This window comes from Dendrobates tinctorius, unplaced genomic scaffold (genome assembly GCF_039654945.1).
Source record: "Dendrobates tinctorius isolate UK_male_01 unplaced genomic scaffold, ASM3965494v1 ptg000032l, whole genome shotgun sequence".
Taxonomy (NCBI): domain Eukaryota; kingdom Metazoa; phylum Chordata; class Amphibia; order Anura; family Dendrobatidae; genus Dendrobates; species Dendrobates tinctorius.
The window spans coordinates 29,927,335-29,999,423 of record NW_027361700.1 but is presented as its reverse complement, the minus strand read 5'-3'; the positions used below and the strand labels follow the sequence as shown (position 1 = coordinate 29,999,423).

Here is a 72,089-nt window from a genome sequence, read left to right as displayed (position 1 = left end):
GCACTAACCCAATCCTTCTTTCTAAGGCCCATAGAAATGCCAGCAAAGTGTGAAATGGCAGTAGTCTGGCAAGTCTCACTGCTCATGGAATAATTCCCCTGACACCTGCACTTACGCAAGTATCAATGTAACCAATTTTATGGATTAAAACCACATCTTAAAAGAAGGATCAGGTGAGTACTGCTTTTCTTGTTACTTTTTCTGATATAATACATGTTCTTTATACATGCACCACCCAGAAGAGATCCGATGAGACTATTTCTGAGGATTTGGGTTGAAAGAACACACAGAAAAAAGCGACTTGGCGCCTGGAATAACCCTTCTTTTTTTAAATAAGGTATCATAACTAAATCTTCTGTTTTGGGGATAGTGTGACTGTACCCTTGGTGTCCAGAAAATGGATGAGTGAGAAACTGGCATTACCTTTATTGGTGTCTTACTGTTTATGTGACTAGGAGTGTGAGGTGGTTTTATTGCTGTTTGGGCATGGTTACCTCCTGTGTTGCCTTGCATTGAAGGTGAATGTTGTCTGCTCATTGACTGAAATGTACTTCTCCATTTTCAGTGATTCATTGACAGCTTTTTGATGGACATGTAAACCTCCCTGTATGCCTTTTACCTTCACGAACTAACCCAATGCCCTTAGGATCTGCCTATCACTTACTATGACCGTGAGATTTGTCATTGCACAGCAAGTTCTGCAGAAATCATCTAGATTGAACACAATTGCAACACAATAGCCTCATTGACAGCTGTCCGACCACAGTGCAGGATAAAATAAGGAGAGCTGAGGTTTAGGATGGGCCGAGAGAGAATGAATTATATGCACCCACTCAATGAAGACACCAAAACCATTTACTTTGGTTCTTAAGTAAACAAAGCAATAATAATAATGGGATGTCATTGGTCATCAAGTCAAGAAGGTACTTGGCACACTGAATGCTCACAGCATTGGCCGTGCCTTGAATGATGCCATTTTAACACCCTCCCCCCATTCATTGTAATGCAGTGTACAAAAAAACATACCAATCTGTATCAAATGAATATGCCATACAGTATGCTACCTAAATATTAGTGCCACCTTACCCCGCTAAAATAATATAATGTCTTCTGCCTAAGTAGCAATGCCAATAAATGTAAAAAATGGGTGGGATCCCGACCCCATTTTAGACAACCAGCCAAGCTAAAGCAGACAGCTGGGGGCTGGTATTCTCAGGCTGGAAAGGGGCCATGGATATTGCTCCCCCAGCCTAAAAATAGCAGCTTGCAGTGACCCATAAAAGGCATCTCTTAGATGCGCCAATTCTGGCTCTTTGCCTGGCTCTTCCCACTTTCCCTATAGCCATTTCAAATGGGGTTCATATTTGTGGGATTGATGTCACCTTTGTATTGTCAGGTGACATTAAGCCCATGGCTTAGTAATGGAGAGGTGTCTATAACACACCTATCCATTACTAATTCTATAGTTGTATGTAAATAAAGACACAGACAGAATAAAGTCTTTTATTTGAAATAAAACAAAACACACTTTTACTTTTTTATTTAAAAATAGCAAACATAGTTATACTCATCTAATGCCCATTCCATTGAATCCCTCGTTTCCTGTAATAAAACAAAAATAAGAAAACAACGATATCCCTCACGTGTCTGTTGTTCAGTCCCATGTCCTAATAAATGTCCGAGGTTTTCAATGGATGAAGCCAAGATGCAACCATCCACGCTGAGAACCACTGATGAAGGAGTTGCTGCGAATGCAGCATCAGAGACAAGTGGTGACATCATCGAGGTTACAGCCGGTCACTGAGGCTGCATTCCCTGCCAGACAAATGAGCTGCCATAAGATATTAAATAAATAATTTTAAAAAATGACGTATGTTCCCCTGTTTTTTTGATAACCAACCAGGCAAAACTCACAGCTCGGGGCTGAAAACCTCAGTTATCAGTGTTAGTGGGTCGCCCTCTCAGGGCTGTGGGGTACTCGGTACCGGGCCAGTGTCAGGGTGAAAGGTGTCACAGTGGCGGTGACCCGTTCCATGGCCCTGGGAGCCCAAATCAATGGTGGTTTGAGATATAGTTTATGTGATAGTTCGTGACGCCACCTGTGGTGTTTGGCAAGCAAGATGTTAAGCCAACGCTGCGTGCAGATCCTCTGGGGCTGATGGTGTGTTGCAGCATAGATGGTGTAGCTCCCCCCAGGTGAAGCTGTAACCCCAGGGCAGTGTAGATGCAATAGATGAGAATAGGCGCAGGTGGTGTGAGGAATGTTGGTACCCAGATGTAGCGGTGCTGACGGTGTTAGCGCACAAATGAATGTAAGACAACAGGGCTTGCAGTTCCAAAGCTTTACTCACAGTCCGTGGTACACACTGGTGCCTGCCTCCGTGCCGTGTCCTCCGGGGTAGAGACTCAATCAACCTCCCGGACAAGTCAGGATTCTCCTCTCCAACACTCCGCCAACATGTACCTTTCTTGAATGACTCCTCTATTGCGCCTTTTAGTGTGAAGAGCTCCAGTACCATAGTACTCTGAAGTTCCTCCTGTCAGATGTTCCTAACAACTCTACTCGTATGACAGACAGCTGTAGCCTCTCTCAGGGACTCCCTTCTTCTGGAGTCCTGGCTCTCCATTCAGTTGCTGTTGTGCCCCAAGTCTTAGATGGGAGTAGTGCATTTACAGCCAACTACTCCACCGGTGTCTGCTGCAGAACCATAAGTGTCCATACAACCTCGGGGACCGGGCCCTGGCCTTGCGCTGAGAACCTATAGGAAGGGTTCCTCTTCCATCCCACAACTCCTCTCTGTTCTCCTACTCCTTCGTTCCGCACTGTTCCTTCTCTCTCTTATGGAAGCTTAGATTGCAGTTCTACATCTTTCTCCTTCTGTTCCTTTCCCGTGCCAGCTGGCTCAGGTCACTGAGGCAGCTGCAGCACTCCTTCCTCCATCCCTTCTTCCAGGGATCCTCACTCCTATCTGAGTGACTTCTTACCCGCCTGACCTTCTGCAAACTGAACCTGTAATTCTAAACCTTCCCAACCTTTTATATATCTCAACTCCACCCACCTCCCAGCACATCTCGTGTTACGAAGCAAGGACCCACGAAAGGTGCCCTGCTACCCTCTAAGCATGGAGCCGCAATGTGGTCCTGCTGAACTATCCTGTGTGTGGGGTGCAGGTGTTGAAGTGTGGAAAGGAGCTCCCAAATTACCAAGGTGGTGGGGCGACTGAGCCTCAGGGGCGCCACATTAGCAAGGCTGGTTATGACAAATAGCAGGGTCCCCATGCCGTTTTTTAAATTATTAAAATGCATAATTAAAAAAACAACGTGGGGTCCCCCCCACTTTAGACAACTAGCTAAGGTAAAGTAAACAGCTGGGAGTTGGTATTCTCAGGCTGGTAAGGCACCATGGATATTGGTACCCTCTCAGTCTAAAAATTAATTAGCTGTGCAAATTCTGGTGCTTTGCCCAGTTCTTTCCCTTGCCCTCCTGCTCTCACTATTATTAGCAGAAGCAGGCATCTACTGACGGGAGCAGTAGTCCAATCAGCCAACATCAATGACCGGAGGTAAACTTTATACCTCCGATCACATCTGGTGTTATTTGTTGTCATGTACAGTGTAATGAGTGTGAGTTGGGAGGTTTGGTGTTGGAATGGGGGAATTTAATGTGTGCGGGGAAATTTGATGTGAGAATGGGAGTATTTAATGTGTGTGGGTAGATTTGGTGTGGCAATGGGGGTATTTAATGTATGTGGGGATATTTGGTGTGGGATGGGGGTATTTAATGTGTGTGGGGAGACTGGGTGTGGGGATGAGGGTATTTAATGTGTGGGGAGATTTATTGTGTAGATATGGGTATTTAGTGTGTGGGGAGAATTAGTGTAATGGGATGGGAAAGATTTGAGGACACAGTTTGGGGGGCAAGAAAGGGACAGGTGCAGACACAATATGGGCAGCTGGAGAAATTTGCAGATACAAAATGAAGAGCAAGAGGGGAGATGGGGGCATGTATGACTAAACAGTATGGGGGGATGGATGCTGGCACAGCATGGTGAGTGTGCAGATGGGTACTGCACAATATGGAGTGAGTTGAGGGATGGGTGCAAAGGAAGTATGGGGAGAGAAGGGGGAATGTATGTGGACACAGTATGAGTAGCCAGAGGAAAAATATATGTGGACACAGTATGGGGAGTGAGGATGATGAGATGTGTGCAGACACAGTATGGGGAGTCGGTGGGGATGTGTGAGCAGGCAGTATAGAGTGAGGGGATAAATATATGAGGAGACACTATGGTGAACAGGGGGATGTGAGAGGAGACAATATGAGAAGGGAGAGGAAAATGTGTGAGCAAACTATTGAGGGGAATAATGTAAAGAGACAGTATGGGGGAGAAGAGTGGGTGGGCACAGAATAAAGACTGAATAATGGGGGTGTAGCATTAGGGGACAGTGTAAGGGCACAGCCAGGAGGGTACAGTATGCCCAGGAGGGCGTGTATGATGGAGGGGTACAGTATAGAGACTGGGCCTTATAGAGGGAACACAGTTTCAGAGGATAGTGTGAAGAAGAGGGCCCAGTATGGAAAGGAGAAGGCATTGTGGAGGGCATGTACCGTAAGAGGGAGAGTTTGGGGTCATATTTTGTGCAAGTAATATAGTGAGAGGCAATTATTTTTGTCCAGGATCATTATAATGACACTGCTATCTTTAAGGTCATCCTGTGGGGATGTGCTTAACAAGACTGGAGAAGATGGAAGTCGAGCTGTAAATGAGAAAAGTCATCTTGGACTCTGGACAAGATGAAGGAAAGAAAGAGAACGACTCCAGAGACGACGTCATCTATCAGGTATCTGGATGTAAATGTTATTTATGATACTGACTAATTCTCATATTGTTATTTGTGTTAAGAACATTAAAGGGGTTGTTCAGGTTTGTGATAAGTCTGCAGTTATTCTATGTGAATGCAGACTTCTGAATTCTTACAGTGTACACTGCACACTGTCAGCATTCTCTGTTGCTGGCGATTTGCATACTGTACATGTAGTCACGTGCAGACTAGACATGTGTGGCCTGGCTAATTGAAAATGAACTGAGCGAGGTCTGACACATCTAGTTGGAAAGTTACCAGAAGTATACAAATCGCATACTTAAGCTGACATGACTGTATACACTTGCCACTGGGAAAGGAGATTCCTAAAAGTGTACAGTGCATGCACTGTGGGAATTCAGAAACCTGCAGTCGCCTAGAGTGACTGCAGACTTTTATCTCAAACCTGGACAAGCACTTTAATTATGAAATTAAGCCCTGTAGCCAATGCTCAGAGAATGTAGTATACTGATTGTCGGGATTCAGCTCTGCTTTCAGGTTAAAGCAGTCATCACATGACCACTTCACTCATATGCGACTTTCATACTTATGGTCCTGTGGTAACTCTTGGTAACTCACTTTTCTTTCTGCTTGTCTCAGTTTTTCACTGAACATTGAGAGAATTAGGGAGAGCAGCTCGACCGTACATGACTAAGTGTGCAAATTGCATATGTGCTTGGTGGTGGTGCCAAACTGAATTCTTGCCCCGGGTGCCTGAAGACCTAGATGCACCTCTGGGCACGTGACTATAAGCATTCGAAGTGCATGATAACTACTCAAACCACATAAACTGTGTATAGGAGGGGGTGCCAAACTAAATTTTTGTCTCAGGTGCAGGAAAACCTAGTTTCTTCTCTTTGTTGCCGAATAGCAAATAAACTGCTGAAAGTTAAGAACTTGCTACAGAATATCTTGAAACTTGTATGCAGCTTTGAAATTCAATAGAGCATGAGGCAATTTATCTAACAAAATCACTTGTTTTCGATGCTTGTTGTGGAGACATGGGGGGTCAGTGGGTGCTCTCGTCAGTTGGCCCAAGACTGCATGGACAAGGGCTCATCCCACTGAACGCCACTCTCCTTTTACCGTGGGTATAATATTACTCAGACAACACAGGGTGAGGGTAAAACAGTGTGGCAATACTTTATTGAACCAAAAAAAAAAAAATCACATAGAATAGTCCCAGAAAAATATCCAATATGGTGCAAAATTACCGAGTCTCACCCTTCCGCTAACTCACCAGGATAAAAGCAGTTGAGACTTTCGAACTTAACCCCTTCACTACCAAGGGTGGTTTGCACGTTAACTACCGGGCCAATTTTTACAATTCTGACCACTGTCCCTTTATGAGGTCATAACTCTGGAACGCTTCCATGGATCCCGGTGATTCTGTCATTGTTTTCTCGTGACATATTGTACTTCATGTTAGTGGTAAAATTTCATTCATATAACTTGCGTTTATTTGTGAGAAAAACGGAAATTTGGCGAAAATTTTGAAAATTCCGCAATTTTCCAACTTTGAATTTTTATGCCCTTAAATCACAGAGATATGGCACACAAAAAAGTTAATAAGTAACATTTCCCACATGTTTACTTTACATCAGCACAATTTTGGAACCAAAATTTTTATTTGTTAGTAAGATATAAGGGTTAAAAGTTGACCAGCGATCTCTCATTTTTGCAACACCATTTTATTTTTACGGACCACATCACATTTGAAGCCACTTTGAGGGGTCTATATGATAGAAAATACCCAAAAGTGACACCATTCTAAAAACTGCACCCCTTAAGGTGCTTAAAACCGCATTCAAGGAGTTTATTAACCCTTCAGGTGCGTCACAGGAATTTTTTGAATATTTAAAAAAAATTAACATTTAACTTTTTTTCACAAAAAAAATTACTTCAGGTTCAATTTTTTTTATTTTACCAAGTGTAACAGGAGAAATTGGACTGCAAAAATTATTGTGCAATTTGTCCTGAGCACGCTGATACCTGATATGTGGGGGGGAACCACTGTTTCGGCGCATGGCAGAGCTCAGAAGGGAAGGAGCGCTGTTTGACTTTTTCAATGCAAAATTGGCTGGAATTCTGATCGGACGCCATGTCGCGTTTGGAGAGCCCCTGATGTACCTAAACAGTGGAAACCCCCCACAAATGACCCCATTTTTGAAACTAGACCCCCTAAGGAACTTATCTAGATATGTGGTGAGAACTTTGAACCCACAAGGGCTTCACAGAAGTTTATAATGTACAGCGGTACAATTAAAAAATCATATTTTTTCCACAAAATGATCTTTTCACCCCCAATTTTTATTTTCCCAAGGGTAACAGGACCCTAAAAGTTATTGTGCAATTTGTCCTGAGTACGCTGATACCCCATATGTGGGTGTAAATGACTATTTGGGCACATGGCAGAGCTCGGAAGGCAAGCAGCGCCATTTGACTTTTTTGGCTGGAATTGAGATCGGACACCATGTCGCGTTTGGAAAGCCCCTGATGTACCCAAACAGTGGAAACCCCCCACAATTGACACCATTTTGGAAACTAGACCCCCCAAGGAACTTATCTAGATGTGTGGTGAGAACTTTGAACCCCCAAGTGCTTCACAGAAGTTTATACCGCCCGGGCGTGAAAATAAAAAAATTTTTTTTTCCCACAAAAATGATATTTTTGCCCCAAAATTTTTATTTTCCTAAGGGCAACAGGAGAAATAGGACCCCAAAAGTTGTTTTGCAAATTGTCCTGAGTAGGCTGATACCCCATGTGAGGGGGTAAAACACTGTTTGGGCGCATGGCAGAGCTTGGAAGGGAAGGAGCGCCATTTGAATTTTTCAACGCAGAATTGGCTGGAATTGAGATCAGACGCCATGTTGCGTTTGGAGAGCACCTGATGTGCGCAAATAGTGGAAACCCCCAATTCTAACCCTAACCCTAACCCTAGCCCTAACCCTAATGGGAAAATTGAAATAAATACATTTTTTCTAATTTTATTATTTTTCCCTAACTAAGGGGGTGATAACGGGGGGTTTGATTTACTATTTATGGCGGTTTTTATATTTGGCAGCTGTCGCACGCTAAAAGACGCTTTTTATTGTAAAAAGTTTTTGCATCACCACATATTGAGAGCTATAATTTTTCCATATTTTGACCCACCGAGTCATGTGAGGTCTTATATTTTGCGGGACGAGTTGACACTTTTATTGGTATCATGTTCGGGCATGTGACATTTTTTGATCGCTTTTTATTTCGTTTTTTGGGACGCAGAATTTACAAAAACCAGCGTTTCATGAATTTCTTTTGGGTGGTGCGTTTACGCCGTTCCGGGTGCGGTAAAATTTATAAGGCGGTTTTATTCTTCGGGTCAGTACGGTTACAGCGATACCTCATTTAGGTCGTTTTTTTATGTTTTGGCGCTTTTATGCAATGAAAACAATTTTATATAAAAAATAATTATTTTTGCATCGCTTTATTGTGCGAGCTATAACTTTTTTATTTTTTCGCTGATGATGCTGTATGGTGGCTCATTTTTTGCGGGACAAGATGACGTTTTCAGCGGTACCATGGATATTTATATGCGTCTTTTTGATCGCGCGTTATTGCACTTTTTGTTCGGAGGTATGATAATAAATCATTATTTTTTGCTTCGTTTTTTATTTTTATTTTTTAAGGGGTTCGCTTAAGGGGTTAACTATTGGGACAGTTTTATAGGGCGGGTCGTTACAGACGCGGCGATACCAAATATGTGTACTTTTATTGTTTTTTTTTTTTATTTAAAAAAAATGAATATATTGGGGAATATTTTTTTTTTTTTTAATTTATTTAGCGATTTTTTTAAAATTATTTTTACACTTTTTTTTTATTTTTTTTTACTTTATTACAATGTCCCAGGGGGGACATAACTGTCCTGTGACAGATCGCTGATCTGTCACATCACAGATCACTGTGACAGATCAGCGATCTGTCACAGGCACTGCACAGGTTTCCTCATGCCTGCGCTTTGCAGGCACTGAGGAAGCCAGCTTCCTGCAGGCCCCCGGAGGTCCCCGTTGCCATATTGGATCCGGGGACCTGCAGGAAAGGAGACCCCCGCAGCAGCGCTGCACATTGCTCTGCCGTGGGGGGCTCAGGGAAGCAAGGAGGGAGCCCCCTCCCTGCCGATGCTTCCCTTTAACCCCCGGTACACCACGATCGTGTTTGATCGCGGTGTGCAAGGGGTTAACGTGTCGGGGGCGGTCCGTGACCGCCCCTGACACATTGTGCCGGGTGTCAGCTATGATAATTAGCTGACACTCGGCCGCGATCAGCGGCGCTCACCACGTGGGCGCCGCTGATCGCGATGACGTAATATTCCGTCCATGGTAATTAGGTCCATGGTCACATGGACGGAATATTCCGTCAATTGTAGGTAAGGGGTTAAAGGGCAGACTATCCCCACCAGTGGCATTCCAATTTTGGCAGGCTCCCACAGAGAGGAGGTAACATCAATCTTAGGAAGCTGACAGTCCATTAAGCTGCGAGGCCAGTAGATCGGAGGGTCACAACCTGGCTTCTGTGAATATCTCCATGGAGCCAAGTGACTGGTGGGTCCAAAATTCTGGTTTCCTAAATGTATCCTTGGGTTCAGTAATGGTTAATGGAGCAGATCTGTATTCTTTCAGTTGAGGCTGTAGTCCCATAAACTGACATCCTGTAGAATGCTAAATTTGTGCCCCACTTGATGAAGCCATGTTGTCCTGTTAGAGTGTTCTTTTATAGAGTCATAGTGTCCCTGGCTGTTGTTCTGTCAAGTCTCCATTGTTACAGAGGCATATCGCCCTTATATAGTTCACAGCTGTTTTCCTTTAAGCCATCATCTAGAAGTCATGGGGAAGGTTAACTTGCATTGAGTAATTAATCAATCTGCATAGTTCGTCCTTCTCTGTTTTGCAGGTCAACAAGACACAAGACCCACAAAATGGTCAACATATTTAGCAAAAATCCATTGTTCAATGACCCTGCATCCCTGCCTTGCAAAGATAGCAGACAATAAGTTACAACAAACATCAAATCAAAAGTCAACATTCATGCTCACAATAGTCTTTTCTTGACCAACAAAAGAAAAAACACATAAAATCAAAAGTCAACATAAAGATAATAGCCTATGTCTCTGGGCCTCCTAAATTCATGTCAGGATAATTAAGTTTAAAAGCTGTGTCGTCATACTTATCTTTGCAGATTCAAGCGATTCTGGGGACAGGACCTACAATATTACATTCTTCCATGTCTTATTCAGTTGGAAAACCAGAGCTTTCACTGCTCATTATCCATGTGCATCCTCTACTTTATAAAGAATGTAAAGTAAGAGGAGATGAAAGAAGGAAATTATCTGATTATGACACTTAGTAACAGCCAGAAGGCAAATAAGAGACTGTAAGTCTCATTCATTCTTATAATCCGACTATAGCCAATTAAGGATCAGTAGATGCCCTGCTCTGCTGGAGTTGACTATTGGCCAGAGGGGCATGTTTGACTTTTTTTATATTTTCTGCTGTCAACAAGAGTCAAATTTTGGTGCATGCAACTTTTGCAAAAAAGTTAGTGACTTTTTGTGATTTAAAAGTATACTTCACTACTTATCAAAAGTAAACATAGTTACCTTCGCAAGTAACATTTTAGCCAGTATTATGAGTTATGACTTTTATAAAAACTTACAAAAAGTGGTAAACTCACTTTAAAGGAGTAACATTTTTAGACAGAGGTGTACTCTCTTAAAATATGCCAAATTTATCAAACCTCATACAACAATTTGATACATTTGGCGCAAATCATGGCAATGTAGTCACTAAAGGAAAAAGTGATTTTAGAAAATGTCCTCATAATTACTTCCTCCCTCTGGACCAGGGGTCCCGAACCTGTAGCTCGGGAGCCACATGTGGCTCGCGGTCCCATGAATTGTGGCTTACGACTGTGCCAGGTTGGTGCAATAGGTCTATGTCTAGCAAACAGGTATGAAGAGTAGATCTCAAAACTGTGAATTTTGTGAGTAGCTCTGCACAGAAGTGCTGATCTGAATGCACATTTACTCGTCTTAGGTGTTTAGAGATCTTTTAGGTATGATACGCTGCAGGATGGTGCTTAAAGCTGGATGTGACAGTGTCTTGGGAGTCCTTGATGGGAGAATACTGAATGGGGGTATTGTGGGAACCCCTGGATGTCAGTGTACTGCTTTGGAGTGATTTCTGTGGAAAAGCTTTAGTTATCATTATACCTGTAATGGGGGTTTTGGTTGCCACTACTTTGAAGGGGGTGGGAGCTGGATGTGACTTGCGACCCTCTCTCAGTACTGAATGTGGCTTATGACCCTCTCTCTAAGCCGAATGTAGCTCTCAATGTCAGAAAGGTTGGGGACCACTGCTCTGGACTATGTGAAGAGATCCATGTATGGCATGGAAGCAAAAGAGCTAATGGCTCTATGCATGCCAGGAGAAGCTGCAGGTGAACTTGAGCCCACTGTTATGCCTCCCAACTGTGCTTTATTCGGAAGGACCATCACAGATTTGGGGTGCTATCTGAGGAGTTGCCCTGCATTTCCCACTTTCAGCTCTATCTATGTCTTCAGGATGCAGATACACTTGAATATATTTGTGGAGCAGGGATCTGTTACCTCCATGTCCCACCATACACCTGTGGAGTCAAAGGCCCTACAAAGGAGGTGTGATGACTTAATTGGCTTTTGATTTTTGCACTGGAACACAGGCTCAGCAAGGGGCATAACTACCACGGGCGCAGGAGTCACCACCTCGACCGGGCCCAAGGGGAGTCAGGGGCCCAGCAGGCATATCTCCCAATCATCCCGATTCTCATGGGACAGTCTCATTTTTGAACCCCCCACCCGCATCCCGCACTGCACTGAGCTGCCACCCCCCCCATGCACCCCATCCTCGCCCTCCCGCAGAGACCCACCGCACTGACAGCAGCCAGTCGCAAGGCTGCATTTCTCTTCTATGCACACAGGACCTGTGATGAGGTCACAGGAGAGGAGGAGTCAAGGGTCACATGATCAGGAGCCTCCGTGTCTGCAGGACTCTGCTGTGCTGGTTGTCATGGTGCTGGATGAGGTATGGTGTCAGGAGGGGTTTACAGGGTGGATGTAGCAGAGCAGTGTGTGTACAAGGTGTACGGAGCGGAGCCATGCATGTACGAGGTGTACGGAGCGGAGCCACACGTGTACGAGGTGTATGGAGCGGAGCCGCGCGTGTACGAGGTGTATGGAGCGGAGCCGCGCGTGTGCGAGGTGTACGGAGCGGAGCCGCGCGTGTGCGAGGTGTACGGAGCGGAGCCGCGCGTGTACGAGGTGTACGGAGCCGCGCGTGTGCGAGGTGTACGGAGCGAAGCCGCGCGTGTGCGAGGTGTACGGAGCGGAGCCGCGCGTGTGCGAGGTGTACGGAACAGACCCGCGCGTGTACGAGGTGTTCAGAGCGGAGTTTTGCATGTATTTTGGTATGGGGGGCCCATTCGAAAGTTCGCACCGGGGCCCATAACTTTGTAGTTACGCCACTGGGCTCAGCAGAATGGAAATGAGCTCCTCTCATCATGGGAATGGGGAAAGGTGAATATTATAGATTCTTTTAATTTACCAGTGAAGTGCAGGGGTGTGATGCTGAGAGGAAAGAAGACATTCCAGGGCATCATAGTTTTGTGGAATTGGCTGTGGGGGCATCACACTGTGGATGGCATTATTTTTTTGAGGGAGACACTGTGGTTACATCTTAATGTGTGTGAAAGAAAGCTCTAACAGACAAATATTGGACATATGGACAGCGACGATAAGACACACAACAACTGTATATGGGCTCACTGTTTTGATGACAGAGGTCTGCTAGCAGTAGACAACCCTATTCATCATTATACAAAAATCAAACATAGGAAGAACAGTTACGTCATTTACAAAGGAACTCATTTATATGACTGATCCCTGGTAAATCCATTGGCTCCTTATTGTTTCATTCATTCTATTCCTCAGTGATGTCATTGGATCTGTTCAAATTCTTCCGCTTGATTCTCATGAAAAATTATACGTTTGGGAATTAAAGTAGTTGCTCTCAACTATGTGTTGTTGGTATACAGAACCAATAGAAGTTGTCTGCTGTGGACTTTTTTGTATTATTGGAAGGACCCCTCAAATGATCACCTTTAATTAGCAGGTCTTAATCTACAGCAGCACATCCACAGGTGAAATGAAGCTTGGTCCTCTAGAAAAAGAGGCAATTATTTTGGATAAGTGGTAGAGATAACAAATTTAGACCTCTTTTCTACATGTACTGGTGCACTTCAATCATGTTCCTAGTATATGTTCAATAAAGCTGCACCTACCCTAAAAATGTACACAGCATATATTCTGCTAAAAGGTATACCTTGCATGAGGTTATTCTTCTCTCTGCTGAATTAGTGATGTGGGTGGATTGATCCCTCTGAAAAGTTCAGTGAGATGTCATTGTGTGACACGTACCTGTAGGAATACTCCCAGACTAAATTATAGGTTTGTGAAAATAAACAAAAGAAAAAAAAAACATTGACTGTGAAAGTTGTGTGTCAACTATATCCAAGAAGTAAAATAATGCCGAAAAAAAAATTGAGTGCAATCAATTCCTCATTGGCATGTATTTCACTCTTGGCAGATACGTAGTGAATGCTAATTAGATTCTGAAAGGTGACACCCATTGAAAAGAATTTATAAGGCGACTAGTTGGGGTTCACAACATGCTCCTACAGTACTAGAACAGGCTGTGTTAGTCACTAGCTCATTTACTTGGGATCCTCTACTTCTTGTAGACATGGCTTATCAATCTTCATCCACTTCCTATAGGGCATCAACTGGGTCTGTAGCTGGTGGTAAGGGAGTTGGTGCAAGGAATTCTGTGTCTTTTTCTAAATATGCTGCTGGTGGGGCAGGAGGAAATTATGGTGGAAATTTTGGTGGAAATGCAGGTTTCTGCCAGGTTGGAGATTTTGGTGCCGGCCACTTAGGTGCTGGTTTTGATGGTGGTTTTGGTGGTGGAGCTGGATTTGGTGGTGGAGCTGGCTATGGTGGTGGAGCTGGCTATGGTGGTGGAGCTGGCTATGGTGGTGGAGCTGGATTTGGTGGTGGCTTTAACCAGGGAGGTGGACTCGGAGAGGGACTACTTTCTGGCAATGAAAAGATGACTATGCAGAACCTGAATGATCGTTTGGCCAACTATCTGGACAAGGTGCGTGCTTTGGAAGACTCTAACGCAGAACTTGAGAAGAAGATTCGGGAATGGTATGATAAGCAGAGCCCTGTTAAAAAGGAAGCAGACTACAGCCAATACTTTAAGACTATTGAAGATCTTCGTGCTAAGGTAGGCCTTCCATTCCTCCTTAAAATATCTAACCCCTTAGATTTTATTGTTTTGTAGCTGGCCTACAGCACAGCAGAAATTAATGTAAACAAAATGGCCTGCAATTGTGATTTTTTTTTAAGTTATGCACTCACTTATTAACACTGTTAGCACTGGTATTATAGGTGTCAATGTTTGCTTAATATTGTAGTCAAAAGTTCAGTGTTCATTAAGCAATTATATCTCTACTGCAAATTCAAAGGCAAAAAAACCCAAATTTTTTTGTTGTGTGAACTTCTACAGACATTTGCATTTGCTTCTCACATACTGGTCTGTGGACAAGTCACAGGTATAATTTGATAAACTTTTGATGAAGTTCAAGTGCTAATAATACTGGAATGTTAAAAAAGAGTTCACATCTAAATATGAGCCGCAGTTGATTGGTAACAAGATGGAACAGAGCCTAATTTGGCAGACATTATTTGAGACCTTGTACAAATTATTATGTTTGGAAACTGTGCCTTGAGGGGTGCAGTATCAGACACACCTTATTACCATGTAGTGTGATAACCTTGTAATTTGTCAATTGCAATATCCAGAGGCATGTGGAAATGCCTCAAAAATGTATTCCTACATTGTGGCAGTTCAACCAGGCACTCCTGAAGAGCTTTGGTGACCTTTAAATCAGTCTGACCCTTACTTTGTATGAGGAAAGGAGGAGCTTCTTGTGACCAATAAGAAAGAGGAATGGAGTTGTCCACAATGTATTCATGGTTTGAAAAGGCTCAATTTGACAGAGCCATAGATAGGCTATCCTTCACCTGGGACCAAGATCCAGAATCTGAATCCTCAATTCTTGGGTGCATCGCAATACATTATAATGAAATCATAAAATTTGTATATAATCAATTAAGTAAAATGTATGCATTACGTGTTATAGAGAGGCTTCTGCCTCAGGTTCCTGGTATCAAGGGGCATCCGCAAGATACTTCATTTGGTGAGAGAGGGCTAGGATAGAAAACTCAATCTCTGTTTGGGGTAAAGGAAAATGTAGTTATAGCTTCCATAGTAATTATCCAGCATAGTGGGGTATATATCCCTTGTGCCCAGGGCATGTATCCTGGATGGATGCATATTGGGGAACATAAACTGCTTACGAAGAGCTAGAATTATAATATATGAATACTTTTTATTTAGGTATAAAACATGTACGATATGAAATAAAAAACCTAGGGTTCATGATATTTGTATGTCATAGAACAAAATCAGACCGGTCGTGTGACAATCCTTTACTCATTTCCTGAAGGCAGTAAAACAATATAGCACTTACAGTCATTTTGGATATATTAGCTTCCTGAGAACTGAATCTCTACAAGAAAGACTTTATTAATTAAATTATTTGATTATACTGATCTACCTGTAAAAATACTCCTTCTATTGCACACAATTATGGATATGAATAAGCTAATTGTCTGTTGAACAAATTACCAACATATCCTATAATCTTATAGCCGTTTCTTGAGCCTGTATCTGAATGGGTGTATTGTGTGGTGAATGGAAGACATCTTCCACCTTATTCAAATACAAATACATTGAAGTCATGCTCTTGTTTCTTTCATTTCTAACCTCTGTAATACTATATTGGTGCAATATTTTACAACCAGGTTATTATTTGACATTCTGCAGATCCTCGCTGCCCAAATTGATAATCACAAAGTGATCTTGGCCATCGACAACACAAGACTCACCACAGATGACTTCAGACTTAAGTAAGTATTAGCCATTTATTCCTGGCTGGCCAGTTTAGATAACTTCAAGATGTAAGTTTGTGGGTGTCTTTAGTTTGGCGGTAAAACAATTAGCATTATTGGTTACCTAACCTTTCAAACATGAGCACAACTTCTGTAGAGTATTGGTTTGTGTTTCCAGAATTGACAACTTGAGTTCTCACTTGTGTCCTTACAATATGGGGGAAGATTAATAGTATATATATAATAGACATAAAGAAAAAACTAGTAAATTCAGGTAATAAATCTACATAATATTTAATTTAAAAAACCATGTACATCTCTGATCAAATGGTTTAAGACCATATATCAGAAATAGTTATATCTCTACTCATTCTCTACAATGCATATTTCTTTTCAGGTATGAGAACGAACTGGCCCTCCGCCAGAGTGTGGAAGCTGATATTAATGGCCTCCGTAGGGTCCTTGATGAGCTGACCTTATCCAAGGCTGACCTTGAGAGCCAGATTGAAAGCCTTACTGAAGAACTGGCCTACCTGAAGAAGAACCACGAAGAGGTGAGATATCAAGACATTGGTAATTATAGATTATGGAACTCAAAATGTCAAATTATGGAATTTACTAAATTATTTTTCAGGAGATGAAAGGATTGCAAGGTCAAGTCAGTGGAAATGTCAATGTCGAGATGAACGCTGCACCTGGTATTGATTTAAGCAAGATTTTGGGTGACATGAGAAGTGAATATGAGAAGATGGCGGCCAAATACCAACAAGAAGCTGAAGCACAGTTCCAGGCTCAGGTGAGTTTGAAGTTTAACCAAACTAGTTTGTATGGCATTCACATCTTACTTCACAGGTTAATGGAAATTAGGTGACAGTTATTTTATTTTGTGATTTACCTGTAGGAGAAACCTTATCATTACAATATTCAGATATTCATATTGCAATTTCAATTTCACGATATTTACGGTAGCATATCTGGTTTGTTTTTGTCATGTAGTGAATTCAGAGTTTTCAAGTATTTTATCACAATTTACTATGCTTATGTTTATCTTACAGGTGATTGTCAGATCACTAATAAAATTCCTTAATGTTTTTGTATGTTGTAGACCAAGGAGCTGCAAGTACAGGTTGTTAGTGGAAGTCAAGAGGTTCAAACTTCTAAGTCTGAAATCACAAACCTGAAACACACACTACAGAGTTTGGAGATAGAATTGCAGTCTCAGCTCAGTATGGTAAGTGAACAGAGCCATGAAAAGTCACAAATTAATAAAGAAGTGCACAATCTCCAGACTTCTCTGAATGTTCGATTGTTATATATAGGGTAACAGTCTCTTTATGCCTTCCATCACTACTTCTCACCTTTTGCTACTTCACCTTCCATGCTTTGAAGCATTAAAGAGAAAAGTTGAAGTCCCGCAAAAGCAATACTCCAAAGGGTCCAATTATCATCAAAAGATTTTATTTCACTTATGAAATACATTTGTACAAAAATCTATATAAAACCAATTGTAGAGAGATCATCTGCCAAACTCCAAGTTTTGCCTAGCGCTTCTTCGCAACTGTGAGTAGCATCAATAGGATGTAATTGAGCTACGATTGTGGAGCTCATCATTCACAGTATTTAGTAGTATACCATGATAATGTTAGAGTTAATTAATTGTTTTGTATGATTAAAATAGGGATACTTATAACAAACATTTAGGGTGCCAACCTCCAAGGTCAGGGGATGCTGATTAGTAATGAAGTCACACATTTTGTTAGAGATTTATAGCCATAACCCCTCAAACAATCTTGGGGTATACTGACTGCTAGAATGCTATGATATAAAGTTGGAATCTAACTTTTTAAGTATTATTGCCATGTTTTCTGTATAACATAGCTTTGTGATTTATTGTTGTCTCCCTATGTCTCTATACAAATTGTTAGTGACTGTTGGGATACTTCCCTACGTTAATGCATTCAGAAGTTTTCTTTGCAAATTGGTATCCCTCCTCACTCTCTCATACACATGAGCATTTGACTTGGCCAAGCATTCATACGTTTTCAATGGAGTGAGAGAAGAAAGATTCTGCTCACTTAAAACAGGAGAGGCCATTGAAATTCCAATGTAAGACCCTCATACATATCAGATGGTTAGCTGGTCCCAACGAAATAGGAGGGTTTGGCCAATATTCATCTAATGTGTATGGAAACCTTAATCCACTGCCACATAACACTGTCACTGACTTTTTCCCTGGGAAAACCAAAGGTCAGGCATTTTAATTTAATTTACCTGATCCCTCTGTTTAATCATCTTTCCTGGGAGATTTGTAAGGACACTAAACATATTAAGGGTTCTGCCGAAATAGGTGGGTTTGGCCAGCTTTATTCTAATCTGTATGAGGACCGACCTCTAAGATATGAAGGGTGTGGAAGGTAAAGCCCCCGTCACACACAGCGATCTCACTAGCGAGATTGCTGCTGGGTCACAAGTTTTGTGACGCAACAGCGATCTCACCAGCGAGATCACTGTCTGTGACAGGTATCAGCGACCGGCCACCCTGCCGGGTATCGCTGATCGTGCTCGAATGCCCTGGACTTTTTTTGGATCATTGGTCTCCCGCTGGCCAGCACGCATCGCTGCATGTGGCAGGCGGGAGAGCAGCGATCAGCGAGCTCCCAGCTCGTATCCAAGGTAAACAGCGGGTTTCTAAACGCCGTGCGGTGCTTAGAAACCCTCTGTGTACCTTAGATACCAGCGCGCTGGTGCAGGGAGCTAGTAACCAAGGTAAACTTCGGGTTTCTAAGCGCCACACGCCGCTTAGAAACCCGCTGTTTACCTTGGTTACCAGCTCCCTGCACCAGCGCGCTGGTAACTAAGGTACACAGCTACGCGAGCGCTCGTCGTCTCTGGTGCTGATCGCTGGTGAAGCTGCCTGTTTGGCAGCTCACCAGCGATCATGTAGCGACACACCAGCGATCCTGACAAGATCATATCGTTGTCGGGATCGCTGGTGAGTCGCTATGTGTGGCGGGGCCCTTACTGTTTAATTCTGAAGAAATAACGGTGACTCACTTAGTTATTACAGATGAACCTTTAAAGGAGACTATGTTGGTTAATGTCTACAATTAATTGAAAATGTGATGTTTAATAGAAATGCCTTCTGCTTGACAAGAATGCTAGTAAACCATATTTGTCATGTGCAGAAATCAGCTCTAGAGTCCTCCTTGGCAGAAACAGAGGGACGCTATTGTGCACAGTTGTCACAACTTCAAGAAGTTATAGCCAAGATCCAGTGTGAACTTCAAGACATCAGAAACCAGCTGGAACTCCAGAGCAGTGAATACAAGATGCTTTTGGATATCAAGACCCGTCTAGAACAGGAGATTTCCAAATACAGAGAACTGTTGGATGGACAAGACAGCAAGTGAGTCTGAGAGGAAAACAATCAATAGTTTTCTAATATTGACATCTCATTAATAGTTTATTGTATACTGGCCACCATATTGTCAACATAAGTTAGGCAGAATTAAGAACTAACGCCACCGATGCTTACAGCTTACGTGAGTGGGGATCATGTTAGAAATCAGTGCAAAATTATGAAATGCCATGGCCTTCAGAAGACAATCTAATGGTAATGCATGGCAATTTATGTACAGCAGTACCACATTTGAGGCACATGGAGGGGATCTGTAATTTTATCCAAACTTTGTTAACGTGGGTCTCTTGCACATTAGCATCTGTGACCATAACCAATCCCCATCAAATCTTTTTCTAAGGAGAGGTCCTGCCTATTCTTATAAGCCAGGAAACTTATTTACTACCTGTTCAGTCATCATTTAGTACCAATGTGAAGATTTTCTATAGAAATCACATTTACGTCAAATATATTTTTACACCATGTCTATTTTTCAGGCTTCCTGCAGCTGGCGGATCTTCATCAACTACAACCTCTTCATCAACTACAACCTCTTCCAGTTCATGTAAGTATCATTAAATTTTAAACAATATATCAATCAGCCATAATGGCTAAGTCACTGACAGGTGAAGTGAATTATGTTATCCCATAAGAATGACACTAATCCAAGGAAGGAAACCATTATACACCTAGTGAATAATGGGCTGGAAGCATTCAAAAAGCTGAAAGCATCTACAATGGGTATGTGGGCGTCTAACCTAGCACTATGGGAAGAAGACAAGCCCATGGAGAGAGTGTGACAAGCTAGGCAATGCTCTGCTGAAAAACATAGACACTGGCATTCATTTAACTGTTTCTTGGCTATGCTCCACTTACTTAAACGCAAGAAAGACCAAGTAAATCTTAATGAAAAACCAAGTGTTTCCCAATAGTGGAGTCCTCTTTCTAAAATTGTTCAAGAATGGCATGAGTTCAAGGTGTTGACTTGGTCTCCAAATTCTGTCAATGAAGGCCCAACCTCACAACTCACAGGACTTAAAGATCTGATGCTGTTAACATCTTAGTACCAGATACCACATGACACCAAAAAAGGTCTTTTGAAATCTATGCCTCAATGGGCTGGTGTCTTTTTGGTGGCAGAAGAGGATTCACCAGTGTTAAATGTTATGGCTTGTCACTGTATAAGGATAGTAACAATGAATATGATGTTTTATATAAGTTTAATGATATATGATCCTTTAAGGGCTTGTCCAAAGTATGAGGGTCTACTTACTTTTCCAGAAACAACACCACGTTTGCCCATGAGCTGTGCCTGGTATTTAAGCCTAGGTTTGTTCCAGTGAATTGGGCTGTCACAATATGAGATATAGCCCCAAGACAGGAGTGTTGCTGTTTCTGAGCGCAATGAACCGCTTAAAAATAAAAACTCTTAAGTTTTCTATGTAAAAAGTAAAGGTTTGAGTATATAGCACAGGGATAATTCACAAAAAGACTGTCATGTGAGGTGCCTAATCATTAGAGGATACCCTATAGCAAAAATAAAAAGAAAGAAGCCTCCTTTTAAACTGAATCATAGTAATACATCCCTCTAAATCTAGGAAAGTTTGCTTGGTGCTTTCCCTACCCTACATTTTGATATCCACTGTTCATTGAGAAAAGAAGAGGAACCGACCTGAGCTTACCCCTATTTTAGTGAGTTAGTATGATTGCCCTTTTGGTTAACTGCCCTTGTTATTATACCCATATAGTGTCTAATTCATGCCTGATTAAGTAAAAAAATATAACCTGTGAATATATGTATTAGTAAAGAATAACACCAAGACTCTTCTTTTTACAGCTACTACCAAAGTCCGTTAAGCCTGAACAGAACCCAGTCATGTTCTTGTGATACAGCTTGTTTTAAACACCATCTTCCTCATATACCTCTCTACCCAGCCCTTTCACGTGTCTTCTCATTCAAAGACACAAGGTGTTTCTCTAGTTTTTATGGTGGTCAATAAATCTTTTCCTTTCTGCAAGGTACTATTGCGTCATGTGTATTTAGTCTTTATTCATGTCAATTGAAGAATGTCAAAACACATCAACCATAAACACTTTTGCGCCATTTCCCTGGGAAATAATGACACAAGATGTCATAGAATTACTTTTATTGGGTGGAGGTTGGACACAACTTTACCAATAATGATAATAAACAATATTCACCATAACCCAAAACACCCAGTCGAAAGCCTTACACCAGCACCGCTCCTGGTGTGCAAGTCTGCTTTTGTGATAGTCAAACAAAATAATCAACAATACTGATCAATTAACACAGTACCAAAAGGTAAAAATATCAAATAATCAGAGAAGGTAGAGCAGAAAAATGTGCCACCGCGACCCGATTACCGGGGATGAAGGGGGCATTCCCCTCACAGGGAGAATTACTTATTCAGAAAGGGCAGGGCCTTACCCATTGGCCAGAAAAGAAGAAAGAAGCCCCTTCAGATATTACAAAAACCAGAGGGATTGGAGAATACCACAAAGCTGGGGTGGGGAAGAGTGCTCTACAGTCTGGGGCACTTTCATTAACCCCTGCAGTGCCCTCCAGACGTTTGAGACACATCAATCATAGAATTTTTGTCCCATTCCGTTGGAAATAATGACAAGATATGATATATATTTTTTCTTATTAGATGGAGATCGGTCCTAGCCTTAGTAATAATTATTGATACCAAACAATATTCAGCATATCACAAAACACCCGGTGTGAAACGTTATGCTGACACTGCTCCCGCTGACATTGCTCCCACACTCGTGATCACACCTATCTCTGTTACTGAATGTCAAGGAGCAGGCCAGATAAAACAAGACTGGGTTCTGACCCTCACCCAGCGAAAAGAGGACCTGCTTCGGGTCATACTGAATACCTGATAGGAATATACCCAAGCCGATGTCTATAAGGTGAACATCAGATCTTAACAACTGTCTATTATCTGCTTTTAGTTGTGGTGTCTTAACACATCACCAGAGAGCCCATTCTGCCACCTCTGTATCTATTTCAGACCAAACTATTTGTTAACTCCGAGTGGTCCAAGTGGGACCCCACTAGATTCGTCAGCTTAGCCGATTTCAGAAGGCACAAGTCATTCCCACGTGTGTATGGTAAGGATAGTGGGGGGCTAATGTTTGCCTACAGTGTAAGCTCAAATTCCTGATCCCTCTACAAAAACCTCCAATCTGTGGAAATTTCTGCCTTTGGGTGGATCATTCATCATCTGGGCTGCCTTGAAGATGTAAGCTTGTCAGAGAATCCACATGGTGGGTCAGGTAAAACGTATGAAAACAAAACTTACATATTAATGAACAATCTAAAAGGTCTGGACACTAGTGAACAATGTGATAAATTTCAACTTCTGGAAAGCCTGCCTCGATTATGAACAAATGGTTTCTGAAATACCACCACTTTGAGACAGCGAAGGAAGAGCAATTGACATTGGAATTTAGTAAAAGTAGTGCTATCTTCATCGGACAAAAGTGACCTACTTGCAGAAATGTTGAGAAATATGCTATTACTTAGTAAGACAAGTAGAACATGATGTGGGGAACAACAGAATCCATAACCCTTTGCTTTAGAATTCTTTATTTTTTTCCGATACCGTGTTTACTAGAGTTGAGCAAAACGGGTCGAAAAAATTCAAAAGTCACCGACTTTTGGCAAAGTCGGGTTTCATGAAACGAAACCCGACCCTAGGATGAGGTCGGCCACGAGGTCGGCGACTTACGCGCCAAAGTCGCGTTTCAAAAGTTTGTTTTGCGCTCTTTTTCAGCCAGTCAGGATCCACAGACACTGTGGGCAACGTGATGACCTAGGCACGGGTCACCACCATCTTTCAGAAGGGCATGCAAGTGATTGGCTTGCTTTGGTGGGCGTCACAGGGGGTATAAAAGGGCGTGCACGCCGACCGCCATCTTACTTCTGCCGATCTTAGTATAGGGAGAGGTTGCTGCTGATTCTGTAGGGAGAGCGTTAGGCAGGGAAGAAGACAAAAAAACTGCTTCTGCTGCTAGCGATTTGGCCTGCACAACACACAAGTCACTGTGTGTGCAGTGCAAGGGGAGGCTATATTGTGGTGTATCAGTGGTGTTGTTTGTTGGGCTGCCTTTTAAGGCTTCCTGACACGCTGGCATTGCTGTTTACCCACTGCTCCGCAAACTGCTTTTTTAAAAGCAATCCAATCTCCCTTATCCTCTAGTCACTTTTGTCACAGCTGTGCCATCGAGCCTGTCACATAGCGCTCAGATATCAGTGGGCCTGACACAATCCACAAGTGTCCAGTGTCCAAAAGTGTGCGCAGAGATTCAAAATCTCCATTATCCTCTCGTCACTTTGGTCACAGGCAGCTGTGCCATCGAGCGTGTCACATAGCGCTCAGATATCAGTGGGCCTCACACAATCCACAAGTGTCCAGTGTCCAAAAGTGTGTGCAGAGATTCAAAATCTCCATTATCCTCTCGTCACTTTGGTCACAGGCAGCTGTGCCATCGAGCGTGTCACATAGCGCTCAGATATCAGTGGGCCTCACACAATCCACAAGTGTCCAGTGTCCAAAAGTGTGCGCAGAGATTCAAAATCTCCATTATCCTCTCGTCACTTTGGTCACAGGCAGCTGTGCCATCGAGCCTGTCACATAGCGCTCAGATATCAGTGGGCCTCACACAATCCACAAGTGTCCAGTGTCCAAAAGTGTGTGCAGAGATTCAAAATCTCCATTATCCTCTCGTCACTTTGGTCACAGGCAGCTGTGCCATCGAGCGTGTCACATAGCGCTCAGATATCAGTGGGCCTCACACAATCCACAAGTGTCCAGTGTCCAAAAGTGTGCGCAGAGATTCAAAATCTCCATTATCCTCTCGTCACTTTGGTCACAGGCAGCTGTGCCATCGAGCCTGTCACATAGCGCTCAGATATCAGTGGGCCTCACACAATCCAAAAGCGTCCACTGTCCACAAGTGTGTGCAGAAATTCTAAATCTCCCCTGTCCTATAGACACCTTGTACCTTGTTTTACATTACTATATAGTTTGTTGGATTTTGTCTACATTTCTACCAAAAATGAGGAAGGCTGGTGGAAGAGGCCGTGGAATTGGGCGGGGGTTGGCAGCTGGTAATGATGGTGTTGGTGGTGGATCTGATGGTAGTGGCAAGAGCAAAATAGGACCGAATGCAGGAGGTGCTGACCCTGCGTCATCGTCTGGCTACATAAGGCCTCGAACGCTTAGTTTTCTAGGAGTTGGCAAACCGCTTTTAAAGGCAGAGCATCAGGAAAAAGTTTTGTCTTACATTGCTGACTCAGCCTCCAGCTCTATCGCCTCCTCTTCTTCAGTTGTAAAAAGTAAAAGCACTGAGTCGTCATTGGAGGCTCATGTTCATGAACCACACCTTTCCTTGTGTCCTTCACCCCAACCAAGATTGAAGGATGACGCAGGCCATACTACTGATTACTCCAAGGAGCTGTTTTCACATACCATGCCTGGATTATCAAGTGAAATGGTGAATTACCCAGGCCAAGATGAATCTGACATGGAGTGCACTGATGCACAGCCGCTGATGGATGATTCTGCTGGTACATTCACTCAGAGCACTACATTGTCCTCGCAGTGTACAGAGCCAGATTTTGACCCTGATGAGACTCAGGTGCCCCTTCCCGCACACTATACCACCATACACGGTGACACAGAGAAAGGTGCACATGACATAGAAGAGGAGGTGATGGATGACCCAGTTGTTGACCCAGATTGGCATCCATTGGGGGAAGAGGGTGCTGCTTCGAATAGCTCAGATGAGGAGCATCCACAGCAGACATCGACATCGCAACAGCTGTTATCTGGCAGGCCGGGAGCACTCCAAAGACAGGTTCCAAACATCAAGAGTTGCTGGACAGCTTGTCCAGAGGGTCAAAAGATCACAGCGTGCTAGGCCGCAAAATGTCTGCCAAAGTAGGAAGAGTGCAGTGTGGCACTTTTTTGAACAAAATCCTCATGATCAGGCCAAGGTTATCTGTAAGAAGTGCGCAAAGACCTTTAGCCGAGGGAAAAATCTGAAAAATTTGAATACCAGTTGCATGCTTAGACATTTAACCAGCATGCACTTGCAAGCGTGGACACAACACCAAACCTCAAGTGCCACATGTGCAACTGATCACAACGAAGGTAGTCAGCAACGCTACATTGTTTCCCCCACTGTAAGCCCACCGGTTAGCACAGCAGCAAATGTTGAGGTGTCGTTGCAAGACCACAGCAGTCAGGGAATCCCACTGTTATATCAACGAAAGACTGATTCTAGGCCATCAGAAAGAACACCAACTCCATCACCATCATCAACCCTCTCTCAGTCCGCCCTGTCCACCGCTACTTCCACCATATGCAGCTCTCAAGTCCAGTCTCTCATCCGCGTACACTGGGTTTGAACGCCCACATTGCCAAACTAATCTCGTTTGAGATGATGCCCTTTCGGTTGGTGGAAAGCACAGCTTTCCGCGAACTCATGGCCTATGCAGTACCACGCTATGACCTACCCAGTCGCCACTTCTTCTCTCGCAAAGCCATCCCAGCCCTCCACCATCATGTGAAAGACCGCATTGTCCATGCACTCAAGCAGTCAGTGAGTGGAAAGGTGCACCTCACAACTGATGCATGGTCCAGTCGGCATGGCCAGGGCCGTTACGTGTCCATCACTGCGCACTGGGATAATGTGGTGGATGCAGGGTCCACAGGGGACAGCGGTGGTGGGACAGTGCTGCCTAGCCCACGGTATAGGAAACAGTTGGCTGTAGGCGTTCGACCCTCCTCCTCCTCCAGAAGCGAAAGCTCGTCCACAGAGCGCAGTCGTACGAGCACTCCATCTGCAGCTGCCACTGTTGCACACGATGTGTCCCCCTATCGAGCAGCTAGTGGAAAGCGTCAGCAGGCTGTGTTGCAGATGATGTGTTTGGCCGACAGACACACCGCCGAGGTGCTGGCCGAGTACTTGATGCGACAAACTGAGTCATGGCTGGGCAGTGTACATCTTGAGGCAGGCAAGGTAGTTAGTGATAACGGCCGTAATTTTGTGGCAGCCATGGCCCTTTCAAAACTCAGCCACATACCTTGCTTGGCTCACACCTTGAACCTGGTGGTGCAGTGCTTCCTCAAAAATTATCCGGAGTTAACAGCCCTGCTCCAGAAGGTGCGAAGACTGTGCGCGCACATCCGCCGGTCGCCTGTACACTCCGTTCGTATGCAGAAGCTGCAGCGATTGCTCCACCTTCCCAACCACCGCCTCATTATCGACATTGCAACAAGGTGGAACTCCACCCTGCACATGGTGGAGCGGCTGTGCGAGCAGAGGCAGGCCATAATGCATTTGTGGGAGGATACACGGCCAGGCACTTTGAGAGCAGACATGGAGTTGACAGGCGTGCAGTGGTCGAAGCTGAAAGACCTTTGTAAAGTCCTTCAGTGTTTTGAGGAATGCACACGGCTGGTAAGCGCAGACGACGCCATCCTAAGCATGAGCATCCCACTTATGCGTCTGCTCATGCAAACTTTGACGCACCTTAAGGAGCAGGCGTCTGCAGCCAATGTTGATGAGGAGGAAGAGGAGGAGGGAATCCTTGATGACATTCAGCCATTGTCTGCTCAGGGACCTCTCCTGGATGAGGTGGAGGAAGAAGAGGAGGAGGAGGAGGAGGATGATGGGGATGATTACTTAGGGGAGGAGGATGCATCTCGTGGGGCAAGTGAAAATGTTGGCGTGGCAAGGTCTGGTACAGGGTTTGTGCGTGACTGGAGGGATGTGGATTTGCCAGAAAGTGCTCCTCCACCCAGCACTCGCAGTGCATCATTGACACCGGGAACATTGGCCCACATGTCAGATTATGCCTTGCGGATCCTAAAAAGGGACCCCCGCATTGCCAAAATGATGAACGATGACGACTACTGGTTGGCCAGCATCCTGGATCCACGCTATAAAGGCAAATTACAAAACATCATGCCACAGGAGAACCTTGACCTAATATTGGCTAATAAACAAGCAACTCTGGTAAATCGGTTGCTTGAGGCATTCCCAGCACACAGCAGCGGTGATGGTTCTCACACGAGCCGTACGGGCCGGGGGCAGCTTGGCAGAGGTGTTCGGGGTGCACACAGCAGAAGTGGCGTTGGAGACAGGGGTTTCATGACAATGTTGTGGACTGATTTTTCAAATACCGCTCACACAACTGGTAATACTGCATCGATGGAAAGTGACAGGAGACAGCAGTTGTCAACTATGGTTACAAACTACTTTTCCTCCCATATCGATGTTCTCCCACACAGGTCATTCCCCTTTGACTATTGGGCCGCTAAACTGGACACCTGGCCTGAATTGGCCCAATATGCCTTACAGGAGCTCGCTTGCCCAGCTGCAAGTGTGCTATCGGAAAGAGTCTTCAGTGCAGCTGGATCAATCCTGACAGAAAAAAGGACCCGTCTGTCAACCCAAAATGTGGATGATCTAACCTTCATTAAAATGAACCACGCATGGGTTTCCAAGGATTTTGTCCCACCTTCCCCTGATGACACATAGGGTGACAGAAAAATGGCTTGCTTTGGTCCACCTCTTCCTGGTACTTCACCTATTTCGCCTTTTGCATCAGCTGAATGTCCAACATCAACATATGCCACTTTCTAAAACTCTCTAACTGTGCTGCCTCCCCCCCCATGGCCGGGGTCACCACCTACCGCACGACACCGTGCGAGTGCCGTTGCCCTGGACAGGTGGGTAGGCCGACTCTTGGGCGCGGGCACTGGCACAGGGTCCCTAATAGTGCAATCAAGTGTCTCTGACGGTGGTGGTGCACACCCGCCGTCAGACACACCGCTGTACTATGAGGGGCCCAGTGCCAGTACCGACGCCCACGAGTGGGCCCCCCTTGCTTGGGCAGGGCCCCAGCATTTGCAATCTTTACCTCTCCCTGCTCCTCCGCTGTGTAATCTGGGCCGTCAAATCCATACTGTGCCTGACACCGTCTGAGCCTGCCTCCTGAGACATATATTTTGAATGTGTACGCTATCCATACATGTTATCCGGGGATACGGTACCCTTTCTAACCTTTGTGCAATCACGTGCAATCCATACTGTGCCTGACACCGTCTGAGCCGGCCTCCTGAGACATATTTTGAATGTGTACGCTATCCATACATGTTATCCAGGGATACGGTACCCTTTCTAACCTTTGTGCAATCACGTGCAATCCATACTGGGCCTAACACCGTCTGAGCCTGCCTCCTGAGACATATATTTTGAATGTGTACGCTATCCATACATGTTATCCGGGGATACGGTACCCTTTCTAACCTTTGTGCAATCACGTGCAATCCATACTGGGCCTAACACCGTCTGAGCCTGCCTCCTGAGACATACAGTATATTTTGAATGTGTACGCTATCCATACATGTTATCCAGGGATACGGTACCCTTTCTAACCTTTGTGCAATCACGTGCAATCCATACTGTGCCTGACACCGTCTGAGCCTGCCTCCTGAGACATATATTTTGAATGTGTACGCTATCCATACATGTTATCCAGGGATACAGTACCCTTTCTAACCTTTGTGCAATCACGTGCAATCCATACTGGGCCTAACACCGTCTGAGCCTGCCTCCTGAGACATATATTTTGAATGTGTACGCTATCCATACATGTTATCCGGGGATACGGTACCCTTTCTAACCTTTGTGCAATCACATGCAATCCATACTGGGCCTAACACCGTCTGAGCCTGCCTCCTGATACATATATTTTGAATGTGTACGCTATCCATACATGTTATCCGGGGATACGGTACCCTTTCTAACCTTTGTGCAATCACGTGCAATCCATACTGGGCCTAACACCGTCTGAGCCTGCCTCCTGAGACATATTTTGAATGTGTACGCTATCCATACATGTTATCCGGGGATACGGTACCCTTTCTAACCTTTGTGCAATCACGTGCAATCCATACTGTGCATGACACCGTCTGAGCCTGCCTCCTGAGACATATATTTTGAATGTGTACGCTATCCATACATGTTATCCAGGGATACGGTACCCTTTCTAACCTTTGTGCAATCACGTGCAATCCATACTGGGCGTGAGAACGGCTGGCGAGCTGTTAAGCAAGCTACAGCACCTGTCCAGACAAGTACAGGGATTCCCTAGCGAGGAGACTTATTTGATTGTTTTCAATGTTGGGACAGCAATTTTTGGGGAGCACTATACTCTGGAGAATGATAGATGGGGCCCACCATACACTGGAACATTCCAAAGGTGGACATCAGACACTGGAGCAGCATTTACAGGGCCCATTATACACTAGAGCATTAGAAATGGGGCCCATTATGTTTGGAGCATTATTTGGGCCCATAAGACAGTGGAGCTTCATCAATGGGGACCAACATATACTGTAGCATTATGTGGAGCTCATCATATACTGTTTCAAACATTATATGGGACCAATGATTCTGTATGGAGAAATAGATGGGCCTCGTCATGAGATGTAAAAAGTGAGGTATTTTTCATTGTACTATACCGCTATTTCTCTGCCGTATCGGAGCATGATGAGTTGTGGTATGTGTTAAAGGGGCGCTCTTTCGCCCAGGGCACATGAAAACCTGCAGCCAGCCCTCCCCCCCCCACAACTTTAGCCAAATAACCCCCATTTTTCAGTGCGTAACTTGTATTATGAAGTTAATTAAGGTTGACAAGCTTAAGTAAGAAGAATTGATGCTTTTGGCATTCAAATGCGCACTGTAGGTGTGTTTCCTGTCCTCCTCTCACTGCCGACTTTTATTCCCCATTGACTTACATTGGGTTTCGTGTTTCGGGACGACCCCGACTTTTCCCTATAATCAGACGATCTTGCTCGACCCGACTTTTGGAAAAGTCGGGTTTCACGAAACGAAACGCGACCCTAAAAAACCAAAAGTCGCTCAACTCTAGTGTTTACTGATCATGCCTCCTGATCCTACTGCCTACTGATCACCGCTCCACCACAGCTTCCCCCCACAGCAGACTATAAGACGCACCACCATTTTATTAAAAAAATGTTTTTCCTATTCCCCCCCACAAGGGTGCGTCTTATAGTTCAGCAAAATATGATATGTGTATTTGTTTTATTTTTTTAATATCTTTATTTTCAAGGGGAGTAATTTGAACTTTTAGGTTTTTGTTTGTTTTTTTCATATTTTTTGAAACTTTTGTCACTTTTTACTGTTATTGTTAGTCCTCTTAGGGGACTTTAAGATACAATCGTCCAATCACTTTTGCAATATACAGTGAGGTGCTGTATATAGCAGAAATCATGGTCTCCTTTGAAGTTCGGCCACAGGTATGATTTCAAGGGAACGCCGTAATGACAGGCACGAGGTCATTAGCTGACCCTCGGCTGTCATGACAACACATCTACAACCTGTGATCACGTCACGGGCGCTGATGGGTGGATAAAATGTTGCACTTGTGCACGTCTGGGAGTATTAAATGCCACTGTATTGACAGTGTTGTATTAACAGGTTAATGGTGGGCGGAGCACTTCTCCACCTGCGATTGTTAGTGGCAGATCCTGGCTGTAATACAAAGTCTATGAAGAGGAGGATAAATGAACTCATGAAGATCAACATCCGACACTGCGGAGACACCATCACGTGTTTCTCAACGCAGTGATTCTAGAGCACTGCCCCAATCCCTTATGGGAAATATGCAAAACATGCAAAACAGAAGCCGCGGAGACACCATCACGTGTTTCTCAACGCAAGCAATGACCAGCCAGGTCTTTGTCCGGGAAGGAACAACCACGGGAAGGGCAGTCTCCAATGAAGGAAACCACCTATGCCAAAACATGGTATCCATCCACATACAGCTGTTTCGGGGTATTGCCCCTCATCAGTGTGGAGTAGGAAACTGGCTGGTAGGAGCAATGCCTAGTAAAAAGACTATGAAGAGGAGGATGAATGAACTCATGGAGATCAACATCCAACACTGCGGAGACACCATCACGTGTTTCTCAACGCAGTGATTCTAGAGAACTGCCCCCATCCTTTATGGGAAATATGCAAAACATGCAAAACAGAAGCCGCGGAGACACCATCACGTGTTTCTCAAAGCAAGCAATGACCAACCAGGTCTTTGTCCGGGAAGGAACAACCACGGGAAGGGCAGTCTCCAATGAAGGAAACCACCTATGCCAAAACATGGTATCCATCCACATACAGCTGTTTCGGGGTATTGCCCCTCATCAGTGTGGAGTAGGAAACTGGCTGGTAGGAGCAATGCCTAGTAAAAAGACTATGAAGAGGAGGATGAATGAACTCATGGAGATCAACATCCGACACTGCGGAGACACCATCACGTGTTTCTCAACGCAGTGATTCTAGAGCACTGCCCCCATCCCTTATGGGAAATATGCAAAACATGCAAAACAGAAGCCGCGGAGACACCATCACGTGTTTCTCAAAGCAAGCAATGACCAACCAGGTCTTTGTCCGGGAAGGAACAACCACGGGAAGGGCAGTCTCCAATGAAGGAAACCACCTATGCCAAAACATGGTATCCATTCACATACAGCTGTTTCAGGGTATTGCCCCTCATCAGTGTGGAGTAGGAAACTGGCTGGTAGGAGCAATGCCTAGTAAAAAGACTATGAAGAGGAGGATGAATGAACTCATGGAGATCAACATCCGACACTGCGGAGACACCATCACGTGTTTCTCAACGCAGTGATTCTAGAGCACTGCCCCCATCCCTTATGGGAAATATGCAAAACAGAAGCCGCGGAGACACCATCACGTGTTTCTCAACGCAAGCAATGACCAGCCAGGTCTTTGTCCGGGAAGGAACAACCACGGGAAGGGCAGTCTCCAATGAAGGAAACCACCTATGCCAAAACATGGTATCCATCCACATACAGCTGTTTGTCATTGTCTTTTTACTAGGCATTGCTCCTACCAGCCAGTTTCCTACTCCACACTGATGAGGGGCAATAGAATCACTGCGTTGAGAAACACGTGATGGTGTCTCCGCAGTGTCGGATGTTGATCTCCATGAGTTCATTCATCCTCCTCTTCATAGTCTTTTTACTAGGCATTGCTCCTACCAGCCAGTTTCTTACTCCACACTGATGAGGGGCAATACCCCGAAACAGCTGTATGTGGATGGATACCATGTTTTGGCATAGGTGGTTTCCTTCATTGGAGACTGCCCTTCCCGTGGTTGTTCCTTCCCGGACAAAGACCTGGCTGGTCATTGCTTGCGTTGAGAAACATGTGATGGTGTCTCCGCGGCTTCTGTTTTGCATGTTTTGCATATTTCCCATAAGGGATGGGGGCAGTGCTCTAGAATCACTGCGTTGAGAAACATGTGATGGTGTCTCCGCAGTGTCGGATGTTGATCTCCATGAGTTCATTCATCCTCCTCTTCATAGTCTTTTTACTAGGCATTGCTCCTACCAGCCAGTTTCCTACTCCACACTGATGAGGGGCAATACCCTGAAACAGCTGTATGTGGATGGATACCATGTTTTGGCATAGGTGGTTTCCTTCATTGGAGACTGCCCTTCCCGTGGTTGTTCCTTCCCGGACAAAGACCTGGCTGGTCATTGCTTGCGTTGAGAAACACGTGATGGTGTCTCCGCGGCTTCTGTTTTGCATGTTTTGCATATTTCCCATAAGGGATGGGGGCAGTGCTCTAGAATCACTGCGTTGAGAAACACGTGACGGTGTCTCCGCAGTGTCGGATGTTGATCTCCATGAGTTCATTCATCCTCCTCTTCATAGTCTTTTTACTAGGCATTGCTCCTACCAGCCAGTTTTCTACTTCACACTGATGAGGGGCAATACCCCGAAACAGCTGTATGTGGATGGATACCATGTTTTGGCATAGGTGGTTTCCTTCATTGGAGACTGCCCTTCCCGTGGTTGTTCCTTCCCGGACAAAGACCTGGCTGGTCATTGCTTGCGTTGAGAAACACGTGATGGTGTCTCCGCGGCTTCTGTTTTGCATGTAATACAAAGTCATCACCTGCCTGGTATGGGGCGGCTCGCTGCTGTACAGCGAATGTTGTGAAAGGGTTAATAAACTGTTTTAATAACTGTTGTTATTTTGTCTGTTTGTTCAGTTTTCCGTGTCAGCAACTATCATTGTGGTCCAATTTTCCTGTGGGCATTTTTCCTTTGGGCATTTTTCATGGAATCCCCAGGAACATGTCGAGCCCAGAACCTGATATCATTCTCCAGACAACACAAAATTAAGTGTCACCATAGAGCCTAAACCCAAATGTTAATTCATTGCACCGAACTTAGGTTGTCTGACCAGAAACAGATTTTATGGTTGGCAAGCACCTGATGCCAAACTTTACTGCAGCAAAAATAGGGAAGCTATGTTAATTTTTTGCATAGGCAAGATTGCAAATAGTATTCGAAAAAGGGGGAACTAGTAAACTGTAGTAAACTGGAAATATATAAAAAACAAAAGTCAACCCAAATATAATTTGGGTAAAGATCTAACCTTGGCCCCATCGTGGCTATTTACACTACTGCTGGAGTCACACTTGCGAGTGCAATGTGAGAAACTCGCGGCAGTCTCTCTCCTCAATATACGGCACTGCCGCCGACACTCAGGACTGGAGTGTGCAGCTGCATGTCATTCTATGCAGCTGAACGCTCCGGTCCGAACTGCAGTGCCGGGTATTGAGGCGAGAGACTCGTGCGAGTTTCTTGCATTGCACTCGCAAGTGTGACCCCGGCCTACTTGTTGATCATGACCATCTTGTTTTCTTGACAACTTTGATGATGGTCAGACAGATCTAAGAACTACATGTGCCCCACCACAGACAGAACACTCATGCTTATATTTGCATAAACCAAAGCAGAAGTGCCCTTCATTGAGTTGTTTGCATTCATCTGGTCTACCCATGGCCACTGCCCCACTTTTTTCCTGGGGGAGTGGCCACAATGCGAAAGGGTATGCTTTTGTGACATCATTAGTTGCAACCAGACATCAGTCAACTTAACACCCGAACCCACATTCTGCTACAAGCACAAACATCTGCAGAAGTCTTCATCATGCCTCCAAGCAGTACCACCATTAGACATAAAAATGATAAATAAGGTCTTGGTAGGTGAAACTTTCAGGGAGTTTTTGATCCATCCTAAAACTGAAAAAACCCGAAGTCATTTATTCTTTGTCTTATCAACTTTTGGTTTTCTATTATAAGTCTTATCTGAAAGGGGTCAACGTTGTTTGTCAACCATATGCTGCTCAAGGAAAATTAATTGTCACGCCGCTGCCTGCTCTGCCTGCCCCGTGGCCGCACGTACCGTCGCTACCCGCACCCCGTCATACTCACCGGGCCCGGCGCATTCTCGTCCGCTCTCCTTCTCCTGCACCCTCTCCTGCCTCGGCTTCCTGTCAGGCGCGCACGCGACCGGCCCAATCGCGCATGCGAACACCCCTCTCTGTGAGACCAGCCTCTCTCCCCGGCTCACTGTAGGTCCTGACCCGGAAACACCTCTGCACCTGCCCTTATCAGGCCGCCTCTTCCTCCCTGGCGTTGCCTGATCGTCACTCGTGTGTAGCTAGTGACCCTAGCCCCTTGTCTGCCTGCCTTCCCAGTTCTCCCTGCTGCGTTACTCTGCTCCCTATCTCGGTCGTCCTGTTTAACCTGCTCCTTTGTGTCTCTCCCAGGGCCTGCCATGCCGTGTCCACTTTCAGTCTATGTCCCTGTGTTCCAGTCCTGCTAGTCTGTCTTCATCTGGCCCGTGTCTCATTGTTCCTGCCGTGCCTGCCTGAATCTTCCAGTCCTCATCCCTGTGTTCCAGTCCTGCTAGCCTGTGTCTCCGTCCACTCCTTCTGCCGTAGTTCCGGTCCTGCACGTCCGTCCGCCTGCCTCTCTCATCTCCTGCTGTGTCTCCTCTGTCCTCCTCGGGTACCGGCTGCCGCGGTGAGTAGTTTCCCCTGGGCCTGTCCCTAACGCTCTCTGTATAAGGGGTGGTCCACCTGGCCCGCTCGCCCAGTGGGTTCACCCTTGGGAACCATCACATTAATGATCATATGTCCACATATGCATTGTCCCATTTTTTTAAGTGTCATCATTAGAGATCAGCGAACTTGTTCGGAAAACGTTCGCCAATTTCAGATTTGGCACAAACGCAGCACATTCTGATTTGTTTTCGATTTCACAAGCATTTTTACTCAAAGTTGGCAAAATTCGGTTACAATTTGGTAAATCCTTTCCACTAATGCTTTTGTTATTACTTTGGCTAGGATAGTGGTGCTGTATGATGAGCGGGGGTGAAAGGGTGACATGTTTGATGACCGGAGGGTGTGTGGAGAGGTTAGAGGAGGATTTTCCCTTAACTTTATATGGGCTGATTCCGGCAGCCAATCAGGGTGCAGAAACCATCCTCAATGTCATGACACAAGGTCATCTGTGATTGGCTGCCGAAGTCACATGTACCTGGCCATATGAAAACTGTACATCTCTTTTTGCTTGCACCTTTTGCTCAGTGTTACAGTGAAGAGAAGCCGCTCCTGATAGTGCTGCATGTGAACTTGTCAGTTAGCTAGATATTATCCTGTCCTGTGTGAAATTAATCTTCCAGTATCTAACTAGATTGTGCAAAAACTGTGTGGCAGTCTATGGAAGCCCCATTTGCTACTCCAAATGGTTGGTGATAAAAATGTGTTTCAGGGACAAATCAGAAGGCCAGATTTCCACTTAAAAACTGTAAGGCCTAATATTGGGGTGCAGCCAGGAGATCCAATTAGCTACTCCAAATCGTTTGTGATAAAAGTGTGTTTCAGTGACAAATCATTAGGCCAGATTTCCACTTGAAAATCATTAGGCCTAATATTGGGGTGTAGCCACGAGGCCCAATTAGCTACTCCAAATTGTTTAGTATGAAACTGTGTTGCAGTGAGGAATCAGAAGGCCGCATTTCCTAGTTAAAACAGTTTGGGCTAATACTCTGGTGCAGGCACCAGGCATTTCCTAATCCAAATTATTTGGGATAATAGTCTTGTACAGGCACCAGACCTAATTTCATAATCAAAATCTTTTGCGCTAATTCTGTAGTTCCGCCACCAGCCCACATTTCATAATATAAGTCCTTTGTGCTAATAATGTGTTGCATGCACCAGACCTCATTTCATAATCCACATTGTTTGGAATAATAGTCTGGCACAGGCACCAGACATAATATCATAATCAAAATCTTTTCTACTAATTCTGTGGTACCGTCACCAGTCCACATTTTGTATTATAAATCCTTTGTGCTAATAATATCTTGCAGTCACCAGACCCCATTTCATAATCAAAATCGTTTGGGATACTAGTGTAATTTAAATCGCTTGTGCTAATAGTCTGATGCAGGCACCAGACCTCTTTTCATAAGCCAAATTGTTTGGAATAATAGTCTGGTGCAGACCAATTCTATGGTCTAGCCACACTGTATAAGTCAATAAATACTGATTATTGATTTAGTCACAGGTGACTGAAAGGTCTGGGCCTAGGGTTGTGAAACAGCTGGTTAAAAAAGGGGGGAGGGTACATACAACATGAGTGGGAAAAAGCGAGGTCATGGTGAAAGGTTAAATAGGCTTAGTGCTCGACTTGCACATGGGTTAGTTGCTAATGTTAATGAAAGCTCAAGTGAACAAACATCATCTCATCCTATCCAAAGACCACTGACAACATTTGTTACTGGACAGGCTACTTGACTCCCTATCTTTGGCAGCCGCACAGCGGTCCGCCTTATATATGAGACTCAGAGAAAGCATATGCTCTAGTGGATGGCAAGCACTGCATCTAGTAGGCTCTCCTTTTCCTCCACCTTAACATTACACACAGTACAATCCTCACAGGTGGCACCCGAATTACCCTTGTTTTCCCCTGCATCCCACATTTCCCAACTGATTGTGGGGAACCACAGATGGGCCATTCTACAGAGCTGTTCACACATTATATTCCATGAGTATCAGCGGTCTGCTTCAACGAATCACAGAATCCAGAGGAGGAAAGCATCTGCAACGATGCCCAAAATTGTTTTCATGTTGGACCTGGGGACGGATGAAGTATGGTCTGAGTAGAATTTAGACCCTCTTCACCAAACGTTAACCACCGGGGGTGGAGGTGATTATGATGAGACTCAGATACCAGAAGCGCATGGGAACTGTACTGTGGTGTCAGGGAAGGAAGAAGAGGAGGATGACTCTCAGGGTGAGGAGTGTGAGAACAGAGAGAATGAGGATGAGGTTGTAGATCCCACTTGGTGTGAACCAAGAGGTACAAAGATGAGTAGCTCAGCAGAAGCGGTGGAGGAGGAGGAAGATGAAGAGGTTATGTTGTGGCTTCCTGCACAAACATGAAGTAAGGCAACAACAACAAGCACTGCATCCTCAGCCACAAATGTGGCAGTGGCCAGCCCTGATCGCAAGTGTGCAGTTCGCACAGGGCAGAGCCTGTGCCTTTTTTGAGAACTCATTAGATAACCCAACTCAGGATATCTGGGAAATTTGCAAAAAAACAGTAGAAGCAAAAATTGCAATAATTTGACAATTACACGCATGAACCGCCACATGTGCAATCAACGTAAATTAGTCTAGGAATCTCACTGCTCTAAAATGCCGATTAGCAGGTCTTGCAAACCACCAGCTGTCCCATCAACCACATCTGAACCTTCTTCCTCCTTCGTCACTGTGCCAAATGTACTCACACAGGTCTCAGGCCACAGAAAATCCATTTGTTTACACTCCACAGTCAGGGTGAGTGAGAGCCTGTCAGCTGTTATGGAAGTGGACATGACTGCTGTTTTTGTGTCACCAAGCACAATACATATTTCTCAATCCACCATAACATCTCTAGCTGCACCTCAATCTCTTGTCCAGCAGTTTGTCCTGTTCACACTACTCCCCATCTCTCAGCACAGCAACAAGCCCTCAGTCCCGCAGTTGTGGTATGGCAAAAGAATGTTTCCTCCTACACATGCCAAAGCTAAGGGCTTGAACTCCATCATCTCCAACCTGTTGGCCATGGAATTGCTTTCCGCCTGGTGGATACAGAAGGTTTCCGAAAGTTGATGGCCATCGCAGTAGTCCAGTACCAGTTGCCCAGTCACCAATACTTCTTTAAGAAAGCTGTGCCTGCACTACACCAGCATGTCGCAGACAAAATCATACTTTCCCTGAAAAAATCTATTTCTGCCAGGGTGCATTTCACTACTGACATGTAAATGAGCAAACCTGGGCATGGCGTTACATCTCTCTGACTGGGAACTGGTTGACTCCGGTGGCTGTGGAGGCAGGTAGTCAAGGGGCAGCTCCACAAGTTTTTAAATCCCCAAGGCTTGTGGACCACCCCCAGGGCAGGTGTGGGATTACTCGGTACCGGGCTGGTGTCTCAAAGGGATGTGTCGTGGTGGCGGTGACATGGTCCGTGGCCCTGGGTGCTGGGTGTCCATGTAAAATGGGTGAAATGTAGCTGAATAAAGTTTATAGGTAGATGATTGGTGATGCCACCTGTGGTGCTCAGCAAGGAAGATGTTAAGCCGACGCTGTGGTGCAGATCCTCTGGGACAGATGGTGGGGCGCAGCAAAGATGTAATAGCTCTCCACAGGTAGAGCTGTAGTCCCAGGGCAGTAGTAATAGGTTTTGAGGTAGATGGTGAGGTGTTAGGCACAGAGGGGTAGCAGTGCTGAGTGGGTTGGCGCAGGAAGAAGGCAATGACACAGCTGAGCGCAGTTCCAATTCTTTTACTCACGTTTCTGGCACAGACAGGTGCCCGCTTCAGTGCTGCAGCCTCCAGGTCAGGGACTCAGCCAACTCCCAGGAAGATGGAATTAACCCTTCCAGCACTCCCTTTCGTGTGCCTTTTCTGAACGTCTCCTTTCTAGCGCTAATCTGAAGTACTTGTAGTTCTGAATTACACTCAAGTTCCTCCTTCTTGATGTTACTTAAACTCCACTCGTATAACAGGTGGCTGTAGCCTGCTTCGGGGACTCCATCAATCATGTCCCGGCTCACAGAACGTTGCCACTGTGTCTTCGAGTCTTTGGTGGGAATAGAGCTGTCTCAACTCCTATTCCTCCGGTTTCTGCTGCAGGATCATTAGTATCACAAACAGCCCCGGACACCGGCGCCCGGCCTTGGCGCAATGAACTTAGATTGCGGGCTGGGGCTAGTGCAGAGCCCTTCCCTTTCTCCTCCTCATGTTCTGTGCTTATCTATCTTCCTTCTGAACAACTGATTCTTCTTTCTTCCTCTTTCCTTGCTAACAGCTCCAGCTCACAGCAAGCTGCTGCAACTATGTCCTTTCTCTCTTTCCCCCGAAGGGGAACTCTCTGTCGAGAGGTCCTCCATCGGCTTCCCCCGTGGGGAACTGACTTAAGTTCCTGTTAGCTTTTCCCTCTAGTGTTTCTAAGCTCTACCCACCACCCAGCACCCTTCATGAACCAAAGCAGCTGCCATAAAGAGTGCTCTGCTGTTCTAAGGTGTCTGTGCTGGATGTACTTGCTGGAGTCTGGTCAGGTGTTACCATCTTACCTGGGAAGTGGGATACTACACCTCAGGAGGAGGTGCAGTACCTCTGTGGCGACTGAACCCTCAGGGGCGCCACACTTGCAAGACAATAAATGGGCACACCCAAGTCTTAAAGGGGTTGTCCTGTTTAAAATGAAAAGTCTGCAATCACACTATGTGACTGCAGACTTTAGAATCCCCTCAGCGCTCGAACTGTGCACTGAGAGGATTTGCCAGTTCTGAGGCAGGAATGCATGCAATATGCATACTCCCTGGCAGAAATCACCTAGTGGGTACGGCCTTGCTCTATACAAGTGTATGGAGTGAGCACGCGGTTGTCTAATGGGCATGGCCATCCAGTGGGGGTGACCATCAAGTGGGTGCCGCCTTACTCAATACACCTGTGTGGAGCAAGTCTGCACCCATTAGACGGCTTATTCCCGGGAGTGTGAATATAGCATACAACACCACCATTCCCGGGTTAGAAACCAGTGAATCCTCGAAGCAAACAGTGCATGTGCTGGGAGAATTAAATAATCTACACAGAGTGACTGCAGACTTTTAATCAATTTAATTGCTGGGATTAAAGATGACTTAGAACCCGAGCCCTAAACCACCATATATTGACACTCACCAGCCGGTGATGGAGATTGCTACGCAAGAGGAACATGCTCAGGAGCACCACCGACAGTCGCATGGGAAGAGGCCTGGTTCACAACCCAAGAATGTTCACTAGGCTCCTGCCCTACAGAATTCTAAATTGATCAGACACTGGAAAAAATTGAGACTCTAGACAACCCTTTCAATGATGAGGATGTTGAGTTGAATTTAGAGGACTTAGATGACTTACTTCACCAAATCCTCATTCTCAACTGCACCTTGTCCTGTGTACATGTGTAATGTGCTGCAGAGAACAATGGCATAATATGCAGATACAACACTTGGGTTATCGATTGTTCTGTGTGCATAGAAGAGCGGTTGGCCTGTCTAGACAGTCTAAAAAACGACTAATGATTGGCATGTGAGTAGGTTGTGGGATGCAGTGACGGACAAGAGACAGAGCAAGGGTTAACGTATTTTACTTTAACAAGCATGTACTTCACACAGGGAGGTAAAGAGTTAAACAGTGATATTGCAGGTGATAGGTAATAAAGGGTATGCGGTTTGGGAAAATGCAGGGGAGAATAACGGTAATAATTGTTAAAGGGAACCTGTCACCCCCCCAGGGCCTATTAAAGTAAAATAGCCAACTTCAGCAGCACTAAGGCTGCATTCTGTGAAGGTGGCTCTTATGTTTATTATCCCTAGGAATGCTGAAATAAAGACTTTAATAAATTGCCCGCCATGCCTCTATTGCGTCATGGAGGTATGTTTTCTCCTCCTGTCTCAACCGCCTCGCAGTCGTCCATCATCCCCCTCTTGTCTCCTTGCGCCACTGTAATACATTGGAAAGAGGCAGAGGGAGATGGGGACAGGCACAGAGATCCTCACTGCGCAGGCGCCAGATTCCCAGCCCTGCAGTGTGAATGCATCATAACACACTGCGGGGTGGGATCTGGGGCCTCCGCTACACGCAGGCACAATATCCTTACATCATCCCCTGATGTAAGTTCCCAGGTAGCGCGCATGGCACATTCCCGAGAAATGTTTGCAGAGCGCAGGCGCCGGTAACGAGGAACAGAGGAGGCGGCATATGGAGGCAAGAGGGGGATGATGAATGGCTGCAAGGCGGTTGAGACAGGGGGAGAAAACATGGCTGCTGGCCTCCGGGAACATGGATGCCGGGAAGATGGCCGCCGGTTCGGGGACGGCGCATGCGCAGGTTCAGATCTCGTCCCGAGATCTCGTTGCCGAGATTTGAATCTTGTCTCCCGGAGGCCACCGCAACATGGCAGCAGCCAGCAAACGGATGTGCGAGGGCCTCCGGGCTTCGAGGAAATGCCGGCGGAGCCCCCCCGGAGCACAGAGAGCCGCTACCCCTGCACCAGAGCACAGCCTGCTGCCACCACCGCACCACAGAGCCCCGCGACACCAGCCATGGACGGATGTAAGTATATTGCGACCATAAGACGCACCTCCCTCTTTCCCCCAAATTTTTTTGGGAAAAAAGTGTCTCCTATGGTCTGAAAAATCCCGTATGCACCGGGGGGTCAGGAATCAGGTCACGGTCACACACCTGGTACTTCTTAGGCCGCATGCACACGGTACACACGAGCCCTTGCTTTGCGGGTGTCAACGGATACACAGTGCGTCTCCGTTCACAGTCTCTGCAGGCGGCAGCGGTGATGCTGGAGTGCGGGCCTACGCTGCTACAGTGTTGGAGGTATGGAGCACTCACCTCCCCCTGCTGCACGCTGTCCGTTCCCCCAAAGTCTACCTGTTTCGGCATGCTCTTTTGCTTTTTAGCCTCAGACACGCCCCCTGCTGCCAAGTGCAAAGATTGGTCCGGTTCTTTAAGCTTTCCCCCGGACAACAGAGGAGACAGCCCCAACAGTTCCGGACCAGGCGCAAGAAAGGTACCCCGAGCCCGGTCGTTCTGCTTACAGGCACCTACTATATGGAGTTTACTGGCAGTTATCTTAACATTGTGTCACGGGGGCTTAGTTCAACTAAGGCTGAAATACCCGGGGCCCCTGTGGTGTCCCTTTTACTAGGGGAAACCCTGTCTGACCCTCAACCCAGGGTTTTTGCTGAAGGTGCAAATGCCTGAGCCTCCGACCTTTCCTTATCTCCTGCTCAGCCCTGCACTTAACCCTCCACCCTCCACCCAGTGAGGAGTCACACCACCAAAGCTCCCACACAAATAATGACAGACAGGGAGAACTTAAACTGCACTACGCCGCACACACACAGGAATATACAGTAATGTGAACAGGGCACAACTAAACACAAATATGGGAAGGAGAAAGGATAACGACGGATCATACGACACCAGATATGAATCTCTCTCTCTTGAACACCTCCACTCCAGACCGGAACCACTTGGTATGAAACACAAGCTATAATCGGCAACGCCCATATGCCAGTATGACTATTTAAAGACCGTGGGCGTGACTAACCTTCCAACCTGGTCTCCAGCAGGATTAACCCCCGAGAGCCTGAAGATCAAACCGGCGCCACTGAGGCTATAGTGGCTGGAGGTGGAACTACCTCTGCCTGCCGGATGCTGTGGTGTGAACAGCGTCCGACATGACAGTACCCAGTCTTCTACGAGGGACCCCAGGGCCCTCAAGACTCATAGGACCCGGCTTGTCCGGATGACGACGGTGAAAAGAACTGACCAGCCGATCAGCATGTATGTCTGAGGCTGGAACCCAAGACCTCTCCTCTGGACCATACCCCTGCCAGTGCACCAAATACTGAAGAGTATGGCGTACTACTCGAGAGTCCACTACCTTGGCGACCTCGAACTCTAACTCGCCATCCACCATGACTGGAGGTGGCATCGGCGTCGTGTCCACCAAGCCTACCACCTTTTTCAATAAAGCCCTGTGAAAAACGTTATGTATTCTGTACACCGCAGGAAGTTCCAACCGATAAGCCACTGGGTTAATGATGGCAGAAATCCTAAAAGGCCCAATAAACCTTGGACCCAGTTTTAAAGATGGGATTTTGAGTTTTATGTTCTTCGTAGCTAACCACACCCATTCACCCACACACAGGTCCGGACCTGGCACGCGTCTACTGTCAGCCACCCGTTTGTACCTGGCACTCATGCTCAACAAACGCTGTTTCACCCGCCTCCAGACTGATGACAATTGGGCTCCTAGCTGATCCTCCTCCGGGACAACCCCGGAGTCACCCTGACGTAAGGTACAAAACTGAGGATGTTGACCGTACACACAAAAGAATGGAGACTCTCCTGATGACTCTTGGCGGTGATTATTTAATGCGAATTCGGCCAGAGGAAGGAAAGTAGACCACTCCTCCTGGTTGTCGGACACAAAGCATCGTAAATACTGTTCTAGATTTTGGTTCATGCGCTCAGTTTGTCCATTAGACTGTGGATGAAACGCCGATGAATGTGACAACTTGATCCCCAACCTTGAGCAAAAAGCTTTCCAAAACCTCGCCACAAATTGCGTACCCCTATCAGATACTATGTCAGACGGTACTCCGTGGAGTCTGACCACCTCCTTCACAAATACCTGAGCCAACGTCTTAGCATTGGGCAAAGAGGACAACGCCACAAAATGCGCCATCTTTGAAAAACGGTCAACCACCACCAGGATGACCGTGTTCCCTGCCGAGGCTGGCAAGTCAGTGATAAAATCCATGGAGATTTCTGTCCATGGCCTATTGGGTACCCCCAGAGGCTGTAGCGTGCCAGCAGGACGGGTTCGGGGTGACTTAGCCCTAGCGCACGTGATGCAAGCTGCCACGTACGAGACCACGTCCTGCCGGATTTTGGGCCACCAGAAGCGACGCGATACCAGCTCTAAGGTGCCCTTCACCCCTGGGTGACCAGCCAGTACCGAATCGTGGTGTTCCTTCAACACCTTAGGCCGAAGATGCAGGGGTACAAATGATTTGTTGGCGGGAAGTCCTGGTGGTACCTCCTCTTGGGCCTCGGCAATCTCCGCCTCTACCTCAGTCGTGAGAGCCGAGACCACTACCCCTTTCTGGAGGATGGGTACCGGCTCTTCCCGAGGTTCTCCCCCCGGAAAACACCTAGACAAAGCATCCGCCTTGGTGTTTTTAGCCCCGGGACGGTACGTCACAAGAAAATTGAAACGAGTAAAAAACAATGCCCAGCGAGCCTGCCTAGGAGACAGACGCTTGGCCGACTCCAGGTAGAGCAGATTCTTATGGTCGGTGATAACTGTGACCTGGTGAGCCGCCCCCTCCAAGAAGTGTCGCCATTCCTCAAAAGCCAGTTTGATGGCCAACAACTCCCTGTTGCCGATATCATAATTCCGTTCGGCCGGCGACAGCTTCTTGGAGAAGTAGGCGCATGGATGCATCTCGCTCAAGGACGAGCCTTGAGACAGTACTGCCCCCACTCCCACCTCCGACGCATCAACCTCTACCACAAAAGGTTTAGACACGTCTGGTTGCACCAGAATGGGGGCTGAAGCAAAACTATTCTTCAGACGCTCAAATGCACGTATAGCCACCTCAGGCCAGTTCGCCAGATCGGCACCCTTTTTTGTCATGTCCGTGAGCGGTTTGGCGACAGTCGAAAAGTGTTTTATAAATTTCCTATAATAATTCGCAAACCCAAGGAACCGCTGGAGTGCTTTCAGACTCTCCGGCCTCTCCCATTGCAACACCGCTTGCACCTTAGCGGTGTCCATTTTAAAACCGGCTGCGGACACAATATATCCCAAAAAGGGCAACTCCTGGACAAAAAATAAACATTTTTCCAGCTTAGCATAGAGCTGGTTCTCCCGGAGCAACTGTAACACCTGCCTAACATGCTCCAAATGAGTGTCCCGATCCCTAGAATAAATGAGGATATCATCCAGGTATACAATCACAAATCTCCCCAGGACATGACCAAATACATCATTAATAAAATGTTGGAAAACGGCAGGCGCGGTGGTCAACCCAAACGGCATAACCAGACTCTCAAAATGACCCTCAGGAGTGTTAAACGCCGTCTTCCACTCATCCCCCTGACGGACCCTTATGAGGTTATACGCCCCCCTGAGGTCCAGCTTGGAAAACCATTTCGCCCCCGCTACCTGGTTGAACAAATCCGGGATCAACGGCATTGGGTAGGGATCACGGATAGTAATCTGGTTTAACTCTCGGAAATCCAGACACGGGCGTAACACCCCATCTTTCTTCTTAATGAAGAAAAACCCCGCGGCTACAGGCGAGGACGAAGGCCGGATGTGACCTTTGCTCAGACTCTCCGCGATGTAGTCTTTCAGAGCTTGTCTCTCAGGACCAGAAATATTAAACATCCTGGCCTTAGGTAATTTGGCCCCGGGTTTTAACCTAATAGCACAGTCATAGGCTCTATGTGGAGGCAGTTCTGAGCAACCCTTCTCAGAGAAAACATCCACGAAATCCTGCAAAGCCTCCGGCAGGCTGGGCGTCACGGCGGACACACATGTGGCCAAGCAATTGTCTTGGCAGAAACCACTCCATTGTACTATGTCCTGAGTTTTCCAATCAATTACCGGGTTGTGCCTGGACAGCCATGGAAAACCCAGGACCATTTGAGCTGGGAGATTACGGAGGACCCTACATGTAACCGACTCAGAATGTAGGACCCCAATGTGGAGTTTCACCTCTGCCACAAACTCAGTAATCTCCCCTTGAGGGAGGGGAACAGCATTAATGGTCACCACCTGTATGGGGTGAGGAAGTTTTTCGATCTTAAACCCGGCGGTGTGTGCAAACTCCTCATCTATGAGATTGGTGGCGGAACCGCTATCCACAAACACTGATATAGGTAGCTCTCTGTCGGCGATAATAACCTTGGCAGGGAGCATACATTGAGATACCAACATGGAGGATATGCATACGCTCAGTTGGGTCTCCTCCATACCCTCTGAGCTTAACAGTTTTCCGCCGGTGTGACCCTCTTAGGTAGTACCGGGCAAACGTTAACATAATGACCTCCTTTACCACAGTAGAAACATGCTCCGGGCATCCGGAAACCCGGAGCGCGAGGCTGAACCTGTGCCACGCCAGCAATCTGCATAGGTTCAGGGGACTCATCTACATCAACCACACCTGAACCTCTGTTTTCCCCCAGAGGTAGCGTCTCCTGTGCCCCCTGACGAAAACGGCGATCAATACGTATCACCAAACTCATGGCAGACTCCAATGATGCCGGAGTCTCATACATCAGGAGGGCTTGTTTCACCCTCCCTGATACCCCATGAATAAACTGGCTCCGCAGTGCTGGGTCATTCCACTGTGTGTCTACAGCCCAGCGGCGAAATTCCGAACAATAGTCTTCTGCCAAGCGCTCCCCCTGGCGGAGGGCGCGGATTTTAGATTCCGCTAGAGCCAGTCGGTCAGGGTCATCGTAAATGAGCCCGAGGGCAGAAAAAACATTATCGACCGAATGAAATGTAGCAGAGTCAGCTGGTAAGGAAAATGCCCATGCTTGGGGGTCACCACTCAGTAATGACAACACCAGCCCTACTCGCTGGGCCTCATTACCTGAGGATATTGGCCGCATGCGGAAGTATAATTTGCAGGCCTCCCGAAATACGACAAATTTGCTGCGATCGCCTGAAAATCGTTCTGGCAGCGGAAACTTCGGCTCTGCACTGATACCTGCAGATGCCGTTTGCACCTTTGCTACTACCAGGCCCTGCTGCTGAACTGCCCCATTCAACTCGGAGACCTGTATGGACAGCGCCGCCAACTGGCGGGTTATGGAATCTAATGGATCCATGGACTCCTGAAAAAATGTGGGCCGATTATAATGTCACGGGGGCTTAGTTCAACTAAGGCTGAAATACCCGGGGCCCCTGTGGTGTCCCTTTTACTAGGGGAAACCCTGTCTGACCCTCAACCCAGGGTTTTTGCTGAAGGTGCAAATGCCTGAGCCTCCGACCTTTCCTTATCTCCTGCTCAGCCCTGCACTTAACCCTCCACCCTCCACCCAGTGAGAAGTCACCACCAAAGCTCCCACACAAATAATGACAGACAGGGAGAACTTAAACTGCACTGCGCCGCACACACACAGGAATAAACAGTAATGTGAACAGGGCACAACTAAACACAAATATGGGAAGGAGAAAGGATAACGACGGATCATACGACACCAGATATGAATCTCTCTCTCTTGAACACCTCCACTCCAGACCGGAACCACTTGGTATGAAACACAAGCTATAATCGGCGACACCCATATGCCAGTATGACTATTTAAAGACCGTGGGCGTGACTAACCTTCCAACCTGGTCTCCAGCAGGATTAACCCCCGAGAGCCTGAAGATCAAACCGGCGCCACTGAGGCTATAGTGGCTGGAGGTGGAACTACCTCTGCCTGCCGGATGCTGTGGTGTGAACAGCGTCCGACATGACACGTTGCTGTAAATACACTCTAAAAGGTCTGTAAATGCACCGAGATCACTCCTAGTTAATTGTTTTGGAAGAACATCAAGAATTGTTTATAGAGCATCGTTTTTCTACAGTGAGGCTGTGACAAGATGCATCTTGCAAATGATCAAATGTACAGTACTGATAAGACCTCATTTCAATATTCCATTAGAAGAACTTTGAAATATATACCTCTGATGGAAAGCTACAACCTATGACATAGTGTGGGCAAATAGTGACATACTAATATCGAGTCCTGGTTTAAAGAAATAAAATGAACAGTGTACATTTTCTAATTGGACAGCTTCCGGTGGGCATCAGGTTTAGTTACTACTAGCAAATACACTCTACTGGGGGTTGTACTGAGGCCCTCTAGTGGTAAATCATAGACATGACATAGTGATGATACAAATTACCATAGACATATTTTAGGCTATGTGCCAACGTTAGCGTTTTTAAAACGCTCAAAAAACTGAACTCCTTCCCAGAAAACGCGCGTTTTATTTCCGCCTGTTTTTTGTGCGATTTTTGCACAAAAACCGCGTGTTTTTGATGCGTTTTTTCAGCGCGGTTTCTGGAAACATTGGAAACAGCTAAAAACGCGGACCTATGAGGAAAATAATGAGCATGCTGCGTTTTTAACCGCTAAGGCTAATTTCACACTTGCTTTTTTTTCCAGCGCGTTTTTAGCGCAAAAAAACGCATAGAAAAAACGCATACAAATGCATACAAACGCTGCGTTTTTTTCAAGCATTTTTATGCGCATGCAGGAAAAAAACGCAGCGTTTTTGTTCGTTTGTATGCGTTTTTTGTGCGTTTGCGTTTTTTTACAGATTTTGGAAAAACCCCCCAAAAAAGAAAAACAAACCATTCAACAACACACAAAACCAATGGGACTTCATTGTGGGTGTGATATGTTAATATATAGACCCTGTCTACAGTATTCTTCACATTTGCTTGATTCTTCTCGTGACCATGGATCTGCGCTGGAAGAGTTTTCACTTCAACTTGGATTTGGACATCGCGATGGCTCAGGCGTATGCAGTTGCTTGCCATGAACAAAGGAAGAGAGAGAGGCAGCGAAGACGGCAGCGGCGGCGTATGTGGATACATCCGATTGTTGAACTCCGGGAGAGCCGTGGGGCATACCACACCCTCTACAGCGAGCTCCAGGCAAACCCGGAGAAATTTACAGATTATATCCGGATGTCCCAAGAAAGTTTCAGGGATTTGCTTGCTCGTGTCCAACAATCCATCCGGAGACAGGACACACAGCTCCGTCGTGCGATTCCTCCTGAGGAACGGCTACTGGTGACATTACGGTACGTAATATTTAAAAACCAAGGGGTGCGGTCTGATAGCTTTTTTTTTTAAATTTAATATTCAAAACCTTGGGTAATTAGTTTTCGTGAATGTACTAATATTTTATTTTATAGTTTTTTAAAATAATATACATAAATATTAATTTAACTTCTTTCTCTGTTCACAGATTCCTGGCAACTGGAGAAACCCTATCTTCACTACACTTCCAGTACCGTATTGGAATCTCTACCTTGTCTGGAATTGTTGCGGAGACCTGCCGGGCTCTCTGGAATGTTCTTTGTCCAGAATTTATGCCCCTGCCCACCGCTGAAAAGTGAATGGAAATTGCTGACAAATTCTGGACAGTATGCAATTTCTCCAACTGTTTGGGAGCTGTTGATGGTAAACACATACGGATCATCAAACCCAAAAGAACGGGATCAGAGTACTATAATTACAAAAAGTACTTTTCAATAGTACTCATGGCCATTGCGGATGCCGGATGTATGTTTGTAGCAGTGGACATTGGAGCATTTGGCCGTGGTAATGACTCACAGGCTTTTAAAAACTCAGACATGGGCCGGAGGTTGTATGGCAACCAATTTAATTTCCCTATGCCACGGCCTCTTCCTCACACCGAAGCTCCGCCACTGCCCTTTGTAATGGTTGGCGATGAGGCTTTTCAAATGTGCGGAAACTTACTGAAACCCTACTCCAGCCGGGACTTGGACCACACCAAAAAAATATTTAATTACAGGCTGACCAGGGCCAGAAGAACTGTCGAGTGTGCTTTTGGGATTCTTGTCTCCAGATGGCGAATTCTGGGCACGGCCATTAATCTTAAACTTGAAACAGTCGATGAGGTGGTGAAGGCCTGTGTGGTTCTACATAACTTTGTGATGGCTAAAGAGCACCCGACCTTTGAACTGGACGATGATGCTCCTAACCCATTGCCTGAATTCACTCAGCACACTCTCAGGTCATCCGTTGAAGTTGGCCAAATGAGGGACCAATTTGCGGCCTACTTTATTTCTGATGTAGGACGGGTGCACTGGCAAGATGAAATGGTGTAAGAATGTTTTTGTTTGTTTATGGTAATAAAAAACCTTATTTGATACCATTACTGAGTGCACTATATTTTTTAAACTCCAATTAAATAAAAAAACTTCCCATGTATAACTGAAGTTTTTGATGTTCACACACCTGGGCAGGTAAATACACATATGAGTTAAAATGCAGCATTGCTAGTCTGCGTGAAATATATTGGAACGAGCAAAGCGGCCATGAATCAGGAAACCAATTTTTTTCAAGAGAAAATTGTCCAACTAGTTGAAAAAAAAGTATGTGATTTTTTCAAAACCCAACCCCAATGAAAGTCAATGGGGAATACAAGTCAGCATTGAGTGGATGAATGTAATCAGCTCAATTCCAACTTTTATTTAAAATTGTGGTAGTGTAGAAATAGACAAGTTTCAACAGTTTGTTTTTCATGAAACCAGATTCTAGTTGGTAAAACTAGAGTTATTACACTAGGCCTTGGTATGACTATACTAGTCCGTGTTATTTCACATATGACTATACTAGGCCTTGGGTTGGTTTTTAACATGTATTTACCCATCAGTGTGTGTGAGCGGCGCAAACAACATTAATGAAACTTTGTAATGGTGAACCACAAATGTAAAACTAGAGTTATTACACTAGGCCTTGGTATGACTATACTAGTCCGTGTTATTTCACATATGACTATACTAGGCCTTGGGTTGGTTTTTAACATGTACCCATCAGTGTGTGTGAGCGGCGCAAACAACATTAATGAAACTTTGTAATGGTGAACCACAAATGTAAATTTATTTTTAATCACAAAAATAAACAAAAAAATTATTTTTTACGGCGTTTGGGGGCAGATGGTTTCAATTTGGGGGTGTGCAGGGAATATGCAACACTTGCAGTTGAAGACGGTGTTTGAGGGGAAGGGACAACAAAACTTGTGGGGGAAGGTAGTCCAGTTAAGGGAATTAAACTAGGAACACTTGGAGGAGAGGAAATCTGTTCAGGTACATTTGTTGTAATGGCATGTCGCCGTAGGCTTGTGTGCCTGGACCGGCTTTGGCCCAATGCCCGCCTCGATTGATTTCGCCTTGAACTTGGGGCAAAAATTGAGTGTAGGTCCCCCGTCTGCTGGGGTGGCTGCTGCTGCTGCTGAGGTGGCGGCTGCTGCTGAGGTGGCGGCTGCTGCTGAGGTGGCGGCTGCTGCTGCTGAGGTGGTTGCTGCTGCTGCTGAGGTGGCTGCTGCTGCTGAGGTGGCTGCTGCTGAGGTGGCTGCTGCTGCTGAGGTGGCTGCTGCTGCTGCTCTTGGTTGGCAGTGCTCGTCCTTGCAGGAGGACTGGTGGCGGCAGTGATGGTCCAGGTTTGCGGAGTGGTGGTGGCAGGGCTACTACATGTTGTTGTAGCGGCAGGGCTGTTCCATGTTTGCCTAGTGGTGGCTGAGCTCCACGCATGCATGGGAGTGGCGGTGGTGCTCCAGACAGGAGCAGCGCTTGCCATGGTGGTGTCGGTGAAGTGACCAGCTGCACTCAGACTTGTGGTGGTGTAACGGTGGGTGTCCTGGCTTTGAATAGAGGTGTCCGTGCAGTGGTATGCAGCACAAGTCGGTAGTGAGATGAAGCGAGTCAATGGTGGCACAGGTGGAAATGACACCACTGACTGCTGACCGTACTGATTATGCTGCATAGCCTGCAAGAAAGCATTGTTGCAGGCCTGCAGCACATTCAGCTGTTGCTCAGGACTAAGGTGTTCCGCCATGCCCTTTTCAATCTTACTAAAAAAATGGTGTGCTGGTCTGTTGAGGTCGGCCTCCAGACGGTCAAGGCGCTGTTCTACAGAATTGAAGCGGTGTTCAAAGTGGTTAAAACCACGTTCCATGAGTGCAAAACCGCTTTCAACTCTGTCGGACAGCGACTTGAGGCTGGAATTAAAGGCCTCGCTCAAATGCATAAACTCGGGCAAGACATTCCTGTCCAAGGCCCTCTGCCGCTGGCGGGTAGTGCCCGCATAACCAGTGGCAGAGACCTGGGACAGGGGAACACCTGATGGCCCAGCTTCCTGGTCACCAGCTGTGTGTGTGGCTGACCTGCAAGGTGCTTCCTGGCTGTCGGATGGCTGGGACGGGTCAGAGGACGTCCGAGGAAGGACCGCTCTAGGGCCAGGTTGCAGGGTGCTGCTACAGGTGCTGTGGAAGAAAGGAAAATCATTACTACCATGCCTTTACAAGAAGCATCAGCTGTGGATTAGAAAAACACAGATTAATAAAACTAAAAACCCACAATTTATAATACTTACGATCTCGTGGCAAGGACCGGTCTTAGGAACTGCAACGCGTGATAGTGACGGTATCTAGTTCTGGTCCTTGACGCAGATCCACTGCGAACCTGGCCCTCAGCACGAACATCACTGTTGAAGCGGTCCTTGATCGAACGCCAACGTGTTCGGACTTTGTCCACTGTTGGGAAAAAAAAAACAGTGCCATCAAGGACAACAGTCACTGCGGCACAATACAGCAATACAATACTCAAAGCAGTCACTGTAGAGCCCGATGACACTGTTGGGTTTCCTGCTAGAGTATACCTAGCACGAAACCCAACAGTGCCGTCAAGGACAACAGTCACTGCGGCACAATACAGCAATACAATACTCAAAGCAGTCACTGTAGAGCCCGATGACACTGTTGGGTTTCCTGCTAGAATATACCTAGCACGAAACCCAACAGTGCCGTCAAGGACAACAGTCACTGCGGCACAATACAGCAATACGATACTCAAAGCAGTCACTGTAGAGCCCGATGACACTGTTGGGTTTCCTGCTAGAATATACCTAGCACGAAACCCAACAGTGCCGTCAAGGACAACAGTCACTGCGGCACAATACAGCAATACAATACTCAAAGCAGTCACTGTAGAGCCCGATGACACTGTTGGGTTTCCTGCTAGAATATACCTAGCATGAAACCCAACAGTGCCATCAAGGACAACAGTCACTGCGGCACAATACAGCAATACAATACTCAAAGCAGTCACTGTAGAGCCCGATGACACTGTTGGGTTTCCTGCTAGAATATACCTAGCACGAAACCCAACAGTGCCGTCAAGGACAACAGTCACTGCGGCACAATACAGAGCAGGGAAATACTCACTAAACGCCTTTTTGGAGGATGCTGTGGCGCTGTCCCAGCCATCCATCAACGCTGCGGCCACCTCATTCCAGAGCCGCCGGGTCACCACATTGTCCTTGTACAGCCGGTCACGGCTGTCCCACAACGGCGCACGCTCCTGGACCAGGCTGATGAGCTGCTCATTATCCAGGTAGACGTCTTCATCCCGTTGTGGAACCTAGACAAAACACATTCATTAGAATAATCAAATTTAAATTGAATAAAAAGTTACAAAAAAAGAAACATAAAAAAGAGTAAAAATAGAAGATAAAAAATAAAGAACATTACAAATCATTTGATACATACATTCCGTATCACTACCGGGACTTGGCTTCGCTTCTCCTGCTCTTCGCCCTCAGTAGTCCCGTCCGCAGAAGATGATGATGATGATGTCTTAAAAAAGTTGAAAAAAACGTAAGAGATTTGGAGTAGCAGCAGATATACTTACCAGATGCACGAAAATAATCACCTCACGGTCTGCTTGCGCCAATTCCTGCTGCGATGGGGAATATTCTGATACTGAAGACATACTGCATGTAAAAATAATAAAAATCATTAGTACATACATAATTTAAAAGGACAGGCATATGATGTAATAATACTCACATTCTTGACGCTGATGGATTCCTTGGTGACTGTCTGCTCTCCAATCTGTCAGTGTAGTAGTGGCAGAGTTTTGGCAGGCACCTCCTTTATATAGACTTTTTTTTTTTTACTTTAGAATTTTATAACTAGTACAACTAGTGGACACCACCAAAAAAACGCAGCGCTAAAAAAACGCATACATGCGCATGCCAGTGCGCACGTATGCGCATCCATAGGCCATAATGGCCATTTTTAGCGCAAAACGTGCGCATACGTGCGCATGCGCTTTTTTCCAGTGCTTGGGCGGACCAAAAAATGCAACATGTAGCGTCTGTAAAATACAAACGCACACCCCGAAAAATCGCAGCGCATGAAAAACGCATACGTGCGCATGCCAGCGCGCACGTAAGCGCGCCCATGTTAAATATAGGGGAAAAAAACGCATGCGCACGTATGCGTTTTTTTCTAGCGCAAAAAAACGCAAATGTGAAACCAGCCTAAGCGTTTTCTGAGCGGAAAAAAACGCATGCATTGGCACAAAAAGCCCAAAATGCATTAAATTGAATCGGAAGCTTATTTTAAGCGTTTCTGAAGTGTCTGATCCAGCACAAATGCTTCAAAAACGGTTAAAAAAACGCAACGTGGGCACACAGCCTTAATCAACCGTCATTAATCTAAAAACAAGTCACTACTATTGTGTGAATAAAGAACTAAATTAAAATATAGGCTTTGCTTATTATGTAATTATTACCAAGTTTTTACAGATTACACAATGCAAAACCCTGGAACAGTATGGGAATTAATACAATGTAACTCGCAGGAATTTTTGAGTTTCACAGCCAATGGCAAGGTATAGATTGATATTACAAGTCATCTATGTTGCAGAGATTACTGTACTAAGTAACGCACTGCGTACATTATATACACTATAGCAGGCGATTTGTATCATTTATAGGATAGAAAAGATGCATAGGAAATGTTAAAAGAGCACAGGTAAAGAAGAAGAGGTTTCCAACCTGTGGCAATCCAACTATTGCTGAAAGAAACAAAAAAAAACCCAACTCCCAGCATGCCCTGACAGCCTCCAGTGCAGGGGAAGCTAAGATATCCAATATGCACTGTAGCTATCTCATCACAAACATCCTTAAAACGGTTCTCCAGGAACATTAATAAAGGGAAATAGTCATAATAGTCATAATAACTAATAATAAGATATTGAATTTGTATGGACTGCTGTCCACCGTGTCTATATGATCTAATATTGGAGACACCAGAGATACTGAGGTAAGATGAGGCTGCTCCTACTGATGTCCACTATGTCTTTCTGATCTATTACTTGAGATACCAGGAAGTCTGAGATAAGAAGAGGCTGTTCACACTGCTGTCCATTCTGTCTAACTGATCTAATAAAGTAAAAAGAGTGCTGATGTATGTAGAGGCTGCTCACACTGCTGTCCACCATATTTATCTGATCTGATATTGGAGATACCAGGTGTGGTGAGGTAAGAAGAGGCTGATCGTACTGCTGTCCACCCTGTCTATTTGATCTAATAATGGAGCTACCAGGGATGTAAAGGTAAGAAGAAGCCACTCACATTAATGTCAATCCTATCTTTATAATCTAATACTAGGGAGATTCCATGGGTGCAGAGATAAGATGAGGCTGCACACACTGCTGTCTACATGCCTGATTGACCTGATACCAAGGGTTCTAAAGTAAGTAAAGGCCACTCACATTACTGTCCATCTTGTCTATCTGATATAGTACTGCAGATACCAGGGTGCTAAGGTAAGAAGAGGCCGCTCACACTGCTGTCCCTACTGTCTGTCTCATCTATTACTTAAGATACCTGAAGTGCTAAGCTAAGAAGAGGTTGCTCACTCTGCTTTCTAAGATGTCTTTGATCAAATACTGGAGATGCCAGGAGTGCTGAGGTAAGAAGAGGCAGCTCACACTGCTGTCCACCTTTTCTTCCTGATCTAATCCTGTAGATACTGGAAGTGCTGAGATGAGAACAGGCCGCTCACACTGCTTTCCACCATGTCTTTCTGATTTAATACTGGAGATACCATGGGCACTAAGGTAAGAGGAGGCTGCCCACACTGCTGTCCACCCTTTCTGTCTGAATTCTGAGTGGTTGCTGTGACCTGGAGATAGCTTGACAGTACGTGGTATAGGTTTTCTGTAGGTCAGCAGCAGAGATTTCATGATCACAGGCACCTGTCCTCCTGTTTACATTTAACGGCAGGTTTCTGTCAGTGTTAGATGGTGGCCATGTAATTTCTCTATATAGTGAATACCTCACTAGACAAAACAATTGTGAATTATTTAGTTATTTTTAAAGGTTACATAAAAGTTATGATTTAGCTGCTTTTCTTTGCTGTGATATGTGGGTGCCAACAATTACGATGGACCTTATAGAGCTAGATCGAATTGCAGCAGTTACCAAAGTTTACTCAGCAAAACAGTTGTAGTCCGCCGGTTATGGAACCCATGCGTCCTCTCCATACAAATCCTCTTGACTTCAGCTGTACATCTATGGCCAATGTTGGGAGAAGTGAGAGGAAGTCAGGCAGCTGAGTGGGCCTCTAACCAGGTAACCCTGATTATCACTATGATGGCGCCCCCTAATTATAGGTAAAGAGGAACCTCAGTTGATAACCCTGTTGCTACTGAAAGTAAATCACTATATAAAGACCGGAAAGATATATATCTTTGTACCGTGTTAGCTAGTAGATAGAAAAATATTTAGTATTGAGAGTCCTCAGTGGTTGATACCTTTTAATAGCTAACTGAAAAGATGGTAACACATTGCAAGCTTTCAAGACTACTCAGGTCTCTTCATCAGGCTAGACTAATATAACATCTGAAGAATCACATATTTTTACACAAAACAGCACAGAAATAATGCAACAGATAAGACAAGTGACATGAAGCAGAATTGTCATTATGGGAGAGGGATAAACATAAATATTGGAACAGTTCATAGATAAGGAGTGTGAAAGTTATATTGTCCTCTGATTGGTGTCTGGTTCTGTGTTTTGTGATGCCCCCAGAAGGTCTGAAGAGCAAATTCCTTCATTGATTTAAAAAGACATAAATCCATGCGACACATTCATTCCTGCACTGAGTGTGTCAAAGGTTGTTATAAATTTATACTCCCAGATGCTCCTGTCTCTCTGAGACTTGAATTTACCTTTTAATACAAGCAATTTAATGTCCATCATGCTGTGACCGGGCACACAAAAATCTTTTGCCACAGGTAGATCCATTCTTTTTTCTCTTATTGTTTGGCGATGAGAATTCATCCTTGTTCTCAGTTTTAGCCTGGTCTCCCCCACATACAGACCCCCATTTGGACAAAAGATTAGGTGCACCACATTAGATGTGATGCAGCTGAAAGTACCTGGGATCTTGTAGACCTGATGTGAGTTGGGGATCTTTATCTTGTCTGTGGTCATTATAAATGGACAGGTTTTACATTTTTTCTGGTTGCAAGGAAAGGTTCCTGCAGCTGTTGGGGAGGACAGGGAGCTTCTGACAATGATGCTTCTTAAATTTATGGGCTGTATAAAACATAACAGTGGGGGGGTCTGGAAATATGGATTGTAATTGGACATCTTTTTGTAGTAAAAGTTGTAATTTCCGTGCAGCTCCCCTTAGCACCTCTAGATTTGGATTGTAGGTGACCACTAGAGGCACCCGGTTATTTTCATCTTTAGCTTTGTAATGTCACAGGTGATTCCTTGATATTCTGGTGGCTCTTGTAATTTGGTTTTCAATTGTTCTTGGATGGTAGCCCTGATTCAAAAAGGTCTTTCTGAGGCGACTAAGGTGTTTGTCTCTATCCATGGGGTTGGAACATATACGATTGTATCTGATGACTTGGCTGTAGACAATAGCGTTTTTTATGTGTTTTGGATGGATACTGTCCATTAAAGGTATGTTGGATGGTCGATTGGCTTCTGATATGGGGATGTCTCTATTTCATTGTTCTTTAGCTTAATAATGGTGTCTAAAAAGTTGATTTCAGTGCTGGAGTAGTTGAGTGTTAAGTTGATGGTGGAATGAAATTGATTAAACTGTTCGTTTAACGTCTTTAGCTGTTGCTCAGACTCCATCCCCATGATTAAAATATCATCAATGTAGTGGAAGTAGGCCAGGGGCCTGATGGAACATGAGGACAAAAAGTCATTTTCAAGCTTGGCCATGAAAAGATTTGCATACTGTGGAGCCATTTTACTTCCCATAGCTGTGCCAGCCTCCTGTAGCTAGATCTTGTTGTCAAATTCAAAGTAATTGTGGGTGAGGATGAATTTTGTGAGCTTTACCACAGAATCCACAATATTCCCAGTGTTTTCCATGAAGACTTTGCAGGCAATCCATCCTGTGTGGGATATTAGAGTACAAAGATTCCACATCCATGTTGGCCAGAATGGTTCCTTCTGGTAGAGGACCTATTGCTGCTAGTTTATTCAATAGGTCAGTTGTGTCCTGTATGTAGCTGGGGGTATCCTTTACCAGGGGTTTAAGAATATCCTCTACCCATCCAGATACCTGCTCATTAACGTGCCCATACATGAAATGATCGGCCTCCCTGGATTTCCAGATTTGTGGATTTAGGAAAGCATGTAGAATGTCCCTATTCTTGGACTCTCTGGTATCAGGTCATTACCTCTTATGGATTAGTCAGGCAGACAAGACACCAACTTGTTTAGTTCCTTGTAATGGTATGTGCACACGTTGCGGATTCGTGTGCGGAACCACAGCGGATTTGGCCCTGCAGATCCGCAGCAGTTTTCCAAGGCATGTACAGTACCATGTTATCCTGCGGAAATCAAAAACCGCTGTGCACATTCTGCGGAAAAATCAGCGTGGAAACGCAGCGGTTTATTTTCTGCAGCATGTCAATTCTTTGTGCGGATTCCGCAGCGTTTTTACATCTATTCCATTCTAGGAATCCGCAGGTGTAAAAACGCAGGAGAAATCCGCACTAAATCCGCTAGCGATTCGCTAGAAATCTGCAGGTGAAACGCAGACATTTTGACCTGCAGATTCTGCTGATTCCACCCGGAAACATTTGCACACGAATCCTCAACGTGTGCACATACCCTAATGGTCCTGTGTTGTGAGTTCATTTTCCCCTTCAATACTGAGGCCCGAGGAACTCCCTCTTCTGGTGAAGAAAGGTAGTGAGCCTGATTGTCAAACACCTGGGGCTGATGATGTTGACTGGCTGAGTGGAGTTAATGACTGGATATAAGGCTGCCGACGCCCTTCTGGCTTGCGGGTGATTTCTCTGTGGACTTCTAGGAAACCAGTCTGATTCCTGCTCATCTAAAGCTAAGATTTCTGCTTTGCCTTTTTGCATTAGTGTTTTGTTTTCCTTGCTTTTCTGGATTCTGCCATTCCCTGCTGGGGTGAGCTGAATCTCCTTTTGCCTGTTGCTCTGTCTTCAGAATATTCCTGAGTACTGACATAGCTTTTTTGAAGCCTAGCGTCTTCAGGGCCTTTTTTACTGTCAGTTGGTTGGCTCTTATTTTCATAGGGTTTTTCACGGATTGCAGACAGCAGCCTTCCTGTCCTTTCCTATCTAAGCTAGCGTGGGCCCCATCTTTGCTCAGTCTATCTTTCTGTCTGTGTTTTGTTCTTTCTTCTTGCTTCACCGTCATTATATGTGGGGGGCTGCCTTTTGCTTTGGGGTCTGCTCTGGGGCAGTTTAGATTTCCCTTTCTGTCTTTAGGCTATGTAGTCCTCCGGCTGTGATCGAGGGGCCTAGGGCATCGTAGGAGCCCCCCACGGCTACTGCTTCAGGGGTCTGCAATCCGATAGCTGCCAACTTCTCTGGTTTTCTGGACTTAGCTAGCATTTCTATTTTTGCCTCCTACGGTGACTCAATCATAACAGAATCACCCGCCATACAGCAGATTCTAGGGTACTCAATAGCAGGAAAGAATTGTATTAAAAAAAAAAAAAAAAAAAAAAAAGTGTGTATATTTTTTCCTCTATATCTCTGGGGGGGAATTTTTTTTTCTCTCAATGGAGATAAAGCAATTGTCTGATCGTGTGGAGCAGCTCGCTGCAGAAGTGCGGGGAATTTCCGCCTACCTTGCTCATTCACATGCTGCTGAACCAAAGATTCCTACACCTGATGTATTTTTTGGGGATCGGTCTAAATTTTTGAATTTCAAAAATAATTGTAAATTATTTTTTGCCTTGAAGCCTAACTCGTCAGGGAGCTCCGGGCAGCAGGTTAAAATTGTCATCTCTTTGCTGCGTGGCGATCCCCAGGATTGGGCGTTTTCTTTGAAACCAGATGATCCTATTCTGACTAATGTGAACGCATTTTTTCAGGCCTTGGGGTTGTTGTATGACGAACCTAATGCCATTGATCAGGCTGAAAAGACCCTGCTGGCATTGAACCAGGGTCGTGATTCTGCAGAATTGTACTGTCAAAAATTCTGAAAGTGGGCTGTACTTACTACCTGGAATGATAATGCCTTGGCTGCTCTCTTTCGGAAGGGGTTGTCAGAAGCCATAAAGGATACTATGGTGGGATTTCCTGTTCCCTCTGATCTTGATGATTCTATGTCTTTAGCCATTCAGGTTGATCGGCGTTTACGCGAACGCAGAGCTGCACGAGAGGTGTTGCCACCTGTTGAACAGATGTCTGAACCTATGCAATGTGATAGAGTTTTTTTCCAGAGAGCAACGTCAGGAGTTCAGAGGGCGTAATAAGTTGTGTTTTTTCTGTGGAGATGCCTCGCATATTATTTCTGTCTGTCCTAAACAAGAGAAACGCTTTGCACACACGTTTTCTGTTGGTGGTGTTCAACCTAAGTTTCTTTTGGCTATTACTCTGATCTGCTCCCTGTCCACATTTTCCGCCAAGGCTTTTGTGGATTCGGGAGCAGCTCTAAACCTAATGGGCTTGGATTTTGCTAAACGTTGTGGATATCCGATGACACCTCTGCAGATGCCTATCCCTTTGATGGGGATTGATGCTACTCCTTTGGCTAAAAATAAACCTCAGTTTTGGACCCAGGCGGTAATGCGGGTCGCCCCAGACCATCAAGAAAATTGCAGGTTTTTGGTGTTACATAATCTGCATGATACTATTGTTCTGGGGTTTCCCTGGTTACAAATTCATAATCCAGTTTTGGATTGGAAATCTGTGTCTGTGGTGAGTTGGGGTTGTCGGTGTGCCTTTAGTGAGGCTCCGGTGTTTTCCACCTCTCCTCAGTCGCATGATGTTCCTGATTATTTGGCGGACTTTTATGATGTATTTAGTGAGAATGAGTCTGCGTCTCTGTCTCTGCCTCCTCATAGGAGTTATGACTGTGCTATTGAACTGAGCCCGGGGTGTAAATTTCCCAAGGGTCGGCTCTTCAATTTATCTGTACCCGAGCACGAGGCTATGCGATCCTATATTAAGGAGGCGTTGGAGAAGGGTCATATTAGACCATCCTCGTCACCCTTAGGTGCCGGTTTTTTTTTGTAGCCAAAAAGGATGGATCATTAAGACCTTGTATTGATTATCGTGCTCTCAACAAAATTACTGTTAAATATCAGTATCCATTACCCCTGATTTCTGATCTATTCTCCAGAGTTAAAGGTGCTTGCTGGTTTACCAAGCTTGACCTTAAGGGGGCGTATAATCTTATTCGCATTAAGCATGGGGATGAATGGAAGACGGCGTTTAATACTCCGGAGGGACATTTTGAGTACCTGGTGATGCCTTTTGGGCTCACTAATGCCCCTTCTGTCTTCCAGTGCTTCATGAACGATATTTTCCGAGATTTTGTCGATAAATTTTTGATTATCTATCTGGATGATATTTTGATCTTCTCCAAGGATTGGGATTCTCATGTGGAACATATTCGGACTGTGTTCCGGATCTTGAGGGAGAATTCCCTGTATGTCAAAGGATCTAAATGCCTTTTTGGAGTACAGAGGATTTCTTTTTTGGGATTTATTTTGTCCCCGTCAACTATTGAAATGGACCCGGCCAAGGTACAGGCCATTTACGATTGGGTTCAGCCCACTTCTTTGAAGGCCCTCCAGAAGTTTTTGGGTTTTGCTAATTTTTATCGGAAATTTAGTATTGCCAAGCCATTGACTGATTTGACTAAGAAGGGTGCTGATGTGTTAAATTGGTCTCCGGAGGCTGTTTCTTCCTTTCAGGAGCTGAAGAGAAGATTCACCTCCGCCCCGGTTTTGCGGCAACCTGATGTCTCACTTCCGTTCCAGGTAGAGGTGGATGCTTCTGAGATTGGTGCAGGAGCTGTTTTGTCCCAAAAGGATCCTGTAACATCTAAAATGAATCCCTGTGCTTTCTTTTCCCGAAAGTTCTCTCCATCTGAACTTAACTATGATGTGGGGAATCGGGAACTGCTAGCCATGAAATGGGCATTTGAGGAGTGGAGACATTGGTTGGAGGGAGCTAAGCATCAAGTCGTGGTCCTCACTGACCACAAGAATTTGATTTACCTAGAGTCGGCTAAGGCCTCTTTCACACATCAGGTTTTCGACGTCAGGCGCGATCCGGCGCTTTTGACAAAAACCGGATCCGGCGAAATGCAATGCCGGATCCGGTTTCCCCCCCATTGACTTGCATAAGAGCCGGATCGAGCCGGATGGCCATGCGTTTCATCCGGTTTTCGCCGGATCCGGCAATGTGTCGCGATCCGGCGTCTGGAAAAAACGGCTACTGTAACGTTTTTTGTCTCCAGCGAAAAAGCCGGACACGCCGGATCCGGCGTGTCCGGCTTTTTCACACAATGAAAGCCTATGAGCGCCGCAATGCGCCTGATCCGGCGACAGCCGGATCCGGTGGCCGGATCCGGTTTTTTTGGTCTGAGCATGCTCAGTAGCTCTGCCCACAAGACATATATAAAAGCAAGACAGTGGGACCCTCAGCCACACCCAACATGCCACCCAAGACAGCAACCAGGCGCAGGAGAAGGCAGGAGACATCTGCAGCAGCACCATCAGCACCACCCCAATTGGAGCAGCATGCTGAACAACGGGAGGGGAGTCCAGCAGCAGATGAGAGACGGTAATTATCAAATCCCCCATTCCTCCAAACTAGGGCCATGGAATATCAAGATATTCATTGGCCCTTTGTTTATCCTTATTCAACAGCCGCCCAATAGATGCAGCAGCAGCAGCAGCAATGGCAGCAGCAGGAACACCACCCACAGCCATGGAGTCTGGCCAGCAGGAAGACAGCACATCTTCTTCTGGGAGCCCTCCCTCGCATGGTCAGCGTTTGACGGTAAGTTTTTATTTCCAAAATCCATCATCTCTGTAATATATGTCTATTCATTGCCTTTTATTTCAAAACAGGAATCACAAGATGAAGAGGAGCTCCCAGAAGAAGAAGGAAGGGGTGGACAGACACCTGGAGTGGGCTCACAATTGGTAAGATTTTGGCATCAAACGCAGAAACACAACATCACACTACACACAACACATAGAAAACAATGTTCTGCAGACCACACACAGCAAACAAATGCCTACATCCAAAGACATAACATTTTTGGTTTTCTTCTCTAGTCTTTCCAATCTGGTGCTCGGCCAAGAGGTCCTCACAGTGCCTTCCAGGGTCGTCGGCGACAGCAACGCGGCGGTCACCAGCGTGTAAGTATAAATATTTTTGCTTTGTTTTTTTGCACTTTTTATTTCATTTCTTTTGTGGAGGCTAATTATGTTATTTTTGTCTTTTTCTTTAACAGCCTTCACAGCATGCTCCCGACTCTGACGGTGAGGATGGAGGAATCGATGTGGACCACCTCATCGATCTCGTCAGAGAAAGGGAGCCGCTCTGGAATATGGCTGACTGCCGCCACGCTGACCTGATCGTTACCCGATGACTCTGGGAGGAAATCTGTTCGCTCCTTGTGGGCCGCTGGGAGGACCTCGATGCTCGGGCCCAGATTAAAGAGCGTAAGTATATACAGTACCGGTTGCTTGATGTAAACCAGTGTTTCCCGAACTCCAGTCCTCGTGGTCCCCACGGATCATGTGTTCAGGATTTCTATTTACTATGGAAATCCTGAAAACATGACCCCTGGGGACCATGAGGACTGGAGTTTGGGAAACACTGATGTTGTATACTAACCACTCCTTTCTCGTTTCAGGGAACAGAATTGTGAATCGTTGGCGGTCTGTGAGGGATCGTTTCAAGAAGGAGTTCAATAAAGAGATGCGGGCCCCGAGTGGATCTGGAGGACGCAGGAGCAAGTACAAGTACGCACAAGCCCTGTCGTTCCTCCGGGAAACAATGGTCACTAGAAGTTAAATATTACACACCACATGTGAAAAAAAATGTTAGATGTAACTTTTTTTTTTCAGCCAGGGCCATACCATGTCACTATTTTAATTGTTTTTTTTTCTCTTTCAACAGCATGGTGAGCAGCACTCGGGAGCCTGCACGATTGGACCCTTCTGAGGCGATCCCTGAGGAGACCGGCACCGAGGGACACTTCGACCGCCCCGGTACATCTGCACCTTCCCAGCCTTCCCACACATTCGACCCATCTGTCCCATCCACCAGCACAGGAGCATCGTGGCCGCCTACATTACATGAAGCTGCTGGTGAGGAGATCGCTTTCCCTTTACCCCACCCTTCTGCCCCTGCCACCTCTAGTACACCTGCGGGTACTGGGCGGCAGCGGCAGAGGGGTCAGGAAAAGACTTATGCGCCAGAGTTCTTGCATCTGAATGCATCTTTCCAGAACTGTCTAAAAGTCTTGTCAGAGCAAATCTCCGCAGGCTTTCAGCAGATCAACTCCAGCATTCTGGAGGTGAAGACACTTCTGCAAACCATGCATTCAGAAGCAAGATCTTCGCCAAACCACACCTTTTTCAGGTCTGTTGTGGAGCGCATGGAAATGCTATCTCCTACCCAGCAGATGCATGTAATGCATTCATGCCATGGTGCTCTCCAGCAAGTTACCTCCCAACCTCCTCCTCCCACCACAGTAGTTCCTCCACCTGCACCCCCTCCAGCCACTTTCCATCCTCCCCCTCCTATTACATCTGCACCCCCTCCAGCCACTTTCCATCCTCCCCCTCCTATTACATACCATCCACCTCCCCAGTACCAGCAACCTCCCCAGTACCAGCAACCTCCCCAGTACCAGCAACCTCCCCAGTACCAGACATCTCCCCACTTCCAGCAACCTGCCCCGTACCAAACTCCTTCCCCGTACCAAACTCCTTCCCCATACAACTTGCCATCAACATCATCTGCTCCTACAGTCCCTGCCCAACCCTCCACTCCACCGCCCACCACCTCTTCTGCCTCCCACATGTCCACCCATTCTGTAGCTTTTTCCACACCATCACCTCTAACTGTTCCTTCCCCACCACGATCCCAATCCTCTCTCCACACTCCCATTGTCGAAGTGTCCCGCAGCCCCTCCAGCAGTATTTCCACCCCACACTACACAGATTTATGATGTGTTTTGTAATAAAAATGCCCAGTTGGTTTCAAACCTTTATTAAAAAAGTTTTTTTAACTTTAAAAACAGTTTACAAAAAAAAATATTTTAAATAAAAGTTAAATTATTGTTTACACTGGTTGTCTGTCATTTCTTTCTGCGGCGAAATATGTTTTAAAAAAAGGTTAAATACAGGGTATTTAAAAGGTAAAAAGGTATTCAAAACCAGGTATATAACTGTGGGTAAATTTTAGCTTTTTGCCACAGTTGTGTTCCTGGTTGTGTTTGAAGCAAAGTATTTCACCTAAAAAGTTGTGTTTATTGTTGGTGATTTCCTAACAATGTACACAACTTTTGTTAAAAGGTGAAATACTTTGCATAAAACACAACCAGGTACACACCTGTGGCCTAAAGCTAAAAATAGAGACCATGACAAGATAGCCAACTGGTTGGCTGGCAAAGGTATATACTGTTGGTACAGAAGGTACACAAGTTTGGTTAAGGACACAAATCTTTCACACTCTGTCATCCTGCCAGTGTACTCTGCCTTGAGGTGACATAAAGTATAGTGCAAAATTGTCCCTCATTACTGAAACCGTCACAGAACTTCTAGTGGTAATGTCATGGTAATCTTGCAAGGTGGTTTCTTCAGAGGTGTCCTCAATGGAAATGGGTTCCTTGCAGATAACAAAATTGTGGAGTACCATGCAAGCTTTGATCACCTCGTCCACAGTTTCTGTCTTGAGGTTGATCGCAGTCAATAGGACCCGCCATTTGGCTGTCAGAATACCAAAGGTACATTCAACCATTCTTCTTGCTCTTGTGAGGCGGTAATTAAAAATGCATTTTGTTCTTGTCAATCCTCTGCTAGAGTTCGGTTTCAAAAGGTGTTCTGACAGCTGGAAGGCTTCATCCCCTACACAGACAAATGGCATAGGTGGACCAGATGTTTGCGGCAGCGGTCTAGGTGGTGGGAACTGGAAGGTGTTTCCATACAGTTTACGCCCCATGGCAGACAGTTTGAAAACTTGAGAGTCATTGGAGCGGCCATAGGCCCCAATATCAACAGCAATAAATTTGTATTCCGCGTCAGCGATGGCCATGAGGACAATTGAAAAATATTTCTTGTAATTGAAATATTCCGATCCCGATCCGGCTGGCTTTACAATGCGGATATGTTTCCCGTCCACAGCGCCCAAGCAGTTGGGAAACTGACATATCTGTTGAAACTTTTCTGAAATTTCAATCCACCTCTCTGTTGTGGGCTCTGGTAAAAACTCTTCAGCTAAGGAGTCCCACAGTGCACGGCATGTGTACTTCACTATTCCAGATATGGTGGAAATCCCGAGTCTGTACTGGAAATGCAGTGACGAAAGGGATTCTCCAGTTGCAAGAAATCTGTGGGGAATTAAAAAACAATCAATTAGTTTTAAATCACGGCATTACATACCAAAACTCAGCTATAACACTTGGAGATACAAACTACCACCAACAAGATTGCAGTGAAAGTGTGCTCTGATGCGAGCATATCCAATAAATGTGGCTTACCTTAAAGTCACCATCAGACGCTCTGCGGGTGAAACAGAGAAGCGGCAATAGGTGTCCGCTTTTCTTATGAGGTGTGCAATGCGCTCCACCAAGTAATCAAAATTCTCCATTTTCATCCGAACATATCCAAAAAATTTATCCGGGTTTCGTCGAAGGTCCATGCAGAGTGTAGAATAGACCCCACGCGTCATTCTCTTGGCTGTGATGGGGTGGATCCACAAACGTCGTCTACGATGCCTGATGCGCTGCTGTCTCGCTCTCTCCTTCTCCAGAACAATCACCCTCAAACGATTCGCCTCCGCTGTAAAATCCGCCAAATTCTTCAAAATATTTCCAATCACAACATCCATCTTCGCCAGTAACTTGCTCTTCTCTCCAACCTGCACTTTCTCCTCTACAACCTGTCAAAGAAGGGCTGTAGGAACACGGTATATATAGTTTTCCAGTAGCCAATCCCGTTCGGAAGGCCACAAGGGGTGTTTTTAAAAACCGGATCCGGTGTAATCCGTCGAAAAACGGATAGAAAAACGGATGAACCGGATGAGACGGATCCGGTTTTGTCTGTCAAGAACAAAACGGATCCGGCAGAAAACCGGATCCGTCACATCCGGTTTTACGAAACATTTGCCGGATCCGGCGTTCCGGCACGACGCCGGATCACGCCTGACGCCGAAAACCTGATGTGTGAAAGTAGCCTAAGCGCTTGAACCCTAGACAGGCTAGGTGGGCCTTGTTTTTTACACGTTTTGATTTTGTGGTTTCTTTTCTTCCTGGAACTAAGAATGTCAAGGCTGACGCCCTCTCTAGGAGCTTCTTTGCTGATTCTCCTGTGGTGACCAAGCCTGCTACCATCTTAGGCGAAGGGGTAGTTCTTTCTGCCATCTCGCCCGATTTGAGACGTGCTCTGGAAGAGTTCCAGGAGGACAAACCTGAGCGTTGTCCCAGTGGAAAGTTGTATGTTCCTGACCAGTGGAAGAAGAGAGTGATGTCTGAAGTTCATTGCTCTGCTTTGGCTCGTCATCCAGGTATTTTTGGTACTAGAGATCTGGTGAGTCAGTCTTTTTGGTGGCCCTCCTTGTCTCGTGATGTCAGGAATTTTGTGCAGTCCTGTGGGACGTGCTCCCGGTCTAAATCGTGTTCTCGCTCTAGTGGGTTGTTGATGCCTTTGCCTGTCCCCAAGAGGCCATGGACCCATATTTCAATGGATTTAATCTCTGATATGCCTGTCTCTCAAAGGATGACTGTTATTTGGGTGATTTGTGATAGGTTCTCTAAGATGGTTCATCTTGTACCACTCCCTAAGTTGCCGTCTTCCTCTGAATTGGTGCCCCTGTTTTTACAACAGGTGGTTCGCTTGCACGGGATTCCTGAGAACATTGTATCTGACAGAGGAGTCCAGTTTGTGTCTAGATTTTGGAGAACTTTCTGTTCCAAGCTGGGAATTCAGTTGTCCTTCTCCTCTGCTTTTCACCCTCAGACCAATGGGCAGACAGAGAGAACAAACCAGACCTTGGAGTCATATTTGAGATGTTTTATTTCTGCTGATCAGGATGATTGGGTTTCATTTTTGCCCTTGGCCGAATTTGCTTTAAATAATAGAGCTAGTTCTGCCACTTTGATGTCTCCTTTTTTTTGTAACTTTGGGTTTCATTCTCGATTTTCTTCAGGGCAGGTGGAGCCCTCTGCCTGCCCAGGGGTTGACACTGTGGTGGAGAGAATGCACCAGATCTGGGACCAAGTGGTGGATACGTTATCTCTCTCCCAGGAAAAGGCCCAGCGGTTTTCCAACCAACATAGGACCATTGGTCCCCAATTTAAGGTTGGTGATATGGTGTGGTTATCATCAAAAAATATTGCTATGAAGGTGGCTTCTCCTAAGTTTAAGCCTAGATTTATTGGACCTTACAGGATTTTGGAGATTATTAATCCGGTCCCTTTTCGTTTGGCTCTTCCTGTCACATTTAAAATCCATAATGTATTCCATAAATCTTTGTTGAAGAGGTTTGTTGAACCTGTTGTTCCGGGGATTGCACCTCCAGACCCTGTATTGGTTGAAGGTAACATGGAATATGAGGTAGAGAAAGTACTGGATTCCCGTCTGGCTAGACGGAGACTCCAGTATTTGGTTAAGTGGAAGGGTTATGGTCAGGAGGATAATTCCTGGGTCTCTGCCTCTGATATTCATGCCAAAAGATTGGTGCGTGCCTTTCATCGGGCTCACCCTGATCGCCCTGGTGGCGTGGTTGAGGGTTCGGTGACCCCTCCTCAAGGGGGAGGTACTGTTGTGAGTTCATTTTCCCCTTCACTACTGAGGCCCGAGGAACTCCCTCTTCTGGTGAAGAAAGGTAGTGAGCCTGATTGTCAAACACCTGGGGCTGATGATGATGACTGGCTGAGTGGAGTTAATGACTGGATATAAGGCTGCCGACGCCCTTCTGGCTTGCGGGTGATTTCTCTGTGGACTTCTAGGAAACCAGTCTGATTCCTGCTCATCTAAAGCTAAGATTTCTGCTTTGCCTTTTTGCATTAGTGTTTTGTTTTCCTTGCTTTTCTGGATTCTGCCATTCCCTGCTGGGGTGAGCTGAATCTCCTTTTGCCTGTTGCTCTGTCTTCAGAATATTCCTGAGTACTGACATAGCTTTTTTGAAGCCTAGCGTCTTCAGGGCCTTTTTTACTGTCAGTTGGTTGGCTCTTATTTTCATAGGGTTTTCACGGATTGCAGACAGCAGCCTTCCTGTCCTTTCCTATCTAAGCTAGCGTGGGCCCCATCTTTGCTCAGTCTATCTTTCTGTCTGTGTTTTGTTCTTTCTTCTTGCTTCACCGTCATAATATGTGGGGGGCTGCCTTTTGCTTTGGGGTCTGCTCTGGGGCAGTTTAGATTTCCCTTTCTGTCTTTAGGCTATGTAGTCCTCCGGCTGTGATCGAGGGGCCTAGGGCATCGTAGGAGCCCCCCACGGCTACTGCTAGTTGTGTTGATAGGTTCCGGGGTCTGCAATCTGATAGCTGCCAACTTCTCTGGTTTTCTGGACTTAGCTAGCATTTCTATTTTTGCCTCCTACGGTGACTTAATCATAACAGTCCTGTGTAGGATCCGATTCCAGTTTTCTGTAGTAGTGGGTGTCCATAAGTTGTCTGTTTGCTTCCTTCATATAATCTGATGTGTTCATCATGACATTAAATTACTTGTATTAAAAGGTAACTTCAAGTCTCAGAGAGATAGGAGGGTCTGGGAGTATAAATTTATGACAACCTTTGACACACTCAGTGCAGGAATGAATGTGTCGCATGGATTTATGTATTTTTACATCAATTAAGGAATTTGCTCTTCAGACCTTCTGGGTGCATAACAAAACACAGAACCAGACACCAATCAGATGACAGCATAACTTTCACACTCATAATCTATGAACTGTTCCAATATTTATGTTAATCCCTCTCCCATAATGACAATTCTACTTTATGTCACTTGTCTTATCTATTGCATAATTTCTGTGGTGTTTTGTTTATAAATATGTGATTCTTTAGATGTTGTATTAGTCTAGCCTGATGAAGAGATCTGAGTAGTCTCGAAAGCTTGCAATGTGTTACCATCTCTTCAGTTAGCCATTAAAAGGTATCAGCCACTGAGGACTCTCAATACTAAATATTTTTCTATATAAAGACCAACACTGATATTACCACCATATGGTGACCATATATTGGTAGACACCAGACCTGCAGAAAATATGATTACAGTACAGTTACAGATGGTGACTTACAGATGTCGTTCAATCTTATGGAGTCATTAATTTTTCCCATCTTTTCCATCTTGCCCAAACCGACAAGACTACTTCCCAACCACAACTCGTCTGCAGAGATTACAACAAAGACACATTTAACTTCTCAAATTTTCTGCACCATCTCCATCTATTCCCAACCTGCACAATCTCCTCATCCTGATGATACCCCAGTGCTGAGTCGCTACTGCCGTGTCCCTATTACTGCACCTGCTGTGTGGTTCAAAAACAATGCTCCTCTTGGTGCCTCACATAGCAATGCCACATATGTGCCGCTTACAAAGTAAAACTCTTTCTTTGTGCCCTCTAGATGTTAAAACAAACCTTTAGAGTATATTAATACCATATGCAAGTGCCCTAGAAAACAGTGGTGCCCATATATTAGAAAAAAACAGATATTAGAGAAAACTTTTTGACAGTTCGGGTGATCACTGAGTGGAACAGACTGATACGAGAGGTGGTGAGTTCTCCTTCCATGGAAGTCTTCAAACAGAGGCTGGACAAACATCTGTCTGGGATGATTTAGTGAATCCTGCTTTGAGCAGGGGGTTGGACCAGATGACCCAGGAGGTCCCTTCCAACTCTACCATTCTACGATTCTATTTTTCCCCATAGAAAGTAATAATGTTCCCATTTGTACCACTTAGACAGAAACAACATCCTAAATGCCCCTATAACAACAAAAGTCCACTTAACATTAATAATGTCCCCTGAGACTTCCCCTGTACAGCTTCTTTCTACACAATATGTCACCGAAACTCCCTTATACACAGTATGATGTCCCCACAGTTCCCTTCTATACAACAGCACCACTGTAGACATCAGAATTCCCAAAACTATATGATGCCTCCACAGTAGTCCACACACATTAGGATGACCCCACAGTAGACTCCACACTGTATAATGGCCCCTTAGTAGCCCCATGCTGTTTGATGACTCTCACACTCTATGATGTTCCCACTGTAGGCTTCACACTGCATAATGGCCCCCTCACTGTATAGTAGCCCCCACAATAGTCCCTAAACTGTATGATGGTGTGACGATACAGTAGTCAATCTTAATTATGCTAGACATGTTTTTTCAGTAGACCAAGAGACATAGGCTATTGTCTGAACATTGACTATTGAATTTATGTGTTTTCCATTGGTGGGTCAATAACTATAGACTGTTGTCACATGATTTTAAACTTGACATTTGAAATTGATGAATGGTTGCTGTTTACCCGTCATATTAGCTCTTACAGATTATTGTCTGCTATCTGACCTGTGGATGATGACCTGAACTACAGATATGGGTATAAAAAAGGATTTTT

General features: G+C 45.5%; 1 protein-coding gene across 1 annotated transcript; it reads left to right on the top strand.

The window, feature by feature from the left end:
• Nucleotides 1-13,590: 13,590 nt before the first annotated feature.
• Nucleotides 13,591-21,371, top strand: LOC141086546 (keratin, type I cytoskeletal 19-like). The gene is made up of 8 exons (XM_073572689.1): nucleotides 13,591-14,222; nucleotides 15,888-15,970; nucleotides 16,350-16,506; nucleotides 16,587-16,748; nucleotides 17,058-17,183; nucleotides 19,138-19,358; nucleotides 19,847-19,914; nucleotides 21,187-21,371. Exons 1-8 carry the CDS (start codon nucleotides 13,677-13,679, stop codon nucleotides 21,204-21,206), a joined length of 1,383 nt encoding a protein of 460 aa, XP_073428790.1. The 5' UTR covers nucleotides 13,591-13,676; the 3' UTR covers nucleotides 21,207-21,371.
• The last annotated feature ends 50,718 nt before the right edge of the window (nucleotides 21,372-72,089 follow it).

Coding starts and splice junctions, on each gene's coding strand:
- LOC141086546 (XM_073572689.1), top strand. CDS start 13,677: ATGGCTTATCAATCTTCATCCACTTCCTATAGGGCATCAACTGGGTCT. Junction 16,507..16,586: donor TGAAGAAGAACCACGAAGAG/GTGAGATATCAA, acceptor ATTATTTTTCAG/GAGATGAAAGGATTGCAAGG. Junction 19,359..19,846: donor TTGGATGGACAAGACAGCAA/GTGAGTCTGAGA, acceptor TCTATTTTTCAG/GCTTCCTGCAGCTGGCGGAT.